A 72,089-nucleotide genomic window follows, 5' to 3' on the forward strand; every position below is an offset into this window, starting at 1 on the left:
TTTTCCAATATTTACCGAATGGAATATTGTGAAATGTTCAGCTCACGAGCCATTTTTCGGCCACTGCGACGCGGGTTTCGATCAAGTCGCATCTTTATTTTATTAGAGGCTGAAAATTTTAAATATCCATTAAGATATTGAAAATTTTAAGCCTTTGTGACGAAGGTAAAAGAAGAAATGGTCCGATCTCTACCGTTTTTATACCAGATCCTGTGTTGATAGAAATATTCAGATGTGCTAAGTCTAAATTTAATCGGATATTAATTTCGCTTTTTATGAGCTCAATCGATATTCAAAATTTCGACCTTTTGTGGGGGAGGTACGAGAAGAGGTGGACCGATATCTTAACACCAAATCTTAGAGTTATAAAAATATTGGGATTATGACTTTAAGACAATCGCATTCTTACATCACATTTTATAAGAGTTGTAATTATTCAAAATTTTGAACCTTTGTAAGGGAGGTACCTGATGGAATGGACCGATATTATCCATTTTCGCACCTAACCTAGCGCTGATGCAAATATTAAGATCCGGAAAGTTGGAGCAAAATCGGATTATCCTTTCTCTTTCTGTGCAATAAATTATTTTATGTGGACATTTTGACATTTTGTGTGAACGTACCAGAAGGAGTGGACCGATAGTGTCCATCGCCGAACTTGACCTTTAGTAAATAAAATTATTGGGATGTGTGAAATTTGAAGACAATCGGACTCTTACATCACATTTTATAAGAGATGTAATTATTCAAAATTTTGAACCTTTGTAAGGGAGGTACCTGATGGAGTGGACCGATATTATCCATTTTCGCACCTAACCTACACTGATGCAATTATTAAGATATTGCATCAGTGTAGGTTAATTAATTATATATAAGATTGGAGCAAAATTGGATTATCCTTTCTCTTTCTGGGCAATAAATTATTTTCTTTGAAAATTTTGACATTTTGTGTGGGAGGTACCAGAAGAAGTGAACCGATATTGCACATCTCCGAACTCGATCTAAGTTTAATAATAATATTACGATAAACCACGTATGGACCAAATCAAATACTCCCTTCGAGAGTTATCGTGTGCACCAGCCAGCTAGACAGACAAATGGACGGACGGAAATCTCAAGGTGTACAACAAATGTCTTGAAACGGATTTGGTCCAAAGAGACCTAGGGTCTAAGACCGTTATTTCGGTGAGGCACGTTTTGACCGTATCAATTGATATATACCCTCTCTAGACATATGGCTGAGGGTATAAAACCAATATCGAATGCTAAAAATAAACTATAAAACATGTTTATAGTAAAACAAGTAAAAAAGCTGTAATTTCGGCCGGGCCGAACTTTGAATACCCTCCGTCATTTGAAACGAATTTGGCAATTCTCAAAAACACTAAAATCCGTTAAGAATTCTGTGAAAATCTAAAAAATACCGTATGTAGATGTTGCATTAGGGTCTATACGACAACATGGACCTGCGTGGGTAACTTTTGTCATAAGCCATTACAATATTCAAATGCGAAACTATAAAAAAATTCCGGTGAATAATGTAGCTAAAATCATCAAAATACCGAATATTGGGAGATACAAAGGGGGTTATAAAACGTGGACCTGCACACATCATCGAAATAGCGAATATTCTGAGGTACTGTTATGTGGGGGCTCTACGAAGACGTGGACCTGCACAGACAATTTTCTGTCTTAGGCTGTAGCATCCATTTCGAACTTCAAATACCGAATTTGAAACAATTCCGATGAATATTGTCGCAAAAATCATCAAAAAAGCGAATATCGGGAGGTACCGTTATATGGGGGCTATACCAAAACGTGGACCTACATGGCCCATTTTCAAATACCAAAAGACCTGCCGACATAATATACATTTGAGTAAAATTTTATCAATCTACTTCAATTCGTTCGGAAGCTAGAGTGATTTCCACAGACGGACAGGCATCGCTAAAGCGAAATAGAATTTTATGCTGATCAAGAAGATATATACTTTGTGGGGTCTAAAATGTATATTTCGAGGTGTTACAAACGGAATGACAAACTTAGTATACCCTCTATACTATGGTGGAGAATAAAGATAATTGGATTATTACTCGTTGAGAAGGTGTGGATAATTATTGGAGCTAGATCATGATGTTGATTTAATTTTTTCCCGTGTCATTTATTTGATGGAGAACATTGTTTGTGGAGCAAGTATTAATAACAATTGGGAAGCGATCAATTTCTCATACCTTAGAGAAATGCAGCGTTCGTTGGCGCATGACGAGTAAGAGGTTTTAGTTGCTTATTAAAAACTGAGAAAGAAGTCTGCTATAGCCTTAGGCGGCAAGTAAAAATCGTTGCAAAGGGAATTCGTTGATGGTGGAAGGGTCAGGCCAGGGATTGTGCATCTGTGGTGATCAAACCTGGCGCCAACAATCGGGAATTTTTTTTGTTTTTCCCCATTGGCTACACCTTTACAGGTATTTTCTGTTAAAAAAAAACTATTTGTATTTGTTGTGTTTTTAAATTATTTATTTATTTTTTCTTCTTTTTATCTTTCTCCTCCTTAATATCCCCCTTTTTAACATGACCAAAAAATGTCCAACCAAATATGCTGCACTGGCTCATCGGCAGCATGGGATTTGTTTTCGGTGCCCCAATATAAATATTTGTCGCCAGATCGGATCCCAAGGTTATGGGCGCATAATCAGGATTCCAAAAATGAACATCGGCTACACTGATTTTATTCACTCGACGCAAAATGTTATCTCTCTTCAGCAGCAGTTTTGGTGTCTTCTCCATTGGCCGGTCGACAACCTTAAGATTGGCCTGGATTTTATGTCTTTCCCCACCATCAAATCGAGACCACAAATAAACGAGCACTGTTTCGGGACACAGTTTGGAATTTGTTAGCGTTCGAATTTTATATATCGACCACGCAGCAATTGAGGAATATGCTTGACTTGGATCCAAACGGATTCTCCAGAGAACACCTTCTTCGTTGGTAAATTCAGCCAAATACACCATTGCTGTCATTTCCAGCTGGACACTGTGGGAATCCTCATCGGAGTAGTGGAGTATTGTATTGTGACTTCGTTGGCATTTGTGGCAGTAATCCTTGCTAGGGCAGTATCTCACCGTATGCGTAGTTCCCAGGCAATTGCGGCAAATCCGTTCTCTTTCGATAAAATCGAGTTTAATGTCATACGGCATGGACAGAAATCGCCGACACTTTCGCAGTGGATGATTCCGCCTGCAGAGGCCGCAATAAGAGTCCTCAGGTACAATAAAATTGTTCGACATACTGTGGAAGAGTAGATAAATTAGTTGGTAGGTGAGAATATTTTCAATACGATCGTAGCTTAAGAGAAAAGATTGAGGTTTAATTTAAATAAGCGGAACACAACTGACAACTGGTCACACACACAATCATAAACCTTATTTATGATTTGCTATTTTCCATAAACTTTCATTGCCAAACGCTAAATTTTCAGTTATTTTAAATATCTCTCTGGAGGATCAAACTCCAGAAAATTAAGTAAAAATTGATCCGAAGATTTAAAAAAAATGCATATTTGACTCTGACCAACCAACAATGGATTTGCACAATCGTCGTGACATTCTTCAACAAAAAGTTACACTCTCTTCCACACTTTTGGCAATTTTCGGATTAAGATTCTTCGCAATCCATGCATTTTAGATTTATAGTATCTTCCGCAATATTGCAGATAAAAATACTGGGAACATCTTGGTCGGCAATATTAACCCTCTGCAGAGCCAAGAATATTTTAGTCCTTTTTAAAATATAGCTAAAAACTTTCTTTAAACCACCGTTTGGAACGAATTAGGAAATTTTCAAAAAATAAAATCCGTTTAAAAATTATGTTAAAATCTTAAAAATACACAATAAAGCCGTTATATTGGGGTTTATATCGCGTGGATCAACATAGGCATTGTTTGTCATAAGCCATTCCGATATTCAAATTCGAAACTTATAATAAACGGTGAATAATGTGCTAAAATCATCAAAATATCGTATCGGAATATTTCGGGAGGTACCGTTATATCGGATCTATACGAAGACCTGGACCTGCATAGATAATTTTCTGTCACACGCTGTAGCATCCATTACGAACTTCAAATACGACATCTCAAATAATTTCGGTGAGTATTGTACCTCAAAATCGGCCTATACGAAGTCCTGGACCTGCACATACAATTTTCTGTCTCAGGCTGTAGCATCCATTTCGAATTTCAAATACCAAATTTGAAACAATTCCGGTGTATAATATCTCTTAAATCATCAAAATACCGAATATCAGGAGGTACCGTTATATGGGGGCTATACAAAGACGTGGACCTGCACAGACAATTTTCTGTCATAGGCTGTAGCATCCATTGCGAACTTCAAATACGACATCTCAAATAATTTCGGTAAGTATTGTACCTCAAAATCGTCAAAATAACGAATATCGAGGAGGTACCGTTATATGGGGGCTATACGAAGATGTGGAGCTGCACAGACAATTTTCAGTCGAACTTCCAATGCCAAATTTGAAACAATTCCGGTGCATAATGTCGTTAAAATCGTAAAAATACCGAATATCGGGAGGTACCATTATTAGGGGAATAAAGTCCTGCAGACATTATAAACATTTGAGTAGAATTTTATCAACCTACTTTATTTCGTCCGGAAACTAGAGTGATTTCCACAGACGGACAGACGGACGGACATGGCTCAATCGACATAGAATTTTATGCTGATCAAGAATATATACAGGGTTGCCCATATTCGACGGACCCATCTGGCAACGCCATAACTTTTGGCGGAGATGTCACATCGCTTAATGACATACCGCGTTTGAAGCGTCAGTCCAAGCAGATTTTTACCATGAACCAATACACGCCACGCGAGGTCTCTGAAATAGTTGAAGTTTACATTCAACAGAAGAAGTCAATTGTGAAAACTCATCGTGCTTTTAAAACATTAAAAAATGTGAGAAGTGCGCCTTCTAAGAACACCATTAAGCGTTTATACGAAATACGACTGGTAAGGCTCTTTCTAATCCGAAGAGGCCATCTAAAAGTCGACCAAGGCGATCGGGAAAGAATATCGCTGCCTTACGAGCCAGTGTTGAGAGGTCCCCAAGAACATCCCAAAAAACGCCGTTCTCAGCAGTTGGACATGGCTCGGTCCACTTTACAACGGATTATTCGCATTGATTTGCATTTGTTCCCGTACAAAATTCAATTGACGCAAAGAATGTTGCCTGCGGACAAGCCTCTTCGATTGGAATGGGCCCAAAGGTCCGTCGAATATGGGCAACCCTGTAATATATATATTGTGGAGTGCAAACTGTATATTTCGAGGTGTTACAAATGCAATGATAAACTTAATATGCCCTCCATAGTAACGGATTTTATTTTTTTGAAAATTGTAAAATTCGTTCCAAATGGTGAAGGGAATTCAAAGTTCGACCCCGCCGAAGATACAGCTTTTTTTTATGTTTTATGTTACACAGTGTTATCGAACTAGACTTTGTCTATGCAACAAAGTATCAGCGAAATAATCGTACTCTCCCACGATTTGTCTACACATAATTAAACATTTCTTACATACAAACCTGCAGAGTTTCGGATTTAAATTTGAGACTCTAAAATAATTCCGTTTAATTTTTTTTTTTTTTTTTTTTTTTTTAAATTATAGAAATTTTATCCTGAACTGCAAGGAAGTCCACTTCCTTTTGTCAGCTTGTGAACGAAATTCAAAACACTGCCGTTGATGTTAATGCCTTCGCGAATGCAATGCAACAAGTTGCAGAAGTCCACAGCACTCTTGTTCATTGTGGTCAATGATTGAAACTCATGACAGGGGAAGCAGATCAGATTAATCATTTGGCAGCTAAATGATAACGAAACTGGAGAAGGGTTATATTTCATACCTAGGTACCCACAAACATGCACGCATACTCGTACATAAATATATACAATTCATGAGCCCTTTTCGAAGCGATTTAACAAATTATGTCTACACAATTTTTACATCGGGTTGTTTCCAATGAAATGAGCATGAAACACATATATATTTATCTCTTTACTTGCATTTGCATCTTTATGTGCATTGCATTGCATCAAATGCTCGGCTTCCAACCTCTGGCTGAGCAGTGTCAACAGGAAATATTTATTTAATTAATTTGCATACATGCATACTTATCTATGTTTGTGATGGTATGTGTGTTCTATGTAATTTTTGTAATAAAAGTGTTAATTTCTTTTTGGAAAATGATAAATTTCAAGGAGTTACAGTTTAAACCAAAAAAATCGATTTTGAAAACGAAAAATACGCAAAGAAAAAACCAGTATATAAAGTTAAAGTTTAAACCAAAAAAATCGATTCTGGTGTCGAAAAATACTCTGGAATCGAAAAATACTCTGAGGGGCTTAAGCCGATTTTTAATCGATAAAGAAAATGTGCAGAAAGTAAAAAAAATGTATATATAAATACCGAATATTGAGAGGTACCGATATATGGGGTCTATATAAGGACATGGACCTGCATATACAATTCTCTGCCATTGGCTGTAGTACTTCAAATACGAAACAATTCCTGAAATCAGCAACATAAAATCCGTTAAAAAAACCTGGTAAAATTTTAAAAATATCGAATGTAGACGTTATATTAGGGTCCATTCAGTTAGTAATGTAGCTGAAATCATCGAAATACCGAATATAGGGAGGTACTAGTATATAGGGGTTATGCCAAATCGTCCACAGACAATTCGCTGTCATAGGCTGTAGTATCTATCACGAACTTCGAATACGAAATTTGAAACAATTCGGGTAAAAAATGTAAAGAAGGCGAAAAACCAGTAAAGAAAGTCTTAAAGTCGGGCGGGCCGACTTTATGATACCCTACACCACTTTGCTAACTTAGTAGAGCCCCACATAACAATTAAAAATTTTTATGGGAGAATTCAATCATACCCGCAATGATTATAATTATAATTTAAAGTTCAAAGGACTAAATATGCCGAAGCATTTGTATCTTTTAAATTCGGAATTGTACTGCCCATTTGGTGCACAATTAATTTGAAATCGGATGAAAATATATATGGGAGCTATATCCAAATCTGAACCGATTTTTACAACATTTGGCATAGATATTTCTGAGCTGTATTTGATATATTTCCCTGAATATTGTTGTTACGGAGTGCATATTACGGCTGTGGGTAACAATTACTACAAATCGGATGAAGAATATATATGGAAACTATAGCTATATCTGAACCGATCCTCACCAAATTTGGCATACTAGCTTCTAGACTCAATTCGGTCGTAAGTCCCAAATTTCAATCCATTTTGGCAAATATTAGAGGTTTGGTGCACAATAAAATGTAAATCGGACGAAGTTATATATGGAAGATATATCCAAATCAGAACCGATCTCGATAAAATTTAGCAAAGGTATTTCTGAGCTGTATTTGATATATTTTCTCAAATATTGTTGTTAAAGAGTGCATATTACGGCTGCGGAGGGCAAAAATAAGATATCGGATGAACAATATATATGGGAGCTATAGCTATATCTGAACCGATTTCGATCAAATTTAGCATACTTATTTCAAGGCCTAATTTGGTTGTATGTGCAAAATTCCATACTATTCGGGCAGATAATACACGTTTGGTGCACAATAAAAGGCAAATCGGACGAAGATATATATGGGAGCTATATCTAATTTTTTACCAAATATCTCCAATTTCCATAGGGCTCTTCCTTGGGCCAAACAAATTATTTGTGCATCTGGATAGGGGAATAAATGCGAACTGTACTTTGTTTACAAAAATACATGGACAGACAGACGGACATGCATAAACCGAATCAGAATGTGATTTTATGCAGATTATCAAAAGGAACTATGGGTCTATCTCGTTTCCTTTTGCCTGTTACAAACAAATGCACAAAGACATAATACCCTGACCACCTTGTGGTTTAGGGTGTAAAAATATCGAATGTAGCCGTTATACTAGGGTCTATGCCACGACGTGGACCTGTATAGGCAACTTTAGTCGTAAGCCATTACAATATTCAAATACGAAACTTGACAAAAAATTCGGTTATTAATGTAGCTGAAATCATCGAAATACCGATTGTAGGGAGGTACTAATATATGAAACATTTCCGGTGAAAAATGTCGCGGAAATATGCAAAAACCCGAATGTAGGGAGGCACAGTTATATGGGAGCTATACCCAAACCTGGACATATTTACCACATTTGGAATACCAGAGTAGTACTCATTTACAAAACCGTTCCATATCTCAATCCTAGACAGCAACAGTTATCGTAATTTAAAGTATCACTATGTACATTTCGAACAAACACAGTACACATTTCCAAATTTCGGTGTTCTAGATCTTTCCCTTAACCCAACGCCCAATTTGTTACTTTTTGTACAATTATAGTACACATTTCCAAAACCACCTCCATATTTTAGCCACAAGCGCCAATAGTGACATAGTACATATCGAAGTTTAGGATTTCAGTTCTTTCATTTAGTACTTTTCGTACCGCAATATCAAATTTCAGGATTCAAGCTCTATCCCTTCCACCAGTACCAAATTTAGTACCATTTAGTACTCATTGAACGAATATAGGATTCATATCCAAATCCCCCACCAAAACTCAACTTCAGATACCAACAGTTATCTATATATCAAATTTCAGAATTTTATCTCCATTCAGTACGTGCAATTACTGTACACATTTTCGAAACCCTTATATCTCAATCCCAGATACCAACAGAGACCTTAATATAAAATTCCAGGATTCAAGCTCTAACCCTTCACTCAACGACAAATAAAATACAATTTTGTACTTTTCGAAAAACTATATCACCCAATACCCAATTGTATCAAATATAATACTATTTAGTACTTTTCGTACACTTGTAGTACTTTTCGTACACTTGTAGTACACATATCCAAAACCACCTCTTTGTTAGAAATCGACCACCAAAAGGGACCCCAATACAAAATTTCAAAATTCCAGCTTCAACCTTAACCAAGCTGTTACAAATTTAGTACCATTTAGTACGGTTCGTACTCTTAGTACATTTTTTCAAAATGACCTTCATATACTGAACTTACTTTCCAACCTTGATTCTCATACCAAATTTCAAGTACCTTTTTAGAACTTTTCGTGACCTTGTAACGTGACCATTAGATTTTGCCCTGTAAATAATATTCCAGTATTTACCTAAACCATCTTAATATACGCACCAGCCTAATAAACATAGTGAATTCACCTTTGGTCACATGAAAACACTCACTCCCATAGAGCTCTTGTAGTTGAATTTAAATTATTTCCCATTGGTGGGAAATAATTCTCATTCACTTCATTGCACTTCCCGGATAAGTAGTTCAGTTATTAACTCCAGAAGTCGAGTCGTACCGGTGTTAGACCGAGGATACACGAAGTTGACTTGTGGCAGTGTCCGCAGTCGGCCCGATATCCAACATAGCCGAAGACTCCCTGCGATCCGTTCGCTTCCTGCGATTCGTTCGCTTCCTGCGATCCGTTCGCTTCCTGCGATTCGTTCGCTTCCGCGATTCGTTCGCTTCCTGCGATTCGTTCGCTTCCTGCGATTCGTTCGCTTCCGCGATTCGTTCGCTTCCGCGATTCGTTCGCTTCCTGCGATTCGTTCGCTTCCTGCGATTCGTTCGCTTCCTGCCTTACACGATTGTTTTCCCTCATTTCAGAACTGACTAAACCGAAGAGTCCAGCTACAGCCCTTCATCCGACTACTCAGCCGAATACCACCGTCCCGAAGGCAAGAGCCGAACGCCAAGGGGACGACTTTAATAACCGAGTAGCAACACCCGAATACAACAACCGAGCGAACATACCCGAATACGACTGCCGCCCAAAAGAGCCGAATACCACCGTCCCGACGACAAGAGCTGAACACCCACAACACGACTTCAGCACCCGAACACCACAACTGAGCGAACATATCCGAACACGACTGCCATCTAACAGAGCCAAATACTGCAAGCCGAATACCATCTAATCTAGTGCATCAAACAGAACCTAATCCGAATCCAACCTGCATTCCGATCGCCATCGACTAGACTTTACGACGATTACCGCCCACCCTTGCATCTAGTCGGGTTACTCAAAACCGAATAACCTCGACATCATACCGATCACCACCATCCAGGCACTATCGAACCGACAGCTACAGCCTTATCACATCCCCTCCGGTGCTCTCGTTCAACTTTGCCCTCAACCCGAAGACCATTGTCGAGAAGCTAACAGTACAAATCCTCCCAGCTGAGAGAAATCACCAACTTACTTAAACCTATACTGCATCACCTACATCCAAATCCACATGTTTATCATAATTTAGACACCAAGAAGTGATAATAAAGAATTAAATACATGAACATACCTCAGCCTTAGATAAAACCACCCGTTATAAATGGCGCCCGAGCAGGGATCTGACAAGGATACGAAAAGCGGAAAACCAGATCCACCCGCCAGCGAAGACTTGTCGAGTTCAATGAAAAACATGTTAGGAGGATTGGATGCAGAGGACTCACTGAGTCCCGAGTCACTCAGTTGGGTATATTTACTAAAACGCGAACAATTAATACATCACTGCCAGGATGCAGGGATTGCGACCGAAGGTTACAAGGTGGAACATCTGAGAAATCAACTCTGCAAGTACTTACGAGAGAAACGCACACGCGGCTCAGCAGAAGATCTGCTGCGGGAGTTGGAAAACGAGGTGAAATCTTCGGCGAGAGAATCATGCACGAACACGTCGATAGATGTTCCTACACCATCTCAGCGCACTGGAATGTCAGATTTGGAAATTATAAATATTGTCCATCGTTGGTCACTAAAATTTTCGGGAGAACACGATCTCGTGGAATTCCTCGAAAGATTTGAGGAGTTAGCCGAATGTCACAATATTCACTTTGACCGTCTTCTTCCTTCCCTACTCACTATCTTAGAAGGAAATGCATTAAAATGGTACCGTGTGAAAAGGAGCAACATTAAGTCTTGGACGCAGTTTCGAGCCGAAGCAGAGAGATTTTTCCTACCGAAGCGTTATTTAAGCCAAATCGAACATTCATTCTACAACCGAAGGCAGCAGAATAGAGAGCGTGCAAAAGACTACATTTTAGCCATGCTGTCGACTTCCAGAAGACATCCACAGCTGAGGAATATGAATCATTTGGATCGTATTTACGACGGTCTACGTCCTGAGTATAGGCATTACGTTCGGCGTAACGACTTTGCGTCCTTGGATGAACTAATCGAATTGACGGATGATTTTGAATTGTTAAAACGAGATGAAGCTCGTCTAGAGAAACCACACACGTCTCATATGCTTCACGCTGCCGATGTCCCTTACTCCCGGGACACACACTGTTGGCGCTGTAAGGGGCCTGGTCATTCCCGATGGCAATGTAAGAAGAAGGGGCTATTATTTTGCTCACACTGTGGTAAGAACGGGGTTCTCTCACGGGAATGTGCCTGCAACAATAAACAGTCTCCGACGATTGAGGAGGAAATCACTGGTGGACAAGTTAGTCGGTACTTCATATCCGTTTTAATTGAGGGTATCCGAGTTAACGCTCTCATCGATACTGGGGCATCCATAAGTTACATAGATAAGGACATTAGGAAGGCGCTGCAGGCAAGAGGGGTGCAGCCCGGAAGAGCTAAGAGGATGATCCAGATGGCCGATCAGAGAATGACGAACTGCGAAGCGGGCTTACGTTTAGGAGTAGAGTATCGGGGTAAAACGACTCAGCTCTCGGTGACGGTAGTCCCGACACTGGCCGAACCACTCATTCTTGGGATGGACTTCTTGTCCGCACGAAACTGCCGTCTAATGCTGGATGATGAGGCAGTACCCCGAGTAAACATCGATCCGGGAGTGGATGTTGTACACACTATAACATCCAGTGCGTTCCTAAATGAAGCACAGAACGCTAAGTTAGACGCCGTTCTTAAGTTTCACACCGAGCGTTTTGCTAACAGTCCCGGGTTATGTTCGGTAGCCACACATACTATCCGTTTAAAACACCAAAGGCCAATAAAGCAGCGATACATACCTCGCAACCCAGCGATGATGGCAATAGTTAATGAAGAGGTGGACAAGCTAATACTTCAGAACAAGATAGAACCGTCGTACAGTCCATACAGTTCACCAATAGTGTTAACACGAAAGAAGCAGGGAGGTTGGCGAATGTGTATAGACTACCGACAATTGAACGAAGCCAGTCAGCCCGACGCCTACCCTCTGCCGCACATCAATGCCCTGCTAGACCAATTAAAGGAAGCCAAGTTTATATCCACCTTGGATCTTAAGAACGGATATTGGCAAATCCCACTGGAAGAGGCCTCCCGACCATGCACTGCATTTACTGTCCCAGGCCGAGGGTTATTCCAGTGGAAGGTAATGCCCTTTGGATTGCATGCCGCCCCCGCGACCTTCCAGCGAACTCTGGATGCGATAATAGGAGCCGACCTATATCCATTAGTGTTCGTGTATATAGACGATATAATTGTTCTCGGACGAGATTTTACCGAACACTTGAAAACATTGGAAACCGTTTTCGAGAGATTACAGGCCGCGGGAATGCAGTTAAATATAGAAAAGTGTCAGTTCGTTCAAAGTTCCATGAAATATCTTGGTCATGTCGTGACGCCTGAAGGTATTCGAACCGACCCCGAAAAGGTGGAGGCGGTGCGGAAACTCCCCCCGCCCACTAACTTAACGGAGCTGCGAAGGATATTAGGCATGGCGTCTTGGTACCGAAGATTCATACCGAACTTTTCGAAAATCGTCCATCCGCTCACCCGACTTCTGAAGAAGACAGTGCAATGGGTCTGGGGCCCAGACGAAGCAGAAGCATTCAATCAGTTAAAACGCATACTAACCGAAGCCCCCGTCCTGAGATGTCCCGACTTCACTCTTCCCTTTTTCCTTCAGACGGATGCCAGTTGTAACGGCCTGGGTGTGGTCTTGTTCCAGCGACATTCGGAGCAAGAATCGGTCATCGCTTACGCTAGTCGGTCTTTATCTAACCCCGAAAAGAATTACACGACTACAGAGCAAGAATGTCTTGCAATAGTTTGGGGGATTCGAAAGATGCGCCAATACCTGGAAGGCTACCATTTTACAGTCATCACTGATCATCACTCTTTGAAGTGGCTACATACATTAAAAAATCCTTCCGGTCGACTAGCAAGATGGGTATTGGAGCTTCAACAATACGATTTTGCAATTGAATATAGGAAAGGCAGTTTGAACGTCGTGGCCGATGCACTATCCAGAGCTCCTTTGCCGAACATAGATGATTGTTTCGCATTAGCCACCGCCACCAATGATTGGTACGAAAAGATGTGGACAAAGGTAACATCCAAACCCCAGGAATACCCGGATTTGCAAATTATTGATAACAGACTTTTTAAACATTTTCCTCGAAAAAATGCCTTCGATCCACGACCGGAATGGAAGCTATGTCTACCGGGTGATATGCGTTCGGATGTCCTACGCGATCAGCACGAGTCCCTTCACGCTGGGCATCTCGGCATGTATAAAACCTTGAAACGTATTCAAGAGAATTATTACTGGCCTGGGATGTCCAGAGATGTGAGGAAGTATCTCCGGACTTGTGAAACATGTGCCCGATACAAGGTGGAGCAGAGAGCTCCGTGTGGGTTTATGTACACAATGCAATGTAGTGCGCCGTGGGAGATCGTTTGCGCAGACTTTGTCGGTCCACTACCAAGATCAAAGCAAGGAAATACTTCGTTATTGGTGATTATCGACAAGTTTAGCCGATGGGTGGAGCTAATACCCACAAGACGAGCAACTGCCCAGGATGTCGTCAAAGCGCTTAAAGAGAGAATAATTTATCGGTTTGGTTGCCCAAAGGTACTCTTAACAGACAACGGCGTCCAGTTCACAGGTCACATACTGGCTTCACTACTAAAAGAACACCACATTGAACATCGAACAACTGCTTTTTATGCCCCTCATGAAAACCCCACTGAGCGCACTAACCGAGTCGTCAAGACGATGATAGCCCAAAATACGGGTGCGGATCATCGCCACTGGGACAAACATATACCCGAAATTTCCTTCGCTATAAACACAGCCGTAAATGAATCGTCAAAATACTCCCCTGCCGAAGTAATTTTTGGACATAATCCCGTCACTCCAAATACATTGTTGCTACCCTCCATCAACGAGCCAAAGAACAATGCACGGTACAAAGAGCTTTGGATGGATGTAAGAGAAAACAGCAAAAGAGCGTGTAAAAAGCAACAGCATTACTATAATCTACGAAGGAGAAATTGGACACCGGCAGTTGGAAGCCTTGTTTGGGTGAGAGAACGACAGTTATCTTCCGCTGTAGATAAATTTAATCATAAACTCGCTCCAAAATTCTCCGGTCCCTACGAGGTCTCATCTGTGATACACAATAACATTGTAGAAGTGAAAGATGAGAGAGGGAAAATAAAAAGAATAAACGTGCAAGACTTAAAGTCGTATAACTCCAGTAAACAAGAGTAGAAACAAAACCAACAACTTCAAATTCTTTTAAAGAGAGCATGCGTAGGTCTCTCGAACCCTCGATACTCTCAAGATTTACATTTAAGAAAAAAATCTTAGAAACAGGCGAAAGAAAACGAGAAGGGAAAAGATTGCTAAAAAAGGAAAAAGCAAGTACCAAACAAAAAAAAGTGGCATTCATCTTGTGACAGTCAGCTAGAAAGGATGGAGCGCAAACCTACCAGACCGCGGCGAGTCGTCACCTCACCACAGGCTCCGAAACCATACATGCCACCGATGGAGGCTCGCCCTCGTATCATTTCGGATATTGTTTTGCCTCCACGACAAGTGAGTTTCCGCCAAATCACGAATAGGAGCCCTCCTCCATTAGCTCACTTTTATCAGCGTAACTCGCCAGCTACAGCCACAGCTCTCGTATCCCAGACAGCTCTTCCAAGAGACATGCCGGTTTTAGATGGACCGATGCAAGCTCGCTTGAATTATAACCAGTCAAGGGCATCATCTACAATAGTCTCCTCTGTCACCAAGAATCAATCGGACCAGACCACGCCACCGCAGCCAGTGCAGAAACGTACTCGTACAAGCCGTAGTCTGTCAAGAGCATCAGCAACAACGTGCAAGCCAGTCACCAATAGTCAGCCGGTTCTGCCCTCGGCAGACCTACGTTCTTCTGCAGTAACCCTTTCACAGACGAGCCAAAATCAACAAGCGAAGGCGGTATACGTCGTAAACCAGCCTGCGCAAAGCGTCGGCAGTCACAAGCAGCCTATACCTTCGGCAACAGCGCTCAGTAACTGCGCCATCAATCAAACGACATCGGCTCCGCCAATCCACTCACAGCCGGAACAGTTAGCTTACATGCAGCACCGAACGCAGGCAGACCGAGAGCTACTCCAATGGATGCAGTCGTTGCGTATCCAGAGACCACGCGGTCGTCGGCACCAGACAGTGCTGTACTATGCTAACCGGCCAGCGGTGAAGGTGACCTTCATAAATGCCGACCGTGCTCGTCTAGTATGCCGAAACGTGGTTTGCACAGTGCATTTGATACCCCCCTCTACTCCGGTTTCAAAACATAATGTAGGCTAGGAGAGTAGTCATAAGGTTGTAGGACAGCCAATGTTTTTTTCATGAAGTACAAATCATATATATTTTTCCAACCAAGCTGTAGGACAGCCAATGTTTTTCATGAAGTACAAATCATATATATTTTTTAACAAAGCTGTAGGACAGCGATCGAATTCTGAGTTTAAATTTTAGAAATCAATTGCAAAGCTGTAGAACAGCTATATTTTTGTTTATGTGCAAAACATATATACAATAATAAAATACGATTTAACGCTAAGTTGACATGAGCTCTCTCTGTGGAGAGTGAAATGCACCTGCTTGCAGGTCGTGCGGGCCGAACGCCAAAACTCAGTCAACCAACAAAAATAGGTAGATGAAAGAAATTACTTAAATCCCAAGTAAAAATACTTTTTTTTTCTTTGTTTTTTTTTTTTAAAGTAAGGGAAGGATGTAACGTGACCATTAGATTTTGCCCTGTAAATAATATTCCAGTATTTACCTAAACCATCTTAATATACGCACCAGCCTAATAAACATAGTGAATTCACTTTTGGTCACATGAAAACACTCACTCCCATAGAGCTCTTGTAGTTGAATTTAAATTATTTCCCATTGGTGGGAAATAATTCTCATTCACTTCATTGCACTTCCCGGATAAGTAGTTCAGTTATTAACTCCAGAAGTCGAGTCGTACCGGTGTTAGACCGAGGATACACGAAGTTGACTTGTGGCAGTGTCCGCAGTCGGCCCGATATCCAACATAGCCGAAGACTCCCTGCGATCCGTTCGCTTCCTGCGATTCGTTCGCTTCCTGCGATCCGTTCGCTTCCTGCGATCCGTTCGCTTCCTGCGATCCGTTCGCTTCCGCGATTCGTTCGCTTCCTGCGATTCGTTCGCTTCCTGCGATTCGTTCGCTTCCTGCGATTCGTTCGCTTCCTGCGATCCGTTCGCTTCCTGCGATTCGTTCGCTTCCGCGATTCGTTCGCTTCCTGCGATTCGTTCGCTTCCTGCGATTCGTTCGCTTCCGCGATTCGTTCGCTTCCTGCCTTACACGATTGTTTTCCCTCATTTCAGAACTGACTAAACCGAAGAGTCCAGCTACAGCCCTTCATCCGACTACTCAGCCGAATACCACCGTCCCGAAGGCAAGAGCCGAACGCCAAGGGGACGACTTTAATAACCGAGTAGCAACACCCGAATACAACAACCGAGCGAACATACCCGAATACGACTGCCGCCCAAAAGAGCCGAATACCACCGTCCCGACGACAAGAGCTGAACACCCACAACACGACTTCAGCACCCGAACACCACAACTGAGCGAACATATCCGAACACGACTGCCATCTAACAGAGCCAAATACTGCAAGCCGAATACCATCTAATCTAGTGCATCAAACAGAGCCTAATCCGAATCCAACCTGCATTCCGATCGCCATCGACTAGACTTTACGACGATTACCGCCCACCCTTGCATCTAGTCGGGTTACTCAAAACCGAATAACCTCGACATCATACCGATCACCACCATCCAGGCACTATCGAACCGACAGCTACAGCCTTATCACATCCCCTCCGGTGCTCTCGTTCAACTAAGCCCTCAACCCGAAGACCATTGTCGAGAAGCAAACAGTACAAATCCTCCCAGCTGAGAGAAATCACCAACTTACTTAAACCTATACTGCATCACCTACATCCAAATCCACATGTTTATCATAATTTAGACACCAAGAAGTGATAATAAAGAATTAAATATTACCACACTCGTGTTTTGACTTAAGGTTTGTGGGTCCTTGAGTAGACCCTGGCTGCGACTGAACATACCTCAGCCTTAGATAAAACCACCCGTTATAACCTTAATGTTCGAATTTCCAAAAATCCTGCAATCCATCAGTAACTCTGGTTTAAATTTCAGAATTTCACCTCATTTCGCTTGCCCAATTAAAATTATTCATTTTATACCCTCCACCATACATAGTATGAAGGATATATTAAGTTCGTTTTTCCGTTTGTAACTCATCGAAATAATGATTTTAGACCCACCAAAGTATATATACATTCTTGATCAGCATAAAAATCTAAGACGATTTAGCATCCATTGCAATCACGCTACAGTCAAAACGAATTAAGATAGGATGCTAAAATTTTGCACAGATTTCGTATAGCCCCCATATAACGGTACCCCTGATATTCGGTATTTTGATGATTTTAGCCACATTTTTCAATGGAATTGTCTGAAAATCCACACAAGAAGTTCCTTGTGAGTACTTTATCCCTTGGAAGATAATTATCTATATCGGTTCACGATATCGTATAGCCCCGTATAACACTACCCCCGATATTCGGTATTTTGGTGATTTTAGCCACATTTTCCAACGTAATTGTCTAAAAATTCACACACAAGGAGCTGCTTCTGAGCACTTCACACCCTGGAAGATTATTGTCTACATAGGATCACGATATCCTATATCCCCATTTAACAATACCTCCCTATATTTGGTATTTTTATGATTTTAGCCACATTTTCCAATGGAATTGTCTGAAAATCCACACAAAGAGTTTTTTCTGAGTACTTTACCCCCTGGAAGATTATTGTCTTCTTCGTATAGACCCAAATATAACGGCTATCATCGATATTTTTTAAGATTTTAACAGAATTTTTAGCGGTTGTTATACTTTTGAAAATTTCCGAATTTGCACACTTGCTTTTTTACTTGTTTCGTATATTTTAGTATACTTTTAGTACGAATATCCAAACACCCAGCGCAGGCATGTAAACTGCGCTTCGTGCAAAATTTCCAGATTCTAAATTCACCCGGTTTGTGTGGGATTTGATTCCAAGTAAATCAGTTATTTCATATAGAGTGAGTGTGATATAAGTATTACCACGAATCAAGTTGGAAGTATAGCGGGTGATCGATTTTGTAGACGTCTTGTGGGGGAATTGTCTCCAAACTCAATCAAAGTTTAATACAAATATTACGATATAGCACGTGTAGACCGATTTGGATACTCCCTTCGAGAGTTATAGCGGATGTAGACACACAGACAGAAATGATTTTGTTACTGGTTTATTTTTAGTGTCACAGTAGTACATACCAATATGTTCTTCTCCAAAAAAATCATTTGGAAAGTTTGTACAATAATTCAAAAGGGTAGTTTTTATCACCTCTTTTACATTAATCTGGCATTTTTGCTAACGATTTACCGGGTACCTCCCTGTTACCAACAAAACAAAAATAAAACACAATTAAATTGATATTGAAGTGCAATGTGTTTATTGTTTATAAAATGTAATACAATTATAATTATTTAAAAATATAAAACTATGAAGAGTATTGAGGAATTGTAACATATAACATAACATTATACGCGTAGGTATAGGGGTAATTTATAACATTTAAACTGCCGAGAAATAAATTGGAAGAACATTTTGTCACTGTAAGTGCTTTCCTGAGCTATCGAAGATGAAGTTTTTGAAAAAAAAAGAAAAGCAAAATCACAACCAAAGTGAAAATAAAACAAAAATGAAATTAATTATAAAAAATAAAGTATGAAATAAACGAAACTAAAAATATATACACAACATCGAACCTATAAAAAATTAATTTGTTGCGTCAAATATTTGTTGAACACCAAGGCAGAGTTGCAGCTGAAAACAAAACCTTCTGTGTGAAATTGGAGAAATAAAGTATAAAAACAAAAATAAAATAATATGATATATAATGAAATTTTATAAGAAAAACAATCGGTGTCCAAACGGATAAATAAGAAAAAGTAAAAAATATAGGCAAAAATAAAATGTAAAGAGTTAGAAAATATGAATGAAAAAAAAAAAAAATTATAAAAATATACATAAATGTAAATAATAAATAATATTGAGAAAAAAACTAATTAATATACGAAAAATACCTATAAGTTTTATTTTTTTATAAAAATAACATATAAATGGAAAATAAAACGTTTACTGAATGTCGGATAATATAATGAAATAAATAAATAAATAAAATATAATTGTGACAAAAATAATATGTGACAAAAAATAACACTGGGAAAATTCAAAATATTAATATTCCAGCTAATAAAAAACGATAAAATAAAAGAGTAAGAATATATAAATCAACTACAAACTGAATAAGTATAAATAAAATAAATATTTGAAAATAAGAAAAATTAAAAATTGAACATAAGAAAAATTAAAAACTTAAACATGGAAGTAATCCCAAAAGTTTATAATTAGGATATAAAAATAAGGAAAAACTAATTTATTTGAAGAAAACAAAAAACAGCAAAAATTAATTTAGACCCATAGAAATTAAAATATAATAACACAAAAATAAAAATACGTAAAATAAATAAGAATAAACATTAAAATAAACAACGAAAAACTAAAGTAAGAAAAATCATAAAATAGAAAATTTGGATAATGTTATTATGCAAAAATTTAAATTCAAAAATTAATATTAATTTAAGTCAATAATTTTAATATAAAGCCTGCAAAATTCAACCAAAAAGAAAAACAAAAATTTTAAAATATATGATACAAAAGTTAATTATAAAAAAACGATAAAATAAAAAAATTAAATAATGTAATTATCCAAAAATTAAAATACAAAGATTAATATATTTTTTAAGTCAATAATATTAATATAACGCTTACAAAATTCAACTAAAAAGCAATAGTTTTAAAATAAAGGTTACAAGAGTTAATTGTAAATTCAGAATCAACCTTTTTTTTAAAATTATGTAAAAGAAAGACATAAATTAATTATAAAAACAAAAACATTTTTCATGAACGCAAAAAAACATTTTTTAAAAGATGTTAATTAAAAAATAAATAATTTAAGTATGAAATAAAAATTACAATAACTTTTCAATAAAAATATAAATATGGAAATAAATAAAGAAACAAATATTTAAGTTAATAAAAAAAATGGGTTACAAAATTCAATGAAACTTAAAAAGAAAAAAACAAAAATTTAGTTAAAATTAAAAACAAAACATTAAATAAGAAGAAATAATGAATTAAAAACAAAATTAATAACTAAATTAAATAAAATAAAAGTAAGAAAAAATAAATGAATTTGAATAAAAATTGAAATTAAAAAAATTTATAAGAATGTCATAAAAAATAATATATTCAAATTTAATTCCTAAAAAATATATGAAAATTTACCATAGTAAAACGAAATAAATTAATAACTTATAAAATTGAAAACATTAGGAAAAATAAAAAGGAACATATACAAAATAAATATTAGATAAACGTAATATTTATGAAAAATATAAGTTTAAAGAAGTTATATAACATACAGCATAAAAAGTAGCAAAAAGTGGGAATTAGAAGTTACAAAAAATGATAATAATAATAATCAAAAAAAGTTTTATATAAGTTACAAAAACAAGAACATAGTTTGTAAACCGAAAAGGAAAGTAGAATAAAAAGGGAACTTAAAAATAACGTAATTTATACAAAAATAGATGTTAAAATAGTAATCCGGAAACAAAATAGAAACCCAATTCATAAAAAATAACATAATTATGGAGGAAAATAAAAAAGTAACAGGAAAGGAAGACACCAACAAAATATTTAATTAAAATATTTATAAAACTAAAATTATACTATAACACAAATAAAATTTAAGCATCTTAATGAAAATTGATAAAACAAAAATAAAAAATAAAATATCATTAAAGAAAAAAAAAATAACGGAAAACAATAAAATAAGAATAACACATAAATTATGTTAAAAAAAAACTACAAACCAAAAATTTAAAAAAATATATTAAATAGAGCGAAAAGAAAACTAATATTTTTTTTAAATCAAAAATTATTATAAATAAAATAATATGGAACAATATATAACAAAAATATAAATATTAATTAAAAAAATAAATTAATACACCTAAAAAATAAAACTAAGTAAAAATAAAGAAAATTTAATTTAATTAAATTAATTTAAGAACGTAATTAGGAAGTTTTAAAAAAGAGCATAGGTTACCAACAAAATATTTAGTTAAAAGTTTAATATGAGTAAAAAACCAAGAAGGAAATAGAAAAATCATAACGCAATTATATATAACACAAATTATAAAAAACTAAGAACAATGTAACATAAAATATTAATAAAGGAAAAAATAACAGAACGCAACGCAAAAGTAATATAAAGAAGTAAAATAAAGTCATTCGAAAAAAAAATGTTAAAAAATAATAAAATATGAAAAACAAATCATGATATTTTTAAATGAGTAATGTATATAAATAAAATAATATACATTAATATATAATAAAAATATAAATATTAATTAAAAAATTAAATTAATAAGCATAAAAATATAACTAAGTCATAATAAAAAAATAATTAAAAACATAATTTAGATGTTATACAAACTGAAAAATAAGTTACCAACAAAATATTTAATTAAAAGGTTTATAAGTAAAAAAAGAAGAAAATAAAAAAATCATAACCCAATTATTGATAAAAAATAACGAAAAAAAAACAATAAAAATAAAACATAAATTAAATAAAAAAGTTAAGAACTAAAAACCAAAAATGTAAATAAAATGTTAAATCCGGGGAAAATATAATGTTTTAAAGTAATAATGAATGTAAATAAAATAATATAAATAAATATATAAAAAATGTAAATATTAATTTAAAAAAATAAATTTATATAACTAAGTAGTAATAAAAGAAAAATTAAACACATGATTAAGAAGTTATACAAAAAAAGTTACCAACAAAATATTTAATTAAAAGGTTTATATGAGAAAAAAACTTAGAAGAAAATGGAAAAAATCATAACACAATAACAACGAAAATTAATAAAAAAAAAATTAAGAATAATATAAATTAAAATATTATTAAAGAAAAAATAACGGAAAAAAGGCAAAAAGAAAAAACATAAGTTATATAAAAAGTCATTAAGAAAACTAAAAACCAAAAATGAAAATAAAATGTAAAATCAATATCAATAATTAATATAAATAAAATAATATAAATAAATATATAATAAAATATAAACACTAATTAAAAAATTAAATTAAAACACATGGAAAATATAACTAAGTAATAATAAAAAATTAAAGAACATAATTAAGAAGTTATGCAAACAGGAAAATATTTTAACAAAGGTTTATGAGTAAAATACAAGAAGAAAATAGAAAAATAACATAAAATTTCATTAAAGTTTTAATATAAATAAATAAAATAAAAAGTTAAAAAAAATAAACGTATACATAATAAAAATATTAATTAAAAAAATTAAATTAATACGCATAAAAATATAACTAAATAATAGTAAAAAATAATTTAAGAACATAATAAAGAAGTTATAGAAACAGGAAAATATGTTACCAACAAAATATTTAATTAAAAACAAGAAAAAAAATATAAGTCTATTATTGATACGAAAATTGATGAAAAATAATTATATAACATAAAATATAATTAAGGGAAAAAATTACGAAAAAAAACAACAATACAAGAAAAAAAACCAAAAATTATTGAACAAATATAAAATAACACATAACGCACATTGATTAGAAAGTTGAAATAAATTTTAAATAAATAAATCCAACCTTTAAATAATAAGCAATCAAGAAACATTTGCTATATTTGACACAAATTCCTTACAAAAATTGATAAAATTCATTTAGAAAAAAATTAAAAGACAATATAACAATATTAGAAGAAAAAGAAATAAAAATATATTAAAAAAAAAACAATAATCGTGATAATAAAAAATTAAAAAATTCTAAAAACCAATAAAAATCAAGATTGAAATTAATGAAATTAATAAGAGTAATAAAATAAAATATAAAAAAGTCAATTAAACTGAAATTCAAAGTAATAAACACTAACGAAAGGAAAGTTAAAAAACACAATTCTTTTTTAATTGACATAACTAATAAAATAGAAATAAACATAATGAAAAAAGAAAGAACGTCGAAACAAAGCTGAAATGGAAACTGAAAGAAAGAAATAAAAAAGAAACGAATTTGCAACAATATTCTCACATTTAAAAAACAAAACAACAACAAAAGCAGGTTTGACAAAAAAAAAGAAAGGAAAAAATCACTGAACTTTAATAGAAATTCAAACACATTTTGATAAAATATCAAATTAAGTGGAAAAAATAATAATAAACAAAAAAATCCATGGAAAATTAAAAAATCCATAAGTATATTAAAAATTAAATCTAATTGATAAAAATCAAAATTATATAGCATTCAAATAAAACAGAAAAATAGTATATAAATAAAAGGATTAAAATTAAATAAATAAAAATTTAAATAAACAAAAAAATAAATGCAAAAATGGTTATAATTAAAAATAGCTGAATAATTTTTTTAAATTGAAGACAAAAAATCTTTAATTAAAGGTAAAAAAGAATATACAGTAAAAAAAATAAATATTAATAAAAAAATTAAAACGAAATTAAAAAATGAACGACAAAAAATAATAGAACAAACTGCATGGAAGGAAATCGTGATTAAAAAGTCATATAAAAATATAGAGTAATTAAAAAACCAAATTAAAAAAATGTATATTTGAAAATAAATAACTAATAAAATAAAAACTAAAAATAATATTTAAATAATTACTTTTGTAATAAAATTAAAAAACACACTGCATGAAAGGAAATCGAGATTAAAAAAGTCATATTTTTGTAAAAATGTAGAGTAATTAAAAAACCAAGTTAAAAAATATATATTTGAAAAAAAATATATAAAAATAATATTTAAATAATTAATTTTGTAATAATATTAAAAATGGCTTTAAGAATTACAAATGTAATAAAATAAATGAGAAAATAAAAAAATCAAAATTGAATATAACCGTGATTAATAAAATGCACATTTTTAGAGATAAAATTAAAAACAAAACCAATATTTTTTTGGATAACTTTATAAAAATAAAAATCAATTGAAAAAGTTATAATTAAATCATGAAAAATAAATCAGGGAAAGAACACCGATAACGAGAACCAAAGACATCAAGAAATAAAGTTAAATAATATCTCTATATAAAATAATAATAAAAATATAATAATTATAAAGCACAAGTATTAAATAAATGAATATAATATAATTGAAATAATTGAATAACATAATTTAAAAGGAAAATACAATTTGTTCAATAATAAAAAGGTATAAATTTAATTAAGAAAAATAAGAATATATACGAATCAAAATAAGATGTATTAAACAAATTATTAAATTTGTAATATATTTTACTAAAAAAGTAACCAAATTAAAAATTGAAATAATTTATAAAACACAAAATAAAAAAAAACTATAATGAAAAAAAGTGAAGATTATTTATAACTAAATTATATTTTAAAATCATTGTATGCAAAATTAATTGAAAGGAATTCAAACAAATGTGTAAATTTTCTTGGAAATAAGAAATTGAAACAAAAAACAAAAAAAAAATAAAAAATACTTTTTTTTAATATTTGAAAAAAATAAATGAAAATTGTACAAAATATAAATGATAAAAAAAACAAAAATAAAATAAAAAAAATATTACTAAATGTAAGTTAGAAAAAAAATACAATTAAAATAAAGTTTTAAAAATTAATTAATAAATTTAACTGAAAATTGTTTATTTCTGAAAAAATACAAAACTAATTTGATTAAAAACCATATTGAAGAAATACAAAAGAAGAAACGCAGAAAAAAACAAATTTAAATTCTATTTAAAGAAAATAGCATAAAATAAATGTGAACGACAATTATACTAAAAAAAATAACTGAAAATCATAGTTTAAAACAAATACAAGTTATAATGCTAAAAATCATAGGTAACATAAAAATTAAGAATTAAAATTAAAAAGAACAAATTGTAGGACAAGAAACATGCCCATTTTGAAGCTTGTTTCGTTTTAAATATCAGCCAAAATATAAAAAATATGGATGTAAAAATAATATATTTATTACATGGGGAACCCCGATCAGAGAAAAATAAAACATACAGGATTACCCTCTTCCATTTCTTTATAAATGATAATAAAACACTTAAATAAACTTATGTAAATAAAAGAAAATGTATGTTAATAAAAAATATTATTAAAATAAAAGTTGTATTTTATAATATAATAAAATTAAAATATTATTTTTGACAAATTACAATAATAATATTGTTAAAGAAAATTAAAAAAAAATTAAAACAATAAAAAATCAAAATTCAAAGGATTAAATTAAAATTAATAAGATTTAAAAAATAAAAAAAAAAATAAATAAGTAATATCTCTTTATAAAATATTATATGAACAGTTGTAAAAAGTTAAATAAAATAGTTCTTTAGGTAAATAAAAGCAAAAATCGTTAATAAAAATAAAAAATATTTGACCGAAAATAATATAAACTTTTATTGAATTAATTATGAATCGACCTAAGTAAAACAAATCGAATGAAAGAAATCCTAATCCATGAAGTGAATTTAAACATTTTTTAGGTCACAAAATAAAATCACAAACGAAAATAAAATAAAATGAAATATATAATATTAATGGTATTAAGTATTTTTAAAATAAATGAATATATGAAATAAATAATTTTAAATGAAATTAATTTAAAATATGATTTTTTGGTATAGTTATTAAAATTGAGTTTTAGACTAGTAGCCATCACCAAATAAACATACAAATGCCAGCAAAAATAGTATTGGGAGAAAAATATAATTTTTGGAAAAAATAATAACAAAATATAAACGAAAAAAAATCTCAAAATAAAAAATAAAATAATTTCGTGCGTAAATTAAAATAAAAATAATTAAGAAATAAAATAAACAATATAATAATAAAAAAATATAATGACAAAATAAAATAATTAAATAATAAATATAATAATTAAATAATAATTAATATAATAATTAAATTAATAATTTTTAATAATTAAAAATAAAGACTTTTATCAATTTCTAATAAACCATAACAATAAAAATAAAAAATAATAAAAAAATGTAAATTAAAAAAATTGTTATAAAAAATTAAAAAATAAACTAATAATAAATTCAAAGTAATTTGAAAAGAATTAAACACTAAATATAATAAATAATAGAGTTTAAAAAAGAGAATACAATATGTAACTCTCAAATAAAATTTAAATAAATAAAACCAAAAAATATAAAAAAAAAATTATTACATTAAAAGAAACCCAAAAATAAAGTAAATAATAGATATTCATAAAATGAAAAAGAAACAACATAAATAACAGAATAAAATAAAATAAAAAGTTAAAAAAGAAACAACCATTAAAAATAAAAACTATAATTATAAATATAAGAATAAAAATTATTCAAAATAATATTTTCGGAAAACCCATATGAAAAAAATTAAACAAAAAAGATTTGGCGGTAAATAAGAAGACGATAAAGAAAATAAAAATTAAAATTAAAAAGAAATAAATAAACAATGTAAATAATACCTCTTTATAAAATAGATTGGAAACAGCAAAAACAGAAAAAAATATAATAAAAGAATCAGACATCGTTTAAAAATAAAATAATAATTAAACATTATTAAATTAAATGTTAATTTAAATTAAAATAATTATAGTTGAAAAATCAAGAAAGGAAAGGATAGACTTAACAAACCCAACAAAAAAATTAATTTGTTTGTAAAAAAAATAAATTTTAATTCAATTTTAAAATTCTTAAATGTAAAAAGGAATGGAATGTTAAAAACCACACCAAAATGACCAATGTAAAATGGAAAAAATGGGTAATTAAAAAAAATATATAAACATAGTAATATTTAAAACATTTAAAATAATGTTTGAAAAATAATATTTTAGAATTAAATCAACATGCAAAATATTAAAAATTAAGAAAAAATTAAAAAGAGCTGTTTTGAAGATAAGTAAAATTTTTGTAGAAAAATAAATCAAAATGTTGTTATTTTTAACAAAAACAATACAAAATTATAATATAAACGATTTAAAAATTAATCAAGTCTATTAAGAAAAATAAAATAAAATAAAATAAACCAAAAATTATATATCATTATAAAATAAAATAATAATCAAATAAATAAGGAAAAAACAAATAAACAAAATAATAACCAAATAAATAATATCTCATTATAAAATATTATAAAAACAGTTAAAGAAACTTAAAATAAAATAACTTAGAACTTAAGTAAAAAAAAATACAAAAGAACTAAAAACATAATAAAAAAATAATTTGAAAACAAAAAATAGTAAAAAATAAAAAAGAATATTAAATAAAAATATTATGTAATTAAAATAATAATATTAATATATAAAATATAAAACTATAAACAAAGACTGAACAACATAAAGGATTTTTTTTTTCTTTAATGTTGTTCAGTCTTTGTTAATTAAATTATGTTTTTAAAGAAAAATATTTTGTTTGGAAAAATAATAATACAATCAAATGTTGATAGAAATACACAAAAACAACAAATAAAAATTAAAAATCAGATAATTAAAATAATAATAAACATAATAATATTTAAACCACCGAAATGATTTAAATATTTTTCATTTGGACAATTTTATACATAAATCAAAATGCCAAAAAAATGTTATTTATCATATATTAAAAAATTTTATTTTTAAAGAAAAATCAAAAAAAAAATAATAAAAAAAACAATAAAAAATTAAAAAAATAAAATAGTAAAGTAAATTAATACAAAAAAAAAATAGTAAAGTAAATTAATAAAATAAAATAAAAACAGTTAAAAAAACGTCAAATACAATAAATTATACATTAATAAAAGAAGAAAAGAAAAACAACAAAATTAAAATTAATATATAATGTTTAAAAATTAAATAATAAGAAAAAAAATTAAATGTAATCAAAAAGTAAATGTGAAAAGTGACTCGAAAAATTAATTTTTAAAATATATCAATTTTATATAAAATTTAATAAAAATCCAAAAATCCATTTTTTTATTTTGTTTTTTATGTTATTATAAAAAAAACAAAATAAAAAAATAAATACAGAAAAGTTGAAAAATAAAAAAAGAAAATAATTTTACATGATATGTAAGTTGGGAAGTAAAAAAAAGTTTTTTTTTTTAATATAAGTTTTTAAAGTAATAAAATAAAATAAATATAAAACTATTAGAATAAAAAATATGTAATTTATATTATAAATAAAAAATATTATGAAACATAAATTAATAGAAGTTTTCTTTGAAATTAAGTAGACAATAGACAATATAAATAAGGCAATGAAACTATAAAAAAGGAATTTTTAGAAAAAGCTTTCAGAAATAAATAAATAAAAAACAAAAAAGAATAATCATAAAAAATTAAAATAAAATAAATCATATTTAAATAAAATTAATTGATAGTAACTTAATGAGATATTCACACTAAGTTTGTATTTTTTAATCAAAAACAATATCCGTAGACTTGAAAAAGTAAGAAAATAAAATATATATAAAAGTTTTAGAAAATAAATGTATATAAATTAAATTATAAACAATATTATTAAGAAATAAAAATTAATAGAAGATTGCTTTGATATTAAGTAGACAAGAGACAATATAAATAAAACAATGAAATAATAAAAAATATTTTTTTAGGAAAAAGTTAAGAATATAAATAAAAAAAACAGAAAAAAAAATAATAAAAATAATAAAAATAATTATAAAATGTTAAAAGAAAATAATAAAAAAGTTAAATAAAATAAATTACTAGTAACTTAATGAAACATTCACACGAAGGATATATTTTCTAATAAAAACAGTACCCGCAAAACGCCAGAAAAATGTCGGTGCAACAAATATTTGACTGAAAATAATATCAAAGTTTAATAAATTAATTATGAAACGACCTAACTAAACAAAACAAAACGAACGAACGAAATCCTGATCCACGAAGTGAATTCACACTTCTTTTTAAGGCACAAATCAAAATCACAAAACGAAAAACAAATAAAAACCAAAATAAAAGAAACAAAATAAAAGAAAACAAAAATATGTAATGTTAATGATAAATGTTTATTTTATTTAAAATAAAATGAATTTTAAAAATATCACAAAAACAAAGGAAATTATAAAAAATATTCATATGATTTTTGGAAATTATACAATAAAAAATTATAAATTTAAAATTAAAATGTAATTAAAGTAAAAGTTAATATAAAAAATAAATTAAAATGAAAATTATAATTAAAAAATTAAGTATTTTTAAAATAAAAATTTTAAATTAAATACATTTAAAATAGGATTTTTTTTGGGGGGAATTATTAAAATGACAGTAATTTATTGTAAGGCCAGTAGTCACCATCAAAAAGACAAAAAAAATACCATCAAAAATGGTTTTGGGAAAAATTATAATTTTTTAAAAATAAAAATAAAAATAAAAATAAAATTTAATAACAAAATATAAAAACTCAAAATTAAAAGGTTTTTGAAAATTATTAAATAAGAAATAAAATTAAATTTTTTAAAATAAATTTTATGTTTGAAATCTCAAATAAAAATAATGAAAAAATATTGAAACAAAATTTTATATTTTTAAATCCCAAATTAATATCATAAAATTTTTGAAAATAAATATGAAGAACACTGAAATCTCAAATAAAAAATTAAAAATTTTAATTGCAACTGAAAATCAAATTTGTTATAAAATTAAAATGAAACAAAAAAAATAAAAAAAATAATGTTTGATTCTGTATCGGAATGGGTTGGTTTGGAAAATGGTAAATTGATTTCACACGCACTTATATTCGACTTAATTCAAATTTTGAAATTTGAAATATTTAACTCGTATTTAGGACCTTAAGATTTCTGTTTCTTCCTGATGTGTGTAAAAACGTAATTTTGTATTTAAAATATTTGCCTTTTTGAAGTGACCCTCATTGGATTTGAAATTTAAAAATAATATAATTTTAATTAAAATGGAAAACTAAAATTAAATAAATTCGAATCTTAAACTAGAATAAAAGAATAGAGAATCATATTTTTGGACAGTGAAATATATAAAGATGGGAGAGAATCTCTATAAATATGATATTGTTTTAAAAATGTTTGATTTAAGAAAATTATAATTTGTAATGAATTTTTGTAGGAGAAATATTTAAGATTATGTTTTGAAATTTAACAGTTAAATATATATTTTAAAAGTTTTTGATAAAAAATCGAGGCTTTTTATGATTTTCATTTTTTTTTTTTTTGTGAAAAATGTTATTAAAGGATATTTGAATTTGAAAGTATTGAAATAACACTTATGCTAGGAGGAGAATGGAGATATAAAGAATATAATTTGTAAAAGATGAAAATAAGTGATATCATAATTACCGGAATTTGAAATCGAAATCAGTTTTAAAATAAAAAATGTACCAGTTATCGTTTTGAAAAGTGCAGACATGGTATTAATTCAATATCCAAATACTTCAAATGGGTCCAACAGATAATAAATATTTTGTTTAAAATTTAAACAAATTTGGCGTTTAAAGATTTTCATATCCTGTGGACCATCTATGCCAATGGAAAAATATTTTTCGGAATATTACATTTGGAGTTTTCTTTTAAATTTTCCCTTTAATTATGACATCACGATTAAGAAGGTATAGTATATAGATTTGGAAAAAGATATAGTTTTGGAATAAGAAACATAAATTCATTATGATTTAGAAAAATATTTAGGAAAAATAGAATTTGAAATTTAAAATCAAATATTGAAAGTAAAACAAACTACTCTTATTATACATATATTTAAAGCCAGATACAACAATACTAATAATTTGTTTTAAATTGTGAAATATTTATAAGATTTTTAAAAGTTTATAAAAATCAAAGTAATAATAAATATTATTTGAAGAAAAAAAAATTAAGGCTTTATTTGGTTTAACAAATTGGGAATTTAGTCTGGAGTATAACATCATAACAAGGCTTGTTTTGGGTTGGCCCAGTTACTTGGATTTTAGGAATTTTTGCATTACAATTTGTATTACAAAATTTGGAATACAATATTTTTTTTAATTGTAAATTTTTTTTTTTTTTTTTTTTTTTTTTTTTTTTTGAAAATATACTCATTTCTTGGGTTACCATATTCAGATATTGTTGGTGTAATTTTTGTTTTGGTATTTTTAGGGGGTTGATGGAGATTTTTTTAATTTGAGCAACTTCATAAATTCTTTCTAATATCAAACTATTTGCCAAAATCCTTGCAAATGATCCGGAGAAGGGTTTTTAGTTCAGGACATCGTTTGTACATTCTGTAAAAAGAAGAGGTTAAATATAAAAAATAACATATTTTCCAGAAATAAAATTGAAATAATAGTAGAAAAAAATTTTTGGAGCCGCATATTAAAAAAAAATCACAGAAATATATATTAAAAATTCAATATATTGAATATCGAAGTAAAGTTCAACTTAAGTTGATGTGGCCAAAAATTAGCGAAACAAGGGTTTTTTTCAGTAACATATTTGAATGTATTTTTACATTTCGAATGACCACAAGATCTATACTACGAAACGACAACTAATTTCAGTGACAGACAAATCGTAGTTTTAAAAAAAGATAAGAAATGGTAGCAATAAAAATACAATTTACAATGGTGCCCAACATGAAACCGGGATCGTATAATATTGCTTACTATCCAAAAACACTTAGAAGAAGGCATAATGATTACATTATTGAGAGAGATGGAGAGAGGGGGAGAGAGAGAATATGGTCAAGCTCTCTAGTTTTATACAAAAATACTTCTTGACAATTCTATCGAGCAACTAAGCACTACCCTTTTTTGATCTTCAACAATGTCTTGAATACTATTAATAATGGCGCCCAAAGTGGGTCCCAGATTGTGTACAATTCGCAAACATAAAAGAGGCCAGAAAGAACTTACATGTGTTCGATTTTTTGGGAGTTTGAGTCTCCCACATGTTTTGCGGATAGAGAATGGAGATGATCAAATTATACTGTTTCTAAATCTACGACATCCTGCCAGAAAGAGCCTAATCGTTCCCAGCAGAACAAAATACTCGAATACAATTTACAATGGAGCCAAATGTCTGGTGCCGTACTGTCTGGTGTCGTACTGTTTAATATACAAAAAAAATCTAAAAATAAACTGAAAAAGTTCCACTTACTTTTCCAAATCGCAGAAGCCTAGAAGAGCCAGATATTTCTGGCACACGAAAAGTGTTTTATAGGATACTTTTAATCTTCTCAAATTCCTTACACCTCCTTTCCATGTTCTCAAATCCCTTAAATATAATTTTCAATGGTGACCAACGTGTGCAATACCTAATTGATTACTCCTCTTTTCCATGTTTTTAAATTTCTCAAACACAATTTATAATGGCGCCCAACTTGCCACCTGAGAGTTCAATGTTTCGAAATTTAAAAGATTCTGCCCTGGCCGAATATTTGGATAGTCAATCTAAGAAAGTCCAGCCGTTAACGACAGAACGAAAACCTCTTATAAAAATTTTGCAATTTCTTAAATAAAATGAACAATGGCGCCCAACGTTGGCCCTCACGTTAAGGTATTCTTTAAATTTGTGAAAAGCAAAAAGAATGTAAGGAGTTTCATTTGGGAGTTTTTTATGTCCTACTGGGTTGCCAGTTGTCAGATGTAATGTTCTCAAATCAAAGGCGTTCTAAACCATATAGAATATTGCGATCGCCGACATAACAGAGTCCAATTGTACCCAGCATAACAAGTAATTACGCCTCTTTTCGTTCATTTGCGGTGATTTAAATACAATGGCGCCCAACGTCAGACTAGAACTTAAAATATTATTTTCTATTAGAAAATAAACAAAAAAGATCTGAAAGAGTTGGGGTTTGCTATTTCCTACTGGATTGAGAGATAGACAGACAAAATATTGCAATCGTACGTCTAACTAGTCATGAGGTTATAAGGTGGCAAGAATTTTCGATTGTCCCATCACTTAAGCTTAAGGCTTAACGGGACCAAGAAGGAAGAAGAATGAGCTTGGTTAGAAATTTTCCGAAGTTCATGCAGTCACTTTAGAGAAATGAGGAAGTAATCTTTTCTAGCAACGTTAATGCTTTAGGTAGTGATATCTTTACCTCTTCTATCTCTTCAAACAACGATAATGCTTTAGGCACTCTCGAGAGGCTACAATTGACCTGCGGATGCTTTTAGCCAACAGAGTCAGAATCTTATTTAGGAAGACTACATTAAAAGCAACGAAGTTTTGACAGCGGCAAGTTCCAAAACATATTCGTCATTCGAATGGAGATCCAAGATCGTGCCTAATGTTATGATTTTCAAAAGCGAAGGGTAGTGAATGCTAAGCAATACCTTACTTCCTGTTCCCAGAGGTGCTTCATTATTTTCTTTTTTACAGTCACGAATGGCGCCCAATGAAGAAAAGTAATAAGCGATAAAAAGAACGTTGTTTCATACTTTGTGCAGTTTCTGGAACTCTATAATCATGAATGGCGCCCAACGTAACCCAGATGAAGAAAATTTACAGGCAAAAAATTCATAGTAACCCACTTGCTATAGTCTATGACACTCTCCAAAATAAGATTTAAAACATAATCAGATTCAATTAAAATTCGCTGCTAGGCAACTGTGTGGCTAGTTAACGGTGGAGCTTTGTAGAAGAAAAACAGCCAAACAGAGTCACTTGAATGTCTTACCCAACATTTGGAATGAGATGAAGTTGGATAATGAGTAACGGGTCAAATAGCGCGAGGAAAAATGTTTAGACCTCATTTATACTAAAAATGGGGAGGTAATGGCGCCCAACGTGGGGTTGGGCGAATGAAATTTATAAACAATGAAAAAGAACTTAGTAACGCACTTTTTTTATAAAATGCCAAGGCACAACCAATTCTTCGTATAACATAGTCACAGGAATTTAAAAATTGGCGCCCAATATAAGTACATAATAAACGTGGGAGCTGAGCGTTCAATATTTTTTATATTATTAAAAATAAAACTAAAAAGGCTTGGTATTGTTTTTTTATAAAATCTCAAGGCACAACTGATTCCTCGTACAATATAGTCATAGAATTTTTACCGTGGCGCCTAACATAAGTCCATTAGAATCCCATATATATAAGATCGAATGTTACATATTTTGGGTACAGTCTTTGAAAAATATGATATTCAGACATAAAGGATTGTAATGGTCTGGTATTAGATGATAATAAAATAACTTTATAGGAAATCGTTGTCACAAATAGCAGATGTCCCAAAACAGATGTATCCCTTATACCCATTGACCCACCATCTCCCAACTACTGAACAATGCCACGCAGACCTTTTTTGACTCTCAAATTTAACATCCATTTATTGTTTTGATCCGCTGAAGCTTTGACAAATATTTCCGACCCTTTTGCCACAGAAAGCTTTAAAATGACTGGCCAAATGCTGTCATCATTTCCATTTGACAAAAGGGGTTGAAAAGGAAATGCTCATAAATATGAAAGAACAAAGGCTAACAAAAGCAGATGGACTTGCAAAATATTTTTTGAATTTCCCGCCAAGGCAGATGGATTTTAATTTGGTGGTGGTACATCTGCCATTTAACTTTGGCGGGCTTTTGGATTAATGAAACGACAACATTTAGCACATGTCCTAACGGAAGCGATTATGTTGAAGGCAACACAGTGGGGGAAGGTAGTAGAAAATACTAGAATTCAAAATTGAGGTGAGTTTATTTAATTTTGATAATTGGGTGAAAGAAATATTTTAGAGAAGTTAAGAGGGTATTAAGGAAACTTTAGCTGCTGAAACTAAAAAGTTATATTTAAGAAATATTCCATAGCTCTAAGGGAACTAGAGTAAAAACGAGTAGAATATCCTTTACCATGTGAAATCTTGATTCACGACCAAATTTGCAATTCTCGAAATCCCTAAAATTTGAAATATCCGTTATATGAAGGTTATACCTATATTGAATGTTTTAAAGAGAAACTAATCCATTCATTTAAATAATAGCTGTTTTGATTGAAAATTGGAATTAAAGCCTTTGAAATACTCAATATTTGGAGATACTGTTATGTGGAGATTATTATTATGAGCAGTTTTACAATTCTGTGAAAAATTTGGACCAAAATCTTTAAAATATTGAAAAGCTGTAGGTATTGGTATATGGTGCTATACCAAAAAGTGGACCATTATTGAAAAAAAAAATCAGAACGATTGTCTATCAAAATATTTCCTCTTATATTTTAAAGAAACAAAATACAGATATGTTCGAAATAATAGTCAAAAATTCTATACTTACACAGAGTTTGAAGCCGAAGAATCAATAATTTTGTGGCAGCCAAACGGAATCTTTGTAGAAAACGGCATCTTAAGTTCAAAATAATCTTGAAATTTCCAAATAACGCCGCAGTTTTAGTCCAAAGCAGTAATTTGGATACGAAACCATTTAATTTTTGTTTAGAACAGCAAGTTTTACTTAATTTTGCTTCTGCTTTCTTCCAAAGCGATATTTTCTTGAGTCGACGACCAAATAACAAGACTTTCACAGAGTTGAGGTTTTTTTGGCGATGTTCTGTATTTGTGTTGAGTGTAGCTGACAATTGAATTTGAGGATGACGTTTTACCAGTTCTATTGATTTTGTATAACGAAACACTGTTTTTTGTTGCTTTTGGTTAATAATGGTTTTAAAACTTTTTCATTCCAAACTATTTAAATTTTTAAGCCTCCCAGTGCTGGGAGGCTTTTGTTTTAACAAAAACACTTAAATTTTTATAGAGAAACTATTTTTTTGGTTGTTGTCGGAATCGTTGTGCAACTAACACTGCCATTCCATCAATTTCCAGCTGACCTTTTATAGTTGACGAAGTTTTGAAAGAATTGAAAAAAACCCACCACCAAAAAGATCTTGCCCAAATAATATCTCCACTCCACCATTTATTCTCATTGGTTCAGTCATCATTCTTTCCACTCATTCGGCCACTTTGTGTGAACAATCTACAAATTGTTGATTCACAAAAATAAGAAACGGCGCAATTTATTGTGAAAGGGTGGTGGTTGGTGGTGTGATGAAAAGTGAAAATAAGTAAATAAACATGAAGACATATTAAAAATATTGAATTTTGAATAGAACCATGTATATTGAAAAATATTTGAATAATGGCGCCCAACGTAAGACCCTCACAAGAAAATCACATCATATTGTATATAACAAGGGCAAATGTTTCAATTTTTTTCATTTTCCATCCCAAAGGAATAAAAAGCATAATACGAAAATTTTCTGATATAAAAAGACCCATTGTCACTGGCAAGTACTTCAATAACCGGCAGCATATTGATCCCATCAACATCATACACAGGATGTAAAGTAAAAACAGGATGTGATGTAAAAAATAATTCAAACAGACACTTTTTAGTTGACATTTTTGATGGGCGGTATACTGTAATTTCCATTCAATATTGAAACTAGAGGTTGTATATGTACTCTGAGAACCGAAAAATAACACTTAAATAGTAATTAAAATGTAGCCAATATAGTTCAAACCGTGTATGTGGAAAAATAATTGAATTATGGCGCCCTGCGTAAGAACCTCACAAGAAAATCATATCATTTTGTATATAACAGGGGCAAATGTTTCTTTGTTTTTGTAGGCCCAGAGAAATAAAATGCAAGCTAAACACTTAGTACCTCACTTTTCATAAAATACCAAAGTGAGCCTCAGATATTTAAACCAATGGCGCCCAACATAATATCTTCAGAAGTGTATGTTGAAAAATTTCATCAAAGTTTTTTTTTAGAACTATTTTTCTTGTCTTGTTGTTAGCCTTTCAAAGGCTGATTGAAAATCTTTGTGGGGTGCAGTATTCACTCAAAGTATTATATATTTGAAAAGTGTATTTTCATTCTAAGACCGATTGACGGACCGGTGGAAGGGTATGATGATATCTTGCAAAAAAAAACATTCAAATGGATACACAATATGCACCATGCTATACTTAAGTAAGTTGTTAAAAAAAGTTAAGTTGTCGATTTGTTTTCGAACTTTGACAGAATAGTTGTTGGTTTTTTATACCCTCCAACTTGAAAAGGGCGGTACATTGACTTTTTCATTCCGTTTGTAACAACCCTAAATATTTGTCTTATACCCCATAAAGTATATATTCATCATCAGCATAAAATTTAGGTCGAATTAACGATGTCCGTCTGTCTGTCTGTCCGTCTGCTGAAATCACGAACCAGCCCAAATTTTTTGACGTAGAGCGTTTAACTTTAGCAGAACAATTTGTATTATGTCTAGGATGGTTGGTAATGAAAATGATATATATCGGTCCACGTTTTGGTATGGTCCCCATATAACGGTATCACCCGATATTCGGTATTTTTATGATTTTTGCCACATTTTTCCACGGATTTGTGTAAAAATTGGTATTTGAAGGTCGTAATGGGTTCTCGCTCCGGTGGCAGAACATTGAATATTTAGGTCTGTGTTTTCCTATAGTTTCATAACCAACGATATTCGGTATTTTGATAATCCTAATCATATTTACCCACGAAATGTTTTCAAATTTGGCATTTAACCCTCGCAGTAGATAACAATCGTATTGGACCAAGGACGAATCCTCTTGAAATAGGTCAAAATCAGTTCAAGTTTAGGTAGAGATCCCACATATCTTCAACCGATTTCGGATTAATTGTGCACCAAATGGCCAATATCAGCCAAAATGGACTGAATTTTGGCATATCGAACCGAATTAAGTCAGAAACAAGTACATCAAATTTGGTGAAAATCGGTTCAGATATAGCTATAGCTCCCATATATAAAGGGTGAGATTAAAAAACTGCAACAAATTCAAACGGCATAATTTTTAGGTGTTTTTTTTTTTAATTTTATTGAATGAAAGCAAAAAATGTCGGAAAAAGCATCAAATTTGAGAATAAGTTTAGATTTGTTCGAATTGGTCACCTTTGGCACGAATTATGGCCTTCAAACGGCCAATGAAACCACACACGCTGCCCGAATGTCGCTCTGCGGTATTTTGGCCAATTCCCGGCGAAGAGCTTGTTTGAGGTGATCGACACTTTGGTATTTTTTAGCGTCAACCTTGCGTTCCAAATAATCCAGACACAATAGTCCAACGGATTGGTATCCGGAGATTTTGGTCGCCATTGTGAGCTGGAAATGATTTTGTAATCATTCTTGGGTGGCTCGTGCTGAGTGCAATGGTGCTGAGTCCTGTTGGAATGTCCAAGGACTGCGGACAAAAAGTTTGCGTGCCCAAGGCTTTAATACACCTTCCAGAATATTTTCGCCATAATAGCAAGTCTTTAGCTCTTTTGGGTCTATTTTCTTTCTGTTGCGGTGTAAGTTCTCGCACTTTTTGGAATTTCAATGGCTTTACCCCGAGCTCATTTTTCAATATTTTCCGAATGGAATATTGGAATATGTTCAGCTCAGGAGCCATTTTTCGGCCACTTCGAAGCGGGTTTCGATCAAGTTGCTTCTTTACTTTTCGAACCATTTCTGCTGATATTGCTGTTTTTCCCTTCCTTGACTGGTAGCGTAGCCCGACGGTAACGAGCGATATTACGAGACACAAACCATTTATTCACATTTAAATGCTGGAGTGCTCTAACGATAGCCTTGATTTGGATTTAAAGTCCCTCACATGCGTAATATGCACTCCACAACAATAATCTTTGGTAACAGATATCAGATGTAGGTCAGGTATGAGTATTTAAAATTTTATCGAGATCGAATCAGATAAATATATTGCTCCCATATATATCTTTATCCGATATCAGGTTTGCTGTACCGATATCAGGAGCAGCAAATAGCTAATATCAACCCAAGTGTACTGAATTCTGGCAATTCCGACTGAATTCATCCTTGAAAAAAGTACTTCAAATTTGGAGAAAATCGGTTCAGGTATAGCTATAGCTCCCATATATATGTTTCATCCGATTTCGTGTTAAAGTCCCTCACATGCGTAATATGCCCTCCACAACAATGATATTTGATACCGGACATCAGATACTGCTCGAAAATACCTCTGCCAAATTTTAGCAAGATCGGCTCAATATTATTTGGATTATAGTAGGTATGAACCCAATAGAAACATTTTTTTTTTTGTTGCGTGAGCACTACTAAATACACATAGTGGTGTAGGCTATCATATAGTCGGCCCTGCCCGACTTTGGACCTTTCCTTACTGGTTATCATTGCTTGAACAAATTTAACAGTTCGGCAAACTTAAATATTCATCACTCCACGAAAAGTTACCCCCTCCTCTCACCACTTCACTGAAAGCATTAAAACAATTATTAAGGGTGATTTTTATTGTCCGCCTTCGATGAAATTATGCTGGTATGTTCTGAACAAAACCAAACACGCACTTTCGCTACAGCAAGGGAATTTCGTTCGTACGAAAGGGGCTTGGGAACCAATGGTATTTTTCATGATCACTCGATGGCATACGAGCCAGCGAACATTTGCCAACAATGACGAAATACTCTCTCCCCTTCAATGAGGCACATTTGCTATGCGGTGGAAGGGGCTGTTCGTTGATAATGTTGCTGGTATTGTTAAGAAAATTTTGTCAAAGGAAAATCTCGATTCTCTCACGTTGCGCTGCGCATACATTTAGTAAAGTGACAAAGGGTGCGGAGCGGTGCGGTTAAAGCCAGAAACAACGAGCGTTTCATTGATTTTCATTTGTTTAACGATTCTATTTTTATGGAAATTCATTTCGTTGTTGTTGGTGATCCTTACTGCACTTCCGTTGAATAGAAAAAAAGTTCGGCGATTTATACGCTTATGTAAAATAAAACTACAAGAGAATGGGAAAATTGTGTTATGAAATTTTTAATGGGTTACCAGAGAAGAAGAGGGGAGCATTTGTTGTCATGGCATTGTAGAGAAAGGGAATTTTCCTTGCCGGTGGCATTGGGTTTTCTTCTGCTTTCTTTAGCAGGTTTTATTGCGTATCACATTACTCCATTCATTCTTTGGGCAAGGATTTGTTATCCTTTGAAAAAATGATAGCATCTTTGTTTCACTGTACAAAATTGTAATACAAAGAAGGATATTAAAAAAACTTTTTTCAAAGGTAGTGGTAACATTATAAAGAGTCTCTCAATCCAAGATCACTCAGCAAGTCCTTGCAATCCATAAATGTATAAGACAGCATGAAAATCTTTTAAACATAATACATGCATATCTTTATATAATACTATACTATACTATAATACTTGTTAAATAATATATTTCATTTCATAGCAATTGAAAAATACTTATAATATCTCTTAAGGAGGATATCTGAATATGTGGGAAATGTCGGTCCACTACTTCTGGTGCCTAACACCCACAATAGTTCAAAACTTCGAAAGAAAAGAAGACTCCGAGCTTTGTACTATTATTGAACACAAATATAAATTACACGAAACATACGGAAAAAAGTTCGCAAAAGGCTTCTGCCTTGTCCTGTAAGAACTTTAAATAAAGAAAGAAAACAAGGCTTAAGTTGAGTTTAGAGGCTATGCTCGGATTCATCTGAAATGTTTATCATAAGTAGGAGTTTTTAACCTGATAATGGCAAAATAATTTTTTCTTGGGGAAAATACCAGGTTATTCGACCTTGAATGCTTATGAAAATACCTATCCAAAAACCTGTCCCAAGTGGGCATATGTCCGCTACTTTCTGGGAATTTGAACATAATCCCCAATTCATCATGGGAGTTTTAACCAAAAAATAGACGATCATCGTCTTCTTACGAACTGAAATAAATTTAGAAAACTTTGGTTCGCGTTGGACAACATATAGCCGCTATTGGACATAATCAGAGAAGAATATTCCAAGGAAATTGGAAGTACATCCAAATCTGGACCCACTATCACCAATTTTAGTAAGGTTCTTTTTTGGATCAAACAAATGAATTGTGCAAAAATCTCTATCGGACAATAAATGTGGCTTGTATTTTGCTTAAAGTAAAAATTATTTGAAACCAACTGTGACATTCAAAAATTTGTAAGAAAATTGGTTTCAAATACCATCGATAACTGTGGGATAAAATCATATATCGAGGTACCATTATATTGGGATACATCAAGGACATACAGGGTGAGATGAAAACCTGCATCCAACTTCAGACTGCTTTCAGTTCTAAGCTACTTGTCCGACAGCTGTTAAAATTATTCCAGTGACAGTTCGTTATATTGTTTACAAGCGTACAAAAGCATTTTGGTGAGAATTTGCCAGAAAAAAAGTTATTCGTGATGGATATCTAGCGTGATAGTGTGATTTCTTTATATTCGGCTGGAAAACCCCAATTGGCTATCGTTAGAGCACTCCAGCATTTAAATGTGAATAAATCTTTTGTGTCTCGTACCATCGCTCGTTACCGTGATACTCAGCAGAAATGGTTCGAAAAGCATAGAAGCGACTTGATCGAAACCCGCGTCGCAATGGCCGAAAAATGGCTCGTGAGCTGAACATATCGCATATTCCATTCGGCAAATATTGGATAATGAGCTCGGGATAAAGCCGTTGGAATTCCAAAAGGTTCAAGAAATTACACCGCAACAGAAAGAAAATACACTCAAAAGAGCTAAATAGTTGCTTCGCTTGACCGAAAGTGGTGAACTGCCAAATTTGGTTTTCTCCGATGAGGAAACATTCGTTGTCCAGCAGTTTGTAAACAAAAAAAAATGATCGTGTTTACTTGCCAAAGAGGTCAGCTGAAAATGTGCACCATCAATTGGCAACCAGAACTCAAGCGTCGGCCATGGTGATGGTACGGGCCACCATAACAGCCGATTGTCGCTCTCTGCTAGTATTAATCGACCGTGGCTTCAGAATAAGTGCCGAATATATTAGCGAAAATATTCTGGAGGGTGTTTTAAAGCCTTGGGCACGCAAACATTTTGGCCGCAGACCTTGGTCATTCCAACAGGACTCAACAACAGGACTCACACTCTGCAACGCGCCACCCAAAAATGGTTACAAAATAAAGGGTCCTCACTTCATTTCCAGCGCACAATGGCCACCAAAATTCGTGACAATCCGTTGGACTATTGTGTCTGGAGTATTTTGGAAAGCAAGGTTGGCACTAAAAAAATCCAAAGTGGCGATCAAGCAAGCGCTTCGCCGGGAATGGGCCAAAATACCGCAGATCAACATGCGGGCAGCGTGTGATGGTTTCATTGGCCGTTTGAAGGCCATAATTCGTGCCAAAGGTGACCAATTCTAGCAAATCTAAACTTATTCTAAAATTTAATGCAATTTCGGACATTTTTTGCGTTAATTCAATAAAATTTTAAAAAATGGTGGCGTTTAACTTTGTTGCGGTTTGCCTTGAGTTTTGATTATTCAAACTGTTGACCCTTTATGGGGGAGGTTCCGAAGCAGTTGGACTATATTGTCCTAAGACTGATATAAATATTACAACGTGCCAAATTTCGACTATATAGACTACTTCCTATACTTTATATGAGATATGTGCAATTTTTTTTGGAAATTTTTGGAAATATGTGTGAGGTACCAGATATAGCGGACCGAAGTATTCATCTAATAGAGATAAAAATGTTTTTTCTTTTTTTTTTTGTGGCCTGTGCAAAAATTGAAGCATTGGTATGTGCAAAGTTGGAAGGAAATCGAACATTCATATCCAATTTTATGCATAAACATAAATTCCGATAAATTACATAGAACAGTGTTAGCTTGTTTGTTCGGAATACCATAGTATTTTGTTGTTGCAAAATGGGCAGGCTTAATCCCTTTATTGCTGTTTTTATAAAAACGACGTTTCTTTATTATTACATATTTATATCAGATTCCAGGTTATGACAGATAAAAGTATTAGAGATACTGACCCTTGGTGGGTGGGCTACCAGAAGGGGTTGGCAGATGTATATCATCTTATAAACAGATCTTGCGTTAGCAAAAATATTTGGATGTGTGAAATTTGAAGAGAGTTGGATGGTTATTTGGCTTTCTTTAAGCGTTTTGCTTTTCAAAATCTTGAACCCTGTGTGGAAGAGTTACCAGAAGAAATTGTGCGATCTTCACCATCTTTATAACAGATCTTGTGTTGATCCCAACCCATCTTCACACCAGACCTTGTGTTAATAAAAATATTGCGATATGTGAAATATGAGGAGAACCGGATGGTTATTTCGGATTTTAAAAACGTTTTGGTTATTCTAAAATTTGACCCTTTGTGTGGGAAGTACCAGAAGAAATGATTCAATCTCTACCATCCTTATAACAGATCATGTGTTGATGGAAATATTGAGATGTCTGAATCGAATCGGATATTAATTTCGTGTTTAATGAGCTTCATGAACATTCAAAATTTTTACCCGTTTTGGGGGAGGTACCAAAAGGAGAGTACCGATATATTCCATCTTCAAATCAGACCTTGGGTTAAGAAACATATTGTGGTGTGTGTTTAAAGACAATCGGACACATCACATTTTATAAGAGTTATTCAAAATATTGACCCTTTGTGGTGGAGGTGTAGTAGTTTTGGAGTAGTAGTTTTTTTTCTGAAAATTTCTACCTTTTGTGGAGGAGATACCAGAAGGAGTGGACTGATATTGCTCATCTCCGAAATCGATCTAAGTTTGACAATAATATTACGATGTACCATGTTTGGACCAAATCAGATACTTCCTGTGAAAGACAGACAGAAGGACATGGCTAGATCGACTACAAATATCCTGAAACGGATTTGGTTTAAAGAGACCTAGGGTCTAAAATCGTTATTTCGATGAGGTACCTTTTGGCCGTATCAAATTATATATACCTTCTCTAGCCATATGGCTGAGGTTATAAAAAAGGAAATATATTCGGAGCCAAACTATAGTTTTTTCAGGAATCATATACTGTGACACATTCTCTTTTTACTACAGTGCCATCTGGGGCATAATGAATTCGAAATAACAAAACCGTTATTTAAATTTGATTTTTTTACAAAATATCTCCCAAACTCATTACCCTTCGTATATTTTAGAAATCAATTCATTCTCTTCAATTAAAAAAATATTGCAAAATCGACCTTCTTCAAAAAAATAACGTTCAGCTGAAGTATCGATTATTAAATAATTTTCTAAATAAACTCAAGCTGTATGAGATGCGGGTTTGGGAAAATTCAATATCTGTCATAACGTTTTGTGTGGTATAGCAACCCCCCTCTTCTCATTCTCCCCATGACTACTGGGTTATGAGAAATAACTGCCATTAAATATTTAACAGCCACTAGTCAATTAATGAACGATCATCGTTACATTGCTCCGCTCTTTGCCCGCTGCTTGGCATGCGTTGTTTGCAATAAATGGTTGTTGGTTGTTATTTGTTGTTGGCTTGCCGACACATTTGCTTTATACGGGTAGTGAGTGAGGAGAGTGTGCGTGGCGAGGCGAGGAGAAACCCCTGAAGAAGTCAGAAAGAAATACATCACATTTCACATTTGTTTAGATGAAGGCTGAGCCATAGAATTCACCTATATTTTTCTGGTTATTTTGATGTCATTCTGACATTTATGCCGGTAGCGGTGGCAGTAGAAGCAGCCGGCACAACGGTGGTGGCTCACCATTTTCATTTCATCCCTTCTCTTTAACGGATTTCGTCAAGGTCGTAAGAAATAGATTGCTTTTCTCAGTAGCCCTATAAACGTGCAGGGGAAGTTTAGTTTTTTTTAAGAAAACAAAAAGAAATTTTACATCCGAAGATCATTGGGTGTTCTTTGGAGTAGAATTTCTTGTAGTTAATTAGTAGCTTTTTCTTTGCTTTTGTGAGAACGGTCAAAAAAGAAACCGGTCCCTTTCGCTAATTTTGAAAATTTTTGGAAACCAGTTCGTTTTGAATCTTTGTTTGAATTCCTATGTGTGTTTGGAAATGTGTTCTAATTCTATGGGGAAGTGAAAGTGAGAGTGATATTCTTAAAGGAAAATAATTTGGCTTTTTCTCACGCCTCTTTAAGGGTGTATTTCAAAGTATGCTACAAGAAAATAATTAGCTGGAACTAGTTATGGAAATTTAGAACACTGATGCTTGCTTTATTGTGCCATAGTTTTATGTTTTAGACACGTTATTAATTACCTTGGCTGGCAAATCCACTTGCTGCCAGGGGAACGGTGATCATTATGTTCACAATGCAGATCATGAATGCTTCTAGGTGATACAAATGGGATTAAAAATTTGATATACCCTCCTTTCCATGGTGGAGGGTATAAAAAGTGACTTAGAAAGAAAAATGTAGATATAGACTTTAAGTGATTTCATTCAAAGAAAGTTGTCCCCCCGAAAAGGAAATTCTCCTAGAAAAGTAAAACAAGGAAAAAAAGGCTGTAAGTTCGGCCGGGCCGAACTTTGAATACCCTCCACCATTTGGAACGAATTTGGCAATTTTAAAAAACAATAAAATCCATTAAACATTTTGTTAAAATCTAAAAAATACCGAATGTAGCTATTCAGGGCTGTCATAGGAACCAATTTTGTCAATATTGGTTTTAAAAACGACAAGAAAAAATGCTTTGGTGTCATGAAAATCAATGTTATCGGTTCTATTTTCGAATTAGAATTTTATCGGTTTTGGTTGTCATAGAAGTCAATGTTATTGGTTTTGTTATTGGAAATAAACCAAGTTGCTTAGAGCTGTCACTTTTCATTTGCTTTGGATTTTTTAAACAATTTTTAAAGGATATCAAAAGGACTAAAATGTGGATTTTTTAAACAATTTTAAAGGATATTCAAAGGACTAAAAATGTGGATTTTTTAAACAATTTTTAAAGGATATTCAAAGGACTAAAAATGTGGATTTTTTAAACAATTTTTAAAGGACTAGAAACTTGGATTTTTTAAAGAATTTTTAAAGGACTATAGAAGTGGAATTTTTAAGTTATTTAAAGGACTATCAACGTGGTTTTAAATGATATTTAAAGGACTATAAATGTGGATTTTTCAAAGAATTTTTAAAGGATATTTAAAGGACCATAAACGTGGATTTTTAAAGAATTTTTAAAGGATATTTAAAGGACCATAAACGTGGATTTTTAAAGAATTTTTAAAGGATATTTAAAGGACCATAAACGTGGATTTTTAAAGAATTTTTAAAGGATATTTAAAGGACCATAAACGTGGATTTTTAAAGAATTTTTAAAGGATATTTAAGGATTTTTTAAGGAATTTTCAAAGGATATTTAAAGGACCATAAACGTGGATTTTTAAGGATTTTTTAAGGAATTTTCAAAGGATATTTAAAGGACCATAAACGTGGACCATAAACGTGGATTTTTTAAAGAATTTTTAAAGGATATTTAAAGGACCATAAACGTGGATTTTTAAGGATTTTTTAAGGAATTTTCAAAGGATATTTAAAGGACCATAAACGTGGACCATAAACGTGGATTTTTTAAAGAATTTTTAAAGGATATTTAAAGGACCATAAACGTGGATTTTTTAAAGAATTCTTAAAGGATATTTAAAGGACCATAAACGTGGATTTTTTAAAGATTTTTTAAAGAATTTTTAAAGGACCATAAACCATAAATCTGCAAAGCAGCTTTATGAGTAAGTTCACAATAAAAAAATTACTTACGCTATCTCCGGCAACTCCAGTGGGTTGCTGAAATCTCTAAGAGCTTTTCTCGTCACCTTTTCTGAGCGTTCTTCGTCCAACAACACAAAAACTACCACTGCTGATGCCATCTTACTTTATTTATAGCGACTTATTCCTTTTTTTATTTACTTTACTTTTACTGATATTTCAATGACAAATAAACAAACAACACATGTAAGCAACAACAGCTGTTTCGAACATTGGTTTTATTTACATTCGAAATTGACAAAACCAACTTGGTTTCATGACACCAAATGAAACCAACATTGGTTTACAAAAACGACAATAAGCAAAACCGACATGGTTCCTGTGACAGCCCGGATTATATTAGGGTCTATACGACGACATGAACCTGCGTTGGTAACATTTGTCTTAAGACATTACAGTATTCAAATGCGAACCTTAAAAAATCGGTTATAATGTCGATAAAATCAAAATACCGAATATCGGGAGGTACCGTTATATGGGGGCTTTACGAAGAGGTGGACCTGCACAGACAATTTTCTGTCTTAGGCTGTAGTATCCATTACGCATTTCAAATACCAAATTTGAAACTATTCCGGTGAATAATGTCGCTAAAATCATAAAAATACCGAATATCGGGAGGTACCGTTATATGGAGGCTATACCAAAACGTGGACCTACATGGCCCATTTTCAATACCAGAAGTCCTGCAGACATAACATACATTTGAGCAAAATTTTATAAATCTACTTCAATTCGTTCGGAAGCTGGAGTGATTTCCACAGAAGGACGGACATCGCTAAATCGACATAAATATTATGCTGATCAAGAATATATATACTTTGTGGGGTCTAAAATGTGTATTTCGAGGTGTTACAAACGGAATGACAAACTTAATATACCCTCCATACTATGATGGAGGGTATAAAAATCACAAGTATACCTTTGACCGTTTATTTGCTTGTAAAAGAGGAAAAGGAGTGTCAGATAAAACAGTTTAGACTCGACATTGAACAGTTAGAAACCAATAGATTCATTTTTTACCCTCCACCATACATAGTATAGAGGGTATATTAAGTTCATCATCGAACCCATTGAAATACAAATTTCAGTCCCGTCAAAGTATTTATATCCTTGATCAGCGTAAAATTCTAAGACGATTCTAATTCTGTCCGTCTGTTGGAATTATGCTAGAGTCAAAACGAATGAAGATAGGAAGCAAAAATGTTGTACAGATCAGTCTTTTGTCTGCAGGTAGCTTACGTTCAAAGATGGGCTATATCGGTCCACGATATCGTATATCCCCCATATAACGGCACCCCCAATATTCGGTATTTTGTAGCCAAAATTTTCAATGAAATTTTCTGAAAATCTACAAAAGAAGTTCCTTCTGAGTACTTTACGCTCTAAAAGAGTATGGTCTTTATAGGCCCACGATATCGAATATACCCCATATAACGGTATCTCCCTATATTCGGTATTTGGATGATTATGGCTACATTTTCCAATGGAATTGTCTAAAAATCCATACTAGTTCTTTCTATTTACTTTACCCTCTGGAAGAGAAGAGTCTATATAGGTCCACGATATCGTAAAGAACACATACAACGGTACTCCCCGATATTCGATATTTTGACGATTTTAGAGACATTATTCATAGGAGTTGTTTCAAATTTTCGTATTTAGAGTTCGTAATGGGTACTACAGCCTATGACAAAAAAATTACGTATGCAGACCCACGTCTTCGTATAGCCTCCATATAACGGTACCTCCCAATATTCGGTATTTTGATGATTTTAGCAACATTATTTACCGGAGTTTTTTTTTTTCAAATTTCGTATTTAGAGTTCGTAATAGGAACTACAGTCTACGACAGAAAATTGTCTACTCAGGTCCAGGTCTTCGTAGAGGCCCCATATATCAGTATTTCCCTACATCTGGCGTTTTGACGATTTTAGCTACAATATTCACCGAAGTTTCGAATTTGAAGTTTCTAATGGGTACTGCAGCCTGTGACAGAAAATTGTCTACGCAGGTCCTTGTCTTCATATAGCCCCGATATTACGGAATAAGCTACATTATTCACTGGTTCAAATTTCGTATTTCAATGTTGTAATGGCTTATGACAAAAGTTGCCTATGCAGGTCCACGTCTTTGTATAAACCCTAATATAACGTCTATATTTGGCGTTTTTAAGATTTTTACGGAATATTAACGGATTTTATTTATTTATTTATTTATTTATTAATTTTTTTTTTTTTTTTTTTTTTTTTGAAAATTTCCAAAGTCGTTCCAAATGCTGAAGGGTATCCAAAGTTCGGATCGGCTGAACTTGCTGCTTTTTTACTTGTTCTGTAATACCCTCAACGTAAGGGCTGAGTGTATGCCCTATGACTACATTTAATACGGCCGAAACGTGCCTCATCGAAATAAATATTTTAAAATCTATTTATCTTTCAGTAAAATCCGTTTCAGGACAAAAGGAGTCGATATACTGGTGTCCGCCCGTCTGTCGGCCTGGCTAGTACGCACGCTAACTCTCGAAGGGAGTATCCGATTTCGTTCAAACATGGAACATTGTAATGTTATTACGAAACTTAGATTGATTTCAGAGATGAGCTATGTCGATCCACACGTACTGGTATTAGGTGCGTAAATGGGTAATATCTGCCTAGTTTTTCTGATACCTCCCCAATAAAAATTAAAAAATGTGGGGTCACCAAAAGAAGTGGACCGATATATCCCATCTTCACACCAGACCTTGATGTGTGTAATTTGAAGGGAACCGGATGTTTATATCGGATTTTATGATAGTTTTGGTTATTCAAAAATTTAACCCTTTTTGGGGGAAGTACAAGAGGAATGGTCCGACCTCTACCATCTTTAAAACAGGTCTTGCGTTGCTTGAAAAATTGAGATGTGCCAAGTCTGAATGGAATCGGATGTTATTTTCGTGTTTTATAAGCTTCATGAATATTCAAAATGTTGACCCTTTGTGGGGGAGGTACCAAAAGGAGTAGATCGATATATGCCATCTACACACCAGACCATGGATTAATAAAAATATTGTGATGTGTATAATTTGAAGACAATCGGTGACATTTTATAAGAGTTATAATTATTCCAAATTTTGTTGGGGAGGTATTTGATGGTGTGGACCGATATTGTCAATTTTCGCACCTGGCCTAGCAATGATGCAAATATTAGGAAATGCAAAGTTGGAGCAAAATCGGATTATCCTTTCTTTTTTTTTTTTTTTTTGAAAATTTAGACCTTTTGTGGGGAAGGTACCAGAAGGAGTGGGAGGAGGTATACGAACTCGATCTAAGTTTCATAATATTACGATGTACCAAGTTTGAATCAAATTGGATACTCCCTTCGAGAGTTATCGTGCGCATCAGCCAGCCAGACAGACAGGCGGACGCATATCGCTAGATCGGCTCCAAATGCCCTGAAACATATTTGGTCCAAAAAGACCTAGGTTCTAAAGGGTATAAAAACTTACATTTAACTCATATAAAACGGAGCGAGTACGATGCAGTCAAAATTTGGTCGGTGGAAAAATTTGGCAAAAATCATCAAAATACCGAATATCGGAAGGTTCCGTTATATGGAGGCAATACGAAGACGTGGACCAGGACAGACAATTTTCTGTCATAGACTGTAGTACCCATTACGAACTTTAAATACCAAATTTAAAACAATTCCGGTAAATAATGTCGCTAAAATCAAAATATCGGGGGTACCGTAATATGGCGATTATAGCAAAACGTGGACCGATAAATCTCATTTTCAATAACAACCATCCTAGGCAGAATACAAATTGTTCTGCTGAATTTTTCGAGTATAATATGTTTCCGATCATGTAATATGTCCCTTTATAGTTCCTCTTATTGATATATCCAGTTACTTTATGTGCGATCAAAATACTGGGGTATGAAAAGCAGGGAACAACTAGCTTTCATGTTTTTTTAGTATTTAGAGATTAATATATAAATCTGGTCGCTCATATCATACCATGAAGCAATACTTAATAAAACTTCTGCAAGATCTTTAAATGATGTATTTTCATATCCATATTTTCCATAAAATTCCGCAATTATCATAAAGCTAAAGTTCGCAACTTCTTGACTCCGATTTAATCAACATTAATTTTTCTAAACGATCCTCCAATACCAAATTCAATGTTTTCCGTATAGTCTCCTTCTTCCATTCTCAATTTTTCATCAGATCCACACTCAGCATTGCGCCTGAAATACTCCCGATGATCATCGATGACTTTTTCATATTCAAGGCAAATATTTTCCACTGACGAATTTTCGCCGCCATAATCTTGTGGCAAATATTTTTTCGGAAAAATATCGCCGAATTTATCGAAATTGTCGCTATCAGATATGTGAATCTAAAAGGAAGAGAAGTATAAATAGCTATCCCTTTCTAACACCATTATAAACAAAACTTACCCGCTTTCGAAACTTTTCCGGTGCGCATGATAATATGAAATTAAGTAGCGTCTGTACGAAAGGTGGACCATTTAAAAAGAAGGCCATTTTGATGCGCAGCGGATATGCCTTTTCACAGAACTGCATTACTTCCAGTATCATTTTTGGCGAAAGCATTGGCAAATGTTGTAGGCTAACCTTGGACAGATCGGTGACAATCACCAAACCCTGAATGCAGGCATATGGATCGCTCTGTAACAGAATTTCAGCTATTGTCCAAACGTAACGAGAAACATCGATGCTTGAAAAATCGTTGGGTCCAAAATTGTTTTGCTCAATTACTATGCGCGGACCGTTTCCGTGCAGTGGTGTCGGCAGGATAGATAAGCATCTGGAATGTACAAAAAAAAGTTTTTAACTAAGTAAATGCATATATAAATAGAAAATAATAAATCGAAAGTCGACTTCTTGTTTTTAGATTTTGCTTATTTTTATACCCTAATATGGCTAGAGAGGGCATATATCATTTGATGCGACAAAAACGTGAATCGTCGAAATAACGGTTTTAGATCCTAGGTTTATTTGGACCAAATCCGTTTTAGGACATTTGAAGTCGATCCGTCTGTCTGTCTGACTGGTTCGCACGACAAGGGAGTGTGAAGAGAGTGTTCGATTCGGTCCAAACTTGGTACATCGCAATATTATTATCAAACTTAGATCGAGTTCGGAGGTGCGTAATATCGCCCCACTCCTCGAAATTTCAAAAAAAAAAATACTTTACTACACGGAAAGAAAAACAATAATCCGATTTTGCTCCAACTTTGAAAATCCTAATATTGGCACCAGTGCTAGATCATGTGCGAAAATTGACAATATCGGTCCACTCCTTCCCCACAAATGATTAATATTTTGAATAATTATAGCACGTATATAATGTGATGTAAGAGTCCGGTAGTATTCAAATGACATACATCACAATATCCTAATTAACCCAAGGTCTGGTGTGAATATGGGATATATTGGTCCACTCCTTTTGGTACCACCCCCTCAAGGGGATAAAGTTTTGAATATTTTTAAGGTTATAAAATGCAAACTTAACATACGATTCCTTTCAGACTTGGCACATGTCAATATTTCTATCAACACTCGATCTGTTGTGAAGATGGTACTGATCGAACCCTTCCTCTAGTACCTCCCCCATAAAAGGTCAAAGTTTCAAATAACCAAAAATATTATAAAATCCGAAATAAACTTCCGGTTCTCTTCATTTTTTACCTATCCCATTATTGGTACTAGCACAAGATCTAATGGTATATATCGGTCCACTCTTTCTGGTATTTCCCCCACAAAGGGTCAACACTTTGAATATCTATGAAGTTCATAAAACGCGAAATTTACATCCGATTCCATTCAGACCTTGTGAATTTTAATATTTCAATCAATACAAGATCTGTTATAAAGGTGGTATAGATTGGACCATTCCTTTTGGTACCTCCCCCACAAAGGGTCAAGGATTTGAATACCAAAACGGTTATAAAATCCGAAATAAGCACCCGGTTCTCTTCATATTTCACACATCCCATTATTTCTACTAAGACAAGATCTGCTGTGAAGATAGAATATATCGGCCTACTCTTTCCGATACCTCCCCCACATAAGGTTCAGAATTTTGAATATCCATGAAGCTCAATTAATCAATTAATTCAAACTTGGCACATCTCAGTGTTTCCATCAACACAAGATCTGCTATAAAGATGGTTAATATCGGAGAATTTCTTCTGGTACCTCCCCCACAATGGGTCGAAGTTTTGAACAACCAAAACGGTTATAAAATTCGAAATAAGCACCCGGTTGTCTTATTATTTCAAACAACCCATTATTTCTACTAAGAAAAGATCTGCTATGAAGATGGAATATATCGGCCCACTCCTTCTGGTACCTCCCCCACATAAGGTTACTAAATTTTGAATGAAACGCGAAATTAACATCCGTTTCCATTCAGACTTCGTGTATCTCAATATTTCCATCAACACAAGGTCTGTAATAAAGTTTGCTGAGAATCGGTTCAAATTTAGATGTAGGTATATCCAGGTATATCTTCAACCGATTTCGTGTTAATTGTGTACCAAATGGTCAATATCTGTCAAAATTACCTGAATTTTGACACATCCGACCGAATTCAGTCTAGAAGCAAGTACATGCATCGGTTTAGATATAGCTCTAGCTCCCATATACATGTTTCATCCGATTTGGAACAATGACATTTGATACCGGACATCAGGTACAGCTCGAGAGTACCTCCGCCAAATTTTATCGAGATCGGTTCAGAATTTTGTCTAGCTTCGATATACATCTTCATTCGATTTTATGGTTATTCGTCACCATATCTGTAATATCTGTGCAAATTGAATCGTTTTTTTCATATTCAAACGAATTTTACCATTTGATAAACCTAGGTCCAGTATATATATTGCTTCGAATTTACTTCGGAATACTTCGGTCGACTATATCTGATACCTCACGTACATTTTAAAATTTTCTAAAAAGTATATAAAATTAACGAAGTAACCAATATAGTCGAAACCAGGCACATCGCAATATTTATAACATATTTTGTTAGATCCGATTCGAAATTGACAATATCGGCCCATTCCTTCGGAACCTATTCCATAAAGGGACAAAAATTCGTATAATCACAACAGAAGTCAAAATATCCTTCCAGGAACCAATCACAAGATTATGGTATATATTTTTATGTACCGTAATATTTTACGCTAATGAGAATATTTGCCGATGTATATTTCCAACTTACCGAGTTCTGTGGATTTTACGAAATGTCAGATCATCTACATCATCCACACGTCGCAGATGTAGGCATTTCGTAGAAATTCCATAGAAGTTATTCAGTTTTTGTTTGGCCTTTTCAAAACTGTATTTACTGCCACGAAGAAATTGCACCAGAAATTGATCTTCCATGCAGGCCTTCAAGTGTGGCTGTTGCAATATCCATTGTTTGAGAGCATCTAAATCCTCGGCAATTCTTTCCGGAACTTCTCCCAATTCTTTAATTGCAATTTGTTGCAACTCCTCCGGTAGCGGTCTAATGTCTGGCATGTTTATTGAATAAACTGGAAATTGATACTGATCAATACATTGCAAAATGTGCGAACTTTATTGTAGAATTGTTATTTGGTTGGCAATCGTCTTGATTTTTATTAATGTAATAAAATGGCAAACGAGTTAGGGTGTTTATGGATTTTGAACCAATAGCTAATGAAAGCTACGTTTACATTAAAGTCCCTTATTGTGCTAATAGATTTATTAGACTTTTGTTTCCATACACTGTGTAGGAGTGCAAAATATCTAAATTCTAGCAAAACTTTGATAAAAACACATGGGCCAGTTTTAGTACCCTATGCATCACTCTATATTATTGGAGAGTATAGAAACATGCGTTGCAACATTGATTCGGAATAGTAGCTATTGAACTTTCAGAATTATACCCTCCCTCTATGTATGCAGGGTATATTAAGTTTGGCATTCCGTTTGTAACACCTCGAAATATACATTTTAGACCCCACAAAGTATATATATTCTTGATCAGCATAAAATTCTATGTCGGTTTAGATATGTCCGTCCGTCTATCGCCTATCCGTCTGTGGAAATCACTCTAGCATCCGAACGAAATGAAGTTGGTTGATAACATTTTACTCGAGTATGTATTCTGTCTGCAGGACTTTTGGTATTGAATATGAATGATGTAGATCCACGTTTTGGTATAGCCCCGATAAAATGGTTCCTCCCTTTTTTTCCGTATTTTGGTGATTTAAGCGACATTACTCGCCGGAAATGTTTCAAGTTTGGTATTTGAGCAATGGGTACTACAGCCTATGACTGAAAATTGTCTGTGCAGGTCGATAACGATACCTCCTGATATTCGGAATTTTGATGATTTTAGCGACATTATTCACCAGATTTTTCCGTCTATCCGTCCGTCCGTCCGTCCGTCTGCCCATGTATTTTTGTAAACAAAGTGCAGTTCGCATTTATTACCCGATCCAGATGAAATTTTCCACAACTCATTTGTTTGGCCCTAGGACGAACCCTATTGAAATTGGAGATAATCGGTAAAAATTTAGATGTATATATCTTCGTCCGATTTGCCTTTTATTGTGCACCAAACGTGTAATATCAGCCCGAATAGTATGGAATTTTGCACATACAACCAAATTAGGTCTGAAAATAAGTATGGCAAATTTGATCGAAATCGGTTCAGATATAGCTATAGCTCCAATATATATTGTTTATCCGATCTCTTATTTTAGTCCTCCGCAGCCGTAATATGCACTCTGCAACAACAATATTTGGGGAAATATATCAAATACAGCTCAGAAATACCTTTGCTAAATTTTATCGAGATCGGTTCGGATTTGGATATATCTCCCATATATAACTTCGTCCGACTTAATTTTTTTTGTGCACCAAACGTCTAATTTTTGCCCAAATGGGATAAAACTTGACACATACGACCAAATTGAGTCTAGAAGCTAGTATGTCAAATTTGGTGAAGATCGGTTCAGATGTAGCTATAGCTCCCATATATATTGTTCATCTTATTTTTTATATTTGTTACCCACAGCCGTAATATGCACTCCGCAACAACGATATTCAGGGAAATATATCAAATACAGCTCAGAAATGTCTTTGCCAAATTTTATCAAGATCGGTTCAGATTTGGATATGGCTCCCATATATATCAAATGGGCAATACAAGTCCGAATTTTAAAGATACAAATGCTTCGTCATATTAAGTCTTTTGAACTTTAAATTATAATTATAATCATAGCGTGTATGATTGAATTCTCCCATAAAAACTTTTAATTGTTATGTGGAGCTCTACTAAATTAGCAAAGTGGTGTAGGTTATCACAAAATGGGCCCGCCCAACTTTAAGACTTTCTTCACTGGTTTAAAGATTTTAACAGGATTTTTAACGGATTTAATTTTTTGAAAATTGCCAAAATCGTTCCAAATGGTGGAGGGTATTCAAAGAACGGCCCGGCTGAACTTACAGCTTTTTACTTGTTTATATATATCATTTATTAGCACTCCCTAAGCGTTTTTAATTTTTAATAGTTAATAAAACGATTGAGTAGTTATTGTGAAATTTAGAGTCACAGATCAAAAATGTATTTGTTTTGTCGCATAGCGCTGCAGAGGGTATATATCATTTGATACGGGCAAAACGTGCCTCGTCGAAATAACGGAATTAGACCCTTGGCCAATTTGGGCGAATATTCACTCAGTCCACTCCATCATATACCTCCCCGACAAAGGGTCAAACTTTTGAATAATTATAACTCTTATGTATAAGTAGAAAATAAAAATCTGATTAATTCAAATTCCAATCCCAATATTTCTATCAACTTATGATCATGCGTGAATATGGAATATCTCGGGCTACTCCTTCTGGTACCTAGCCCACAACGGGTCAACATTTTGAATAACCATGAAGCTCATAAAAAGTGAAATTATCTTTTTCTAACCCGGCACATCTCAATATTTCTACTAATACAAGTACTGCTGTGAAGATGGAATATATCGGATCACTCCTTCTTATGCCTCCCCCTTTCGATTCTTCAAATTCCACACATCCCAATATTTTTACTACAACAAGACTTGGTGTGAAGATGGTAAATATCAACCCACTCCTTCTGGATCAACATTTTGAATAACAATTAAGTTCATAAAACCCGAAATGAGCATCAGATTATTTTCAAACCTGGTACAACCCTATATTTCTATCAACACAAGGCCAGGTGGGAAGATGGTAATTCCCATACAAAGGGTCAAAATTTTGAATAATTATAATTTTTGTGAAATGTTTAATGAGAGTTAGAATGTCTTCAAATTACGTACATCTCAATATTTCTACCCACACAAGATCTCGTAAGAAGAACGAATAGAACGAAGCAACACCTTCCCCACAACTTGTCCAAATTTTGAAAAATTATGAAACTCATAAAGAGCGAAATGAGCATCTGGGTCCTTTCCAACTCGACACATCCTATTGCAAATGGGATATATCAGTCCACTCTTTCTGGTACCTCCCCATAAAGGGGTCACAATTGTCAGTAGCTTTATCTAACATAACTTGTGAAACAAGTCAGATATTCTTGAAGTATGTAAATATTTATCTCACCAGAGATCTGATGTGAACTCCTTCTGGTTCCTTATTTACAACAGGTTAAAATTTTGATTAACACCTATTCGCATAAAATTGGAAATAAATGTTAGATTTTCAATTAAATTTGCACCCAATATTTTTTAGTATTAGATGAAGTGGAATACAGCGGTTTACTATATCTGGAACCTCAAGCATATTTCAAATTGTCACATATTTCATATAGACCTTGGACATTCCAACAGGACTCAGCATAATCTCATCCGGCACGCGCCACCCAAGAATAGTTATAAAATGAGGTTACTCGCTTCATTTCCAGCGCCCAATGGCCACCAAAATCTCCGCATACCAATCCGTTGGACTATTGTGTCTGGAGTATTTTGGAAAGCAAGATTATCACTAAAAAATACCAAAGTGTCGATCACCTCAAGCAAGCGCTTCGCCGGGAATGAGCCAAAATACCGCAAAGCAACATTTGGACAGCGTGTGACGGTTTCATAGGCCGTTTGAAGGCCATAATTCGTGCCAAAGGTGACCAATTCGAAAAAATCTAAACTTATTCTAAAATTTGATGCTATTTCCGACATCCTTTGCTTAAATTCAATAAAATAAAAAAATGTAAAAATTATGCCAGTTTTTTTATCTCACACGTATATTCGGTATTTTCAAATTGTTTCAAGTTTGCTCTTTGAATATCGTAAGGCCTATGGCAACAATTTCCACAACAATATAATTCCACGTCTTCCTACAGCCCCAAACTTTCTGAGTTGATTTATGCATGTCAGTCCGTCTGATCATGTATTTTGTGAACAAAATGCAGGTCGTATTTATTATCCGATTGAGATGAAATTTTCCAAATAATTATTGTTTAGCCCAAGGACGAGCCCTATTGTAATAGATGAGAATCGGCTGAAATTTTTATATAGCTCCTATATATATGTTCAACCGATTTCGGGTTAATTGTGCACCAAATGGCCAATATCTGTCCAAATGAACTGTATTTTGGCTCATTCGACCGAGTTCAGTCCAGAAGCAAGTACATTTAAAAAATCGGTTCAGATATAGCTGTAGCTCCCATATATATGTTTCATCCGATTTGGGGATTTAAGTCTCTCACGTGCTTAATATGCACCCCACAGTAATAATCTTTGGTACAGATTTCAGATACAGCTGAGATTTCAGATACAGCTGAGGTAAAATTTTTTCAAGATCGTTTCAGATTGGGATTTAGCTCCCATATATGTCTTTATCCGATTTCAGCAAGTGCTTCAATTTTTGGTAAAAATCGGGTTAGATGTAGCTATATCTGTCATATATATGTTTCATCCGATTTGAACTCCACAACAATGTTTTTGATACCGGGCAACAGATACTGCTCGAAAATACCTCTGTCAAAATTTTCAGATTTTTATATAGAAAATGTATCATCCGAAGTTACGGTTATTGCTTGCTTTCCTTATTGGTTATGATATGCATTTCTCAACGGAATTATTTAAAAAGAATGCAAATTTCTTCCAATTGGTGGGGGGTATTTAAAGTTCAGCCCGGCCGAACTTACTGCTTTTCACTTATTTAATATTTTTAATTATTCTATGGGAGGTACCACAAGGAATAAACCCATATTCGCATCATATCTATTATTACCAAAAATATTGGAATGATCCGAGCATGAGGAAAATCGGTAATTCATTACCAATTGGGGAAAGTATTTGTTACTTAAAATTTCGTGTTTTTTAGGGGAGATATAGTGTACATTTTTGAAACACTCCCTTAGACTTATGTGAAATATGCAATTTTTTGATAATTTTCGAACATGATATATTTTTGACAAAATTATTTTATTTTTGCCTTCCGTCCAACCCCACCGTGTTGAAATTTCCTTCTTGAAAATGACACCTGTTCTCGCCTTTTCGAAATGTCGCTACCATTTTGGATGCAAAAATGTTCAATAAATTTGCAATATTTTTCACGCCTCATTGTATATTCCTCGTGAGGGTTCCTTTGGCGTATAAATTGTTGAGAATAACAACACATTTTTCCTTATACTTCCTAACTACAAAATACATGTCTACATATATACTATCCCTACATTTATTGTCTAACTTTCATCGATTGACAGTATCTTTGATTAGCCGAAAATTACATCATTTAATCTGTTGGTGTTAATTAATTAAAATCCCCCAAAAGACATTTGACAAGGTGTAACTCGGTACAAAAGACAAGCCGTCTAATGAAATATTTCAACGCAATGGAATCGGACAGCTACGAGCAACAGCCACAACAAGCGACTACCACCACAACAACAACGACAACAACTATTGGGAAGTCTTTAACAGAGCACTGAAGATACGGCAAACGAATATCGTTGGATACACGCAAAAATAAAATCCAAATATCTACTATATATGTATGTACATCCAACCTGCCTTCACTTCTTTCACTTATGAATGAAATCAAGTGGCAATGCCAGTATCCCAGAGATTGGTGAAAATTAATTGGTGAAAAGTGAAAATTCCGTCTACCTACATCCACACATGCAGACAGTTGTTTGTGTTGACACATAGCTAGCAGGACAGGTTAAGCAAATAGGAAATATTTGGCATCAACAACAATAACTACAACAACAGCAGTAGCGTGACATACTTTTTTTTTCTCATAGTAATCACATAATCAATTTGGGGAAGCAATAGGGGGAAGAAATGCTTGGATGGGCCTGCGTTGACTGCAGATAGTATATCTAGTATGAGATTTTGAGTATGAGTTCAATTTTTTTTTTTTTGAAGGTAAGCGTTGCAGACTGGCGTGCATAAAAACCCACTTTCATGGAAGCAGCATGAAATGGAAAACGAGTTTTGTTAACGATTTTGTTTTTCAAATTAACTGCAAAAATTCAAAAAAAAATAAAATTACTGCAACCTCTATACCAAGGAAGGAGGATGAGAAACATGATGAACTAGCCGGTTTTTAGCCATTGTATGAGCCGGGTAAATTGGAATGTTTGTTATCAATGGATGCAATTTTGCTTGATATCGTCAAAATGAAGTTTATGGGCAATTTTTGAAATGGAAAAGAGGATGAGCAATTTTAGACATTTTGTAGCAGAGGCCTAAGTTTTGTTCTATGAAAATCGAAAATTAAAACGTTAATAAAGGAAAGCAATGTCAATGAAAAATGTAAAACAGAATATAATTTTCTAAATCCATATGTTCATAGAACTTGAATTCCGTACCAGGATTGTAGAATTGAGTTTGTGCACAAATATGTGCCTCCCGCCTACTACGGTTTCTATACGTATATTTATATTAAACATATGTAAATATTATTAAAAAGCAAACAGCTGAAACTGGAATCATGAAATTTTGGGTGAGGGTCACTCTTGGTCCGAAAGGATCAGATAGGACTGGGTTTTTGGAAATCCGTATTAGAATGGTACGAAAAGTTTTGATAGGTACTAAATATGGTACCCTTTTAATTTGAGGTAGCATGAACCGTTAAATTTTAAATGAAGACCACTGATGGAATGTACGATAGATGAAGCAAAGGATTTTTGGAAATTCGCGCTTAAATGTAAGAACGGTACTAAAATGTACTGTACAGACTGCTGTCATTTCTAAGCCACTCGTCCGACAGCTGTTAAAATTATTCAAATGACAGCTCATTATATTGTTTATAAGGGTACAAAAGCATTTTGGTGAGAATTTTCCAGAAAAAAAGTTATTCGTGATAGAATTCAAACGTGATAGTGTGATTTCTTTATATTTGACTGGAAAACCACAAATGGCTATCGTTAGAGCACTCCAGCATTTAAATGTGAATAAATCATTTGTGTCTCGTGCCATCGCTCGTTACCGTGATACTGGTAGCGTAGCCCGACGTCAAGGAAGTGGACGGAAGAAAACAGTAACATCAGTAGAAATAGTTCGAAAAGTAAAGAAGCGACTTGATCGAAACCCGCGTCGCAGTGCCCGAAAAATGGCTCTTGAGCTTATCATATCGCAATATTTAATATTTAAGAAAGAGTTGCTTCGTTTGGCAGAAAATGGTGAACTGCCGAATTTGGTTTTCTCCGATGAGAAAACCTTCGTTGTCCAGCTTGCCCAGTTTGTAAACAAACAAAATAATCGTGTTAACTTGCCAAAGAGATCAGCTTAAAATATGCACCTTCGGTTGGCCACCAGAACTCAAGCGCCGGCCATGGTGATGGTTTGGGCCGTCATAACAGCCGATGGTCGCTCTCCGCTCATATTAATCGACCGTGGAATCAGAATAAATGCCGAATATTATCGTGAAAATATTCTGGAGGGTGTATTCAAGCCTTGGGCATGCAAACAATTTGGCCACAGAACTTGGAAACTCCAACAGGAGTCAGCACTCATCGCACCCAGCACACGCCACCCAAGAATGGTTACAAAATTAGGGTCCTCTCTTCATTCCCAGCGCACAATGGCCACCAAAATCTCCGGATACCAATCCGTTGGACTATTGTGTCTGGAGTATTTTGGAAAGCAAGGTTGGCACAAAAAAATACCAAAGTGTGGATCATTTTAAGCAAGCGCTTCGCCGGGAATGGGCCAAAATACCGCAGAGCAATATTCGGGCAGCGTATGACGGTTTCATTGGCCGTTAGAAGGCCATATGAAGGCTTCCGAATGAATAGAAGTAGGTGGATAACATTTTACTGAAATATATATTGGGTCGGTCAGTGTAGACAGCCCTACAAGAAGATATCGGATACATTGAGAAACATATGGAAAACCCAACTTTGCCTTTGCATCTGTTAAGAGGAGGCTTTTAACAATGTGACACTGGAGCAGATCCATAATGCTCCATATGCCTCTGGTTTTTCCTCTATCCTGATTGTATGGATTGATGGAATACTGAAAAGTAAAATAATCAATTGGAGCTTGAGAGAGAGACAGTTCCATTAGCAGAGAGATACCGCAGAGAGTAGTTCTCTCACCCCTGCTTTGGCTTTAGGTGATTAAAGAAAGTTTCGACCAACTTCCAGTCACTATTTTTATACCCTCCACCATACTATGGAGGGTATATTAATTTTGTCATTCCGTTTGTAACTCCTCGAAATACTCATGTCAGACCCAACAAAGTATATATATTCTCGATCAGCGTAAAATTCTAAGACGATTTAGGTATGTCCGTCTGTCTGTCTGTCTGTCTGTTGTAATCACGCTATCTTATATCAGTACCTCCCTATATTCGGTATTTTGATGATATTAGGTACAATACCCACAGAAATTGTTTGAGATGTCGTATTTGAAGTTCGTTATGGATGCTACAGCCCGTGACAGAAAATTGTCTATGCTGGTCCAGGTCTTCGCACAGCTCCGATATAACGGTACCTCCCTATATTTTAATGATTTTAGCTACATTATTCACCGTTTATTTCAAGTTTCGAATTTAAATATGGCTTACCGACAAACAATGCCTTTTTGGATCCACGTCGTATGGACCCCAATATAACGGCTACAATAGGTATTTTGAAGTTTTTAAAATTAACAGAATTTTTTAAGAATTTTGTTTTTTAAAAATTTCCAAATTCGTGGAGGGTATTCAAAGTTCGGCCCGGCCGAACTTACTGCTTTTTATCTTCTAACAAGATCAAAGACACTATAACTAGATAGTCAAGGGGCCATAAAAGCTATAAAACCAAGAGCCATCCGTGATTGGAAGAAAGCCCTACTTGAAATACATGGACTCATTACTCTTTGTTAGTTTAATAGTGGTCGTATAGTCCCCATATAACTTTTCCTGGCAGGTTTGTGGTATTTTATTAACTCCCTTACACCGCATTATCACACACCGTCGAAATCATTTCGTTTTGCCCAACTGACAAAAAAATGAGAATCTTTACCATTTCGGAGTAAATTTATCCTGTCAATGTCGGTTCCCCAGATATTCGATATTTTTGATGATTTATGTTACATTTTTTGACGGAATTATTCCAAATTTATAGTTCGTAATTCTTTTATAGAACATTGCCTATATAGGTCTAAGTCTTTTCACAGCTCCCAAAAATTCTTGAAAAATATTCAAAAATACTCCATAATTTATATAAACCCTTAAAAGGATTTTTAACAAATCCACTATACTTGAGTATCCTTGAAACACATTTAAAATAAATCTACAAATTCACGGGAAATTTTTTATAAAATCAGTGATTCAATGACTAAAATCTTCAATTTTTAGCAATTTACCTATTTTCCGTAGGGCGAATTGCAGGGAAATTGGGACCCTTTTCACCTTCCGGAAAATGGGACCCGTTTCGCTTTCCAAGCGAATACTAAAAAATGTATTTCCAATGTAAAAACAAAGCAAATGAATAAAGTAAACAAGGCCCGTTTTAACATAAAACAAATTCCGGCTAATTTTTTATGTAACAAAAAAAAAATGTTAAACAAATAACACCAATTTAACGGATAACTTGAATGAATGGATGGCTGGCGGTATGGCCAAATGTGTGTCACAAAACAAATGACGGCACTAAATTTAACTAAAGCGGCGAATTGTTTACCGACACTAACAACCTATCGTGATCATTTCCCCATGGACCTTCCCCGGATAAACGTTCAAACTCCTGTAAAACTATTTCAGCGAAAGTAAATATGCCGTATGTGTTTCGGATATCATGAATGAAATACCAAAGAGAAAAAATGGTGGAACGAAAAAGGAATAAAATTCACTACAACGTTACAAATCTTTTGTGTTGCTAAACGCTGGTAGGGATCTATGGCAAATGTTGTCCAAATCATTTTGGTGGAAAAGAAATACAAACGTTTCCATTGAAACGGTATTGCATTAATTGATGCGGCGTGGATGTTGGCGTTTATAGAAATTTGTAACAAACAGCAACAACAACAGCATCTTCAAACAGGTGTAGCAAGTTTTTCGCTTGACTGAAGTAGTTGCGTTTTTTTCCAAAGACTCAACAGTGATGTGAAATCTTAATAACGGAAGAATTATTACTGAATAAGCATGTTTTTTATTATTCTGGATATAAAGAAATTGCACTCCAAACAGTAAAAATTGTTTATTTTTTTAGAATATCCGTCAAAATCTCGGACATTAGATACTTGCGTATTTATATTTTTCGTAGATCAGCTGTGTCACAGTCGTGAATTTTTATATCCTGCTCCTCACTGTGGTCAGGGTATTATGTCTTTCTGCATTTGTCTGTAACATAGAGAAGGCATTGAGATGGACCAATGGTTCCTTTTGAAGGACTGCATAGAATCACATTCTGAGTCGATTTATGCATGACCGTCAGTCAGTATTTCTCCGTATTTTTGCAAAGTACATGTCGCATTTATTAAACTATCGAGATGAAATTTTGCACAAATCATTCGTTTGGTCCAAGGACGAACCCTATTGAAATTGGAGATAATCGGCCGAAATTTAGATATAGCTCTCATATATATCTTCGTCCGATTTGATTTTTATTGTGCACACAATGTGTAATAATAATCCAAATCGAATGGAATTTGACACATACGACCAAATTGAGCCTAGAAGCAAGTATGTCCAATTTGGTGGAAATCGGTTCAGATATGTCCATAGCTCCCATATATATTGTTCATCCGATGTGTTATTTTTTGTCCTCCACAGCCATAACATGCACTCCGCAACAACGATATTCGGAGAAATATATCAAACACAAATTTGCCAAATTTGATCGAGATGTGTTCAGATTTGGATATAGCTCCATTATACAGGGTGAAATAAAAAAAATGCAACAAAGTCAAACGCCATAATTTTTACATTTTTTTTAATTTTATTAAATGAAAGCAAACAAGTAAAAAAGCAGTAAGTTTGGCCGGGCCGAACTTTGAATAACATCCACCATTTATTCGCCAAAAATTCTGCTAACATCTTAAAAATACCGAATATAGCCGTTATATTAGGGTCTGTACGACGTGTCACAAGCCATTACCATATTTAAATTCGAAACTTGAAATAAACGGTGAATGATGTAGCTAAAATCATGAAAATACCGTTATATCGGAGCAATAAGAAGACCTGGACCTGCATAGACAATTTTCTGTCACAGACTATAATTTCCATTACGAACTCTAAATACGTAATTTGAAACAACTACGGTGAATAAAGACGCTAAAATCATCAAAATACCGAATATTGGGTGGTACAGTTATATGGGGGCTATACAAAGACCTGGACCTGCATAGAAAATTTTCTGCCTTAGACTGTAGTATTTATAACGAACTTCAAACACCAAATTTGAAACAATTCCGGTGAATAATGTCGCTAAAATTATCAAAATACCGAATTAGGGAGGTACCGTTATGTGGGGACTATACGGAGACGTAGACCTGCACAGACAATTTTCTGTCTCAGGCTGTAGTATCCATTTCAAACTTCAAATGCCAAATTTGAAACAATTCCGGTGAATAATGTCGCTAAAATCATCAAAATTCCGAATATCGGGAGGTACCGTTATATGGGGGCTATATGAAAACGTGGACCTACATAGCCCATTTACGAACATAAACTGACAAAATAAACATGTGTGCAAAATTTTAGCCTTTTATCTCAATTCGTTCGAGAGATTGTGTGATTACAACAGACAGACAAACACACAGACAGACGGACATGGCTAAATCGTCTTAGGAATATGCGCTGATCAAGAATATATATACTTTGTTGGGTCTGACATGAGTATTTCGAGGAGTTACAAACAGAATGACAAAATTAATATACCCTCCATAGTATTGTGGAGGGTATAAAAATGTCGGAAATAACATCAACTTTTAGAATAAGTTTAGATTTGTTCGAATTGGTCACCTTTGGCACGAATTATGGCCTTCAAACGGCCAATGAAACCGTAACACGCTGCCCGAAAATTCCTCTGCGGTATTTTGGCCCACTTTCGGCGAAGCGTTTGCTTGAGGTGATCGGCACAAGGAAACACGATCATTTTGTTTGTTTACAAACTGCTGGGCAACAAATCTTTTCTCATCGGAGACCAAACCGAACCAAATTCGGCAGTTCACCACTTTCGGCCAAGCGAAGCAACTCTTTAGCTCTTATGAGTCTAGTTTCTTTCTGTTGCGGTGTAAGTTCTTGGACTTTTTTTTGAATTTAAATGGCTTTACCCCGAGCTCATTTTTCAATATTTGCCGAATGCAATATTGCAATATGTTCAGCTCACAAGCCATTTTTCGGTCACTGCGACGCGGGTTTCGATCAAGTGGATTCTTTATTTTTCGAACCATTTCTGCTGATGTTGCTGTTTTTTCCGTTCACTTCCTTGATGTCGGGTTACGCTACCAGTATCACGGTAACGAGCGATGGTACGAGACCCAAAAGATTTATTCACATTTAAATGCTGGAATGCTCTAACGATAGTCACTTGTGGTTTTCCAGCCAAATTTAAAGAAATCACACTATCACGCTTGAATTCCATTACGAATAACTTTTTTTCTGGAAAATTCTCACCAAAGTGCTTTTGTACGCTTGTAAACGATGTAATGAGCTGTCATTGGAATAATTTTAACAGCAGTCGGACGAGTGGCTTAGAGATGATAGCAGCCTGAAGTTGGTTGCAGTTTTTTCATCTCACCCTGTATTTCGTTAGGTCTAAAATTATTATTTCACCATACTATGTGTGGTGGAGGGTATAAAAACGGAGATAAGTACATTATGATAGTGATAGATAATTATGTAGACAGATAAATATTCATACTGCTCCCAATTTTTTGCTGAGCTAGTAACAGTGTTAAAACGTCGGATAATTTGTTCGTACACCTTCCAAAGAAAGTGTTGCCTGCGTTATTCACAATGTGCCACAAGAAAGATACTGTTTATCTTTAAATTAAGATCGCACAGCCACATGTGATATGCGCAACAACTAAGAAGGCAGCGGCCAAGCGGTATCTTGTAATGGTTAGTAACATACCGCTACAAATGAATTCATTAAATTTCCAAACAACCGGCAACCAACTGAAGCTGAACAAACAACAGACAGACCGGTGTGTCGGACACTTGCTGGTAACTGTTGCATTCAACAATGTTAATCGAGCTAATAACACGAAGTTGGAACAATTCACGTTGATTAAGATTAAGACAAGAATGAAGATGAAGATGCGGAAAAGCGGAAATTACAAGCAATGTAACACCAGCTAGGTAACGTGCACAAAAACGAAGGAAAAATAAAGCACTAGTTTATTTACCAACATCGTTACTGTTATTTGTTATCAATCAAAAGTGACCACCAGAACCGAATAGGAGTTGGAGCGGCAGGTGATTTCGAAAGTAAAGTGATATAGATGAAATGCTGCAGTTGATGGCTGAATATAACGAAATTGGATTTTTTGTCTATTATTTTAAAGTTCTGCTATGCAAGAGTATGTTTGTGTAAAACGTGAACTGATTTATTCGAATTAGAGATTCTGCGTACTGGGAGTATGTTGTATCAATATGATCTACGTATAAGGTAGCCAAGTGATGAGTGAGTGACTGACTAACATATTAACGTACAGGAAAAATCGTGAATAGACCGATATGAAAAACTTAAAAATTTTATTCACGGTTTGTGTGTAGGATTAGAATAAGTCTAGACATTACAATTTTAAACTACAATCGGTAAGGAAAGGCCAAAAGTCTGACGGGGCCGACTATATGATACCCTACATCACTATGCGTATTAAGTAGAGCTCTCGTAACAAAAAAAAATAATTGGGAAATTATGTGAAAATAATACCAACTATGATCCTTATTTTAGTGCGTATCATGGCTTTAGAGTAGTCACAATTTGGAAACTATTTCCAACTCTGAATCGATTTTCAAACAAATTTGACGGAAGCTTTCGTGCCTATAGTACTAAATAATATTGCGGTATAGTACAGGGTTGCCCATATTCGACGGACTCATCTGGCAACGCCATAACTTTTGACAGAGATGTGACATCGCTAAATGACATACCGCGTTTGAAGCGTCAGTCCAAGCAGATTTTTACCATGAACCAATACACGCCACGCGAGCGCTCTGAAATAAATGAAATTTACATTCAACAGAAGAAGTCAATTGTGAAAACTCAATGTGTTTTTAAATCATTAAAAAATGTGAGAAGTGCGCCTTCTAAGAACACCATTAAGCGTTTATACGAAACATTTTCGACTGGTAAGGCTCTTTCTAATCCGAAGAGGCCATACAAAAGTCGACCAAGGCGATCGGCCGAGAATATCGCTGCCGTACGAGCCAGTGTTGAGAGGTCCCCAAGAACATCCCAAAAACGCCGTTCTCAGCAGTTGGGCATGGCTCGGTCCACTTTACAACGGATTATTCGCATTGATTTGCATTTGTTCCCGTACAAAATTCAATTGACGCAAAGAATGTTGCCTGCGGACAAGCCTCGTCGATTGGAATGGGCCCAAAGAGTCATGGGTCTGTCGAATATGGGCAACCCTGTACCTGATATGACTATTATATTAAAAATAAGGATTATATTAAAAAAATATTAATGGGAACAAAAGATATACCGGACCGAGTTTCACCAAATGGAAGATTAGGTTGAATATTAAAAAATGTATCCAATTTGGGCTGATATTACGTATATGGTGAGCAAAAACAGTAAAATCGGATGAAGATGTATATCGAAGCTTTTTAAAAACCTGAACTAATCTCGATCAAATTTGGCAGAGATATTTTCGAGCTGTATCTGATATTTGGTACCAAATATCATTGTTTTGTAATGTATATTACACATGTAACGGACTTAAAACCCCAAATTGAATGAAAAATATATTGGAACTATGTCCATATCTGAACCGATTTTCACCAAACTTGAAGTATTTTTGAATTTTTGAAGAATGAATTCACACGGAATTGCCAAGATTCAGTTGATTTGGCCTGAGATTAGCCATTTAGTGCACAATAAACCTGAAATCCGATAAAGATATATATGGGAACCGATCTGAACAAAATTTACCAAAGATCATTGTTTTGGAGTGCATATTACGCACATGAGGGACTTAAACCTCCATATCGGATGAAACATATATATGGGAGCTGTAGCTATATCTGAACCTATTTCTACCCCATTTGATGTACTTGCTCCAGGTCATTTGGACTGATATTGGGCATTGGTGCACAATTAACCTGAAATCTGTTGTAGATATTAGTGGGAGTTATAACCAAATCTTAGCCGATCTCGATAAAATTTGGCAAAGGTATTTCCGAGCTCTATAAGATATCTGCAATGAAATATCATTCTTGTGGACTGCATATAACGAATGTGAGGGACGTAAATACCAAATCGGATGAAACATATATATCGGAGTTAAAACTATATCTGAACCGATTTTCACCAAATTTGATGTACTTGCTTCTAGACTGAATTCGGTCGGATGTGCCAAAATTCCGGTCATTTGGGCTGATATTAGCCATTTGATGCACAATAAACCTGATTTGGTACATAGTTTTTCCTTTTTTGGAAAAAATAATAGGAAAATGTTCAGTTTTTACACCAGCAAATCTTTAAAAACAATATCGAATTTCGGAATTCCAACTCTATACACTCACACAATACCAAACTATGTAACATTTAGTACTTTTCATAAAAATTGTTTGTACACATTTGCAAAACCGTTCCATATTGCAAACTTAGACCCCAAGAGTTTCAGCTCTATCCCTTTACCCAACACAAATTTTAGTACCGCTTAGTACTTTTTGTACAAATATAAGACACATTTCCAAACCACCACCAATTAAAGTATGCATTTCCTAAACCACATTTATATGTTCAGGCTGCACGTGAACAGCGACCCGAATAAAAATTTAAGATTTCGCTATCTGTCCACCCAATACGAAATTGCACCCAAATATAGCACTATTTAGTACTTTTGTGCACTTGTACAAATTTCCAAAACCACCTTCATATAATAACAAATGGTACCATATACACTATATACAAATTTCCAAAGCATCCTACATACCCCAATCTTACACATCCATATTAATCTCAATTCCAATGTTAGGATTCCACCCCTGTACATTCGCCCAAATACAATTTGTACTTTAATTAGTACATATAAGTAAAAATTTCCAAAACTACCTACTTGTCCTATTCATACACTCCACCACTAATCAGATTTCCAATTTTCACGATACTACCTCTATTGATTCACCCTAATCCGAATTGTAAAAATTTTGTACCATTTCGTACACTTAAGTACAAATTTTCATAACTACCTACATCATACAGTCCAATGAAATCCTAATTCCAAATATGAGGATTCTAACTCCATTGGTTCTTCCAAAATTGAAATTGAATTACATTTAGTACCATTTAGTAGACATAAGTACGAATTTTCAAAACTACCAAGATACCTAAGTCCTACAATGGAATAGTAATCTTATTACCAAATTTAATAAATCCAGCTCAATAGGTTCAACAAAATCGAAATTCTACCAAATTTAGTACAATGTACTTTTCGTACACATAAGTACATATTTCGAAAATCACCCCTATATCCCAATCCCCCACCAGTAAAGTTAATTTCGAATGTCAGGACACCAGCTACAGTTGAGTACTTTTCGTATACAGGAGTACTCATTTTAAAAACTACCTCTCTCCCCATTGACCCTACTCCTCAACCTTGATTGTCATTCCAATTTTCAAGTTTTTAGCTCTAATCGTTAACATGATACGAAATGGTACCATATGTGTTTTAGTAGTTTTCGTACATTTATAGTGCACCCTTTAGTACATATGTCATTCACTCCATTAGTGACCCTATTCTATACAAATGTAGTACATTTTAATACCTTTCTATACCATTATAGGACAAATTGCCAAAAACCCAGCCTGATCTTGACCCTTCGGACCACGAGTGTTCCTACCCAAAAATTGCAAAATTCTAGCTTCAGCCGTTTCTTCTGGGCCTTGAATCGTCGAAAAATACCGTTTAAATGAATACCATTATAGGGGGCTCTACAAAGTTCCTACGATATCTAAAACAATTCCGATGAATAATGTCAAAATACCGAAAATAACATCCGAGATATACGAAGAGGTGGCAAAGACAATATTGTGTCAGAGATTAAAATATCCATTGCGAACTTCAAATACAAAATTCAAAACAACTTCGGTGAATAGCATCGCTGAAACCATCAAAATACAGAATATCGGGTGTAATCGTTATATGGTGGCTATACGAAGACTTGGACCTGCATACGCAATTTTTTGTCAGATGTTGTAGTACCCATTACGAACTTTAAGTACTAAATTTGAAACAATTCCGGCCTACAATGTCTCTAATACCACAAAAATTCCTAATACCGGGAGATATCGCTAAATGGTGGC

At 33.7% G+C, this 72,089-nt stretch overlaps 2 protein-coding genes across 2 annotated transcripts; both read right to left on the reverse strand.

The window, feature by feature from the left end:
- Positions 1-2,517: 2,517 nt before the first annotated feature.
- LOC131806392 (uncharacterized) lies at positions 2,518-36,389 on the reverse strand. The gene is made up of 2 exons (XM_059130448.1): positions 35,849-36,389; positions 2,518-3,286 (listed from the first exon to the last, which is right to left on the reverse strand). The coding sequence occupies exons 1-2, from the start codon at positions 35,914-35,916 to the stop codon at positions 2,518-2,520; spliced, it is 837 nt and encodes a 278-aa protein (XP_058986431.1). The 5' UTR covers positions 35,917-36,389.
- Positions 36,390-51,169: 14,780 nt separating this feature from the next.
- LOC101887225 (retinol-binding protein pinta) lies at positions 51,170-54,709 on the reverse strand. The gene is made up of 3 exons (XM_005182089.4): positions 54,384-54,709; positions 51,593-51,962; positions 51,170-51,531 (listed from the first exon to the last, which is right to left on the reverse strand). The coding sequence occupies exons 1-3, from the start codon at positions 54,683-54,685 to the stop codon at positions 51,268-51,270; spliced, it is 936 nt and encodes a 311-aa protein (XP_005182146.2). The 5' UTR covers positions 54,686-54,709; the 3' UTR covers positions 51,170-51,267.
- Positions 54,710-72,089: the final 17,380 nt, after the last annotated feature.

Source organism: Musca domestica, unplaced genomic scaffold (assembly GCF_030504385.1).
Source record: "Musca domestica strain aabys unplaced genomic scaffold, Musca_domestica.polishedcontigs.V.1.1 75, whole genome shotgun sequence".
Classification (NCBI taxonomy): Eukaryota; Metazoa; Arthropoda; class Insecta; order Diptera; family Muscidae; genus Musca; species Musca domestica.

Excerpts from the sequence above, each read along its gene's own strand:
- LOC131806392 (XM_059130448.1), bottom strand. The coding sequence starts at position 35,916 with ATGCCGTTTTCTACAAAGATTCCGTTTGGCTGCCACAAAATTATTGAT. Across the intron at positions 3,287-35,848 it reads TCTTCGGCTTCAAACTCTGT|TATGTCGAACAATTTTATTG; the intron begins GTAAGTATAGAA and ends ACTCTTCCACAG.
- LOC101887225 (XM_005182089.4), bottom strand. The coding sequence starts at position 54,685 with ATGCCAGACATTAGACCGCTACCGGAGGAGTTGCAACAAATTGCAATT. Across the intron at positions 51,963-54,383 it reads CGTAAAATCCACAGAACTCG|ATGCTTATCTATCCTGCCGA; the intron begins GTAAGTTGGAAA and ends TGTACATTCCAG. Across the intron at positions 51,532-51,592 it reads CGGAAAAGTTTCGAAAGCGG|ATTCACATATCTGATAGCGA; the intron begins GTAAGTTTTGTT and ends TCTTCCTTTTAG.